Source organism: Phyllostomus hastatus, unplaced genomic scaffold (genome assembly GCF_019186645.2).
Source record: "Phyllostomus hastatus isolate PE091 unplaced genomic scaffold, TTU_PhHast_1.1 phas_scaffold_78, whole genome shotgun sequence".
Lineage (NCBI taxonomy): Eukaryota > Metazoa > Chordata > Mammalia > Chiroptera > Phyllostomidae > Phyllostomus > Phyllostomus hastatus.
Genome location: NW_025334041.1, coordinates 81670592 through 81742680, shown reverse-complemented (window position 1 = coordinate 81742680; position 72089 = coordinate 81670592). Strand labels below are relative to the sequence as shown.

Here is a 72089-nt window from a genome sequence, read left to right as displayed (position 1 = left end):
ATAAGATAAATTTTTCTTATTTAGAGAAGGAAGAATAAAATGCTTCAAAATCATAATCTTTCTTTTTATTTTTAAAAAAGCAACAGATTCTTTTTTTAATGGTCTTTAAAGTTTGCTTTTAATTTTTTTTTCCTGCAGATTCTTGAGTCCTGAATTCATTCCTCCAAGAGGGAGAACAAAGCCTCTGCTATTTCAACTAGAAAGAAAAGATATGTTAGAAAGGAGAGAAGTGCTCCACATTCCAGAGTTCTATGTTGGTCAGTAAGGGCCGAATGCTTTTATTCTTAGTGACTGGGGGGTTAGTTTTCTTGGCATAGAGAAGGTTGTTTTTCATATACCTGGGTTTTACCTATATGAGGTTCTTATTTCTAACATTATACCAAAATCTGTAGGAAGTCACACAGTTACCTAGAAATGCTATTGTTTGTTTCTGCATCTGAATTTGTAGGAAGCATTCTTCGTGTTACTACGGCTGACCCATATGCCAGTGGAAAAACCAGCCAGTTTCTGGGGATTTGCATCCAGAGATCAGGAACGGGACTTGGAGCTACTTTTATCCTTAGGAATACTATTGAAGGACAAGGTAGGTGGGGTTCACTTTATTATTTTGGTATCTGGAAAGTGTCATCTCAGGATTCTTTGTTTTCTGCACACTGGGATAAGACATCTGTAACTTGACAGTGCAAGGGGCCCCAGGGGATGACGCGGACCCTGTGGCCTAAGAAGGTGTGAAAATCGAGGTGGCTGATTAAATGCAGGTGGTGCTTTGCTTTCCCTGGAAGGCTCCTTTTACTGCAGGGACAACAGCTGTTAGAGGTGGGCTTTCCAAACTGGCAGCATCCCAGGAGGAGACAAATGACTACAGCAGTGTGGGGACATTCATTTTAGGTGCAAATAGCCCTTGAGAACATTTTGAACATAATGATATCTTTATGAGTTCTTTCTCCTAAAACGAATGGTCCCCAATTTGCTTTATGTTAACAGCAGTCACCACAGGATGGGTTTTATAAGGATCAGAGAAATTTTTTAAAAAAGCAAAATTATGTAAGCTATGCCTGATAAGGCAGAGGAACAAGTGGTAAAATTTTAGAAAGATTATGAATCTGAATGGCAGGAACAGTCAAGTGTCCACTCTTTATGTTGTGTGCTGTGTGATCCCCAGCAGCGGAGTGCTGTGTTCAGGAGGAACTGAACGTATGAGAGCAGTTGCTGCCTTTCTTACCCTGCAGTGACCTGAGAGAGACGCTGTGCTTCAGTCGGGTCGTGTACTGCAGAAACCTTGTCATAGAAAAACATCAGCACAGGTGTGAGTCAGACAGATCTGGGTTTGATTTTCTTTAAAATTGAGATAAAAGTTTCTACCTCCTGGGGTTGTTGTGGTCATTTGATCGTGGTGTTGTACATGAGGTGCTGGACACCATACTCAAAAGTATTAGCTCCTTGTCATTCTTTTTTTAAAAGATTTTATTTGTTTTAGACAGAGGGGAAGGGAGGGAGAAAGAAAGGTCGAACCAGTGGCTCTTTGGTTCATAGGCTGGCACTCAATCCACTGAACCACACCAGCTAGGGCATCTCCTTGTCATTCTTTACAGTATATTTTGACTGTAACCTGCACAGGCAGGTTACCTTCCCCATCAATACTCCCTTTTTCGGTGGTTCTTTTTTAGGCCAGTGGCTTTAAGTATCATCCTTATGATGACCATTTCCAAATATATATCCTGAGTATTAACCCTTTCCAAAATTCCAAATTCCATATTTGCATATGCAGCTACCAATTTGGCATCTCCATTTGGATATCTTATAAGCATAAAACAAGTTCAAAGGAGAACTCTTTATTTCCCCTCACAATGTGTTCTTTTCAAGTTTTTTTTCCTATTTCTATAAATGATACCACTCCTCACCCATTTAATAAAAAGGTTAGTAGCTTTTTTTTTTTATATAACATCAATGTGTGGTTGCCTCTCACATGCCTGTCACTGGGGACCTAGCCTACAACCCAGGCATGTGCCCTAGACCGGCAATCGAACTGCGACCCTTTGGTTTGCAGGCTGGCATTCAATCCACTGAGCCAAGGAGCTGTTTTTAATTCTCTTTCACACACTCAATCAGCAGGTTTTTATAGCTCAGTCTCAAAGTGTATACCAATTTTGTCCGTTTCTCCATCTCCGTTGCTACTGCTCTTGTCCTTGCTACTGCCTTCTCCTCCTTGCAGCTGTGTGGCATTGCTGGTTCACTTTCCTGACTCCCAGTTAGCATGCTCCAGACAAGTGGGCCTTTTCCAGGTTTTCCAAACAGGGCAAATTTGTTAAGACCCCAGGGCTTTAGCATTTCCCATTCTTGCCTGGAGCATTCATGGCCCTTCGCAGTATCGGTTTAAATGTTACCTTTTCAGAGAGGCTTTCTCTGACTATGCTAAAGCTGCCGCCTCTTCCCATCCACAGTGTCATCACCCTGTGTTGTTGGTGTGTCTGTCATCCAGTAGATCGACAGCCGTATGAGAGGAGATCTTACTGTTCGGGTTTTGCTGTAGGCACAGCTCCTAAATCAGTGCCTGAACCAGAGTAGTTGTGCAGGAAATACTGGACTAAATCCTAGTGTTAAACACTGGATGTTCACATAGATCATGTATTTTACTATTTCTGTTCCTCTTGGGGTTGTTCCAGGAAACCTTAGAATGTACTATTGCCATTAAGCATTTGAAGATACAGATGGAAGATGGTATATATTAAGTTGTTACTTGTGGCATCTTGGAAACATCAAAAACTGTTCTTAGGTTGCTTCCTACGGATAGCTCCAGAGTGTTTAAACAAACAAAAAACAAAAATGAGGCTGTCCTTACGAGGGCTTCTAAACCAGTTAGAATTTAAAAGTGTACTTACTCTTTTTTGCATCATTAATCCTCTTGCTCTTAGTGTAGAAGATAGAGCTCTGTTTAAATAATTGGGAAATAAACTACATGACAGTGGAAAATTTACTTAAATTTTCTCCACGTAATACTGTCAGAATTGAAGAGCTGTTGTCTCAATGTATTTATAGAAGACATCATTCTTTCGACTTTAAAGATTGAAATTTACGCCACATTTCCTACCTGCAGTTTCCTGCCCTGTGCTCGTTCCTTGATGAAATAGCTTTTACTGCATTGGGAAGCTTGTGCAGGGATCTGGACTTTGATTGTAAGAAAGTTTTCTTCTCTTCTTAGGTGTTGAGATTTGCTTTGAACTCTATAATCCTAGAATCCAGGAGATCCAGGTGGTCAAACTGGAGAAACGGCTGGATGACAGCTTGCTGTACTTACGAGACGCCCTTCCAGAATACAGCACTTTCGATATTAACATGAAGCCGGAAGTACGAGAATCTAGCCAAGAAGTTCCTGTCAATCAGGTATAAGTTGAACGCTTCAAACTGGAAATCGAAGTGTAAAATAAGAGTCATCTTAATGAAAACTTTTAGAAGAATTTTGCTTTTCACTACCAGCCTAATTTGTCCCCGCCCCCTTTTTTAATCTCTCCCTCAGCTGAAGGTGAAAATGAAGCCTAAGCCCTGGTCCAAACGCTGGGAGCGACCGAAGTTCAAGGTGAAAGGAATCAGGTTTGATCTCTGTTTGACTGAAGAGCAGATGAAAGAAGCTCAAAAGTGGAGTCAGCCGTGGCTTGAGTTTGACATGATGAGGGAATATGATACTTCAAAAATTGAAGCTGAAATATGGAATGAAATTCAAGCATCGAAAAAGTCTTGATCTGAAAATGTATTTAGCTCCTTGCAGACAATACACTGACTCTCAGAGGATTTTTTTTAGAGACCAATTTAATTTCATATATAAAGACATAGTCATTCAATCAACTAAGCATTCATTATTTTATGAGTACTGTTTTAAAAAACTAAAATTAGTACATCTCTTTATTACTTTAAAAGGTGAAGTACACATGCCAAGTGGTCTGGTGTTTGTTCTGTTACTGGAGGCGAAGCTAAAATAGAGTTAGGCTACCACAGAATCCTCTCACAGAAAGTCTGGGCAAGGAAGCAGGTACCCAGCCCTGACTGGCTGGATGCGCCCCCTCAGGCAAGCACAGCCCCGCCCACTTCTCCAGCCTGGTGTCAGAGCAACACAGGTGGACTGTGGTGTCTCCTTTGTGCGGATGTCACCAGAGTTCCCCATTTCCACTCACCTAGTGCCCAGCCCTTCCAGTGAAGCAAAGGCGGGAGCAAAAGTCAGTGGCTGGGCAGGACAAGTGTGCTGTCTCCTGGAGCACTGTGGCAGGACATGGTCACCTTGGGAGGCAGGGGAAGGCAGAGAACAGAGGGTGAGAGAGAAGGTATCTGACCCCAGCTCCCCTGGGTCTTCCAAGTGCCTCCCCTCCCCACTCCCAGTTCCCCCTGACCCGGTCCCCAGAAGCCAGGCCAGGAGACCACAGCTGTAGGGGCCCCAGCTTCACGGGCTTTGCCAGGTCTCCATGTCCACTACCCTAGGAGAGGACCTCACTCAGTCTCTAAAACCTAAGTCAGACCATGTTCTTCCCTGCTTAAAGTGCTTCCAGAGCTTTCCATCCCCTGTGGGGTGAAGTGTATAAACGCAGACTCGAGCCCCGGCTGGCACAGAGGGCAGCCCCTCAGCCCTGAACCTGGCACTGTGTGAGTGCGGTCGGGGGTGATGGGCACTTGAATCAGAATCATCAGTGAGTGCCAATGTTATGTTCCTCATGCTCCATTTTAAAAGGTGGGGAACGTGTCACGTACTTTAGAAGGATGTGAGGGAGGCGGTGGCAGATGTCAGAAGCTCAACGGGGAGGTGGCTCAGACCTGGGCTCCAGAGCCACACCTTGGAGCTGCAGTCCTGGTCCCCTGTGCTGTGTGGCCTTGGTCAGGTTACCGAACCTCCCTGTGCCTCAGTTCCCTTACATGCAAAGTGGGGGCTAAGATAGTCTTTTACTCACAGGACGTCAGGACTAATGAGTGTTTTGAAATGCTTAGGAGAATGTCTAGCACCTGGTAAGCCAGTGTTTGGTATTAATAAATAAAATTTATATACTTATTAAATTAATATATACATACAAAGACTTGACTTCTCAAGCTGTATTTGATTGCATCCCACCCTAAGCTTGTACCCGACCGGTGGTCCAGCCCCTTTGTCCTGTCTGTGCTGCTCGGGAAAGGAAGCCTGAGCACGGCTTCTGTGGGACACAGACACCTGCACGCTGGACCTGCCCCTCCCTCATTCACAGCCAGGCTCACACATCGGTCCACCCATCTCTCGTGTTACTTCAAACATCTATCTGGTCGTTAAACGAAGGTTGAGTTCTTAGGAATCAATAGGAAGAACTTGGAGCCCGTTCCTGAACGCCCCGCCCCTGCTGTTACCACAGTGACCCACAGGTGGCACCATTTCCTCTGACGGCACGAGGCACGGGGGCTCCCGTGGCTTGCTTAGGGCACTGTGTTCACTGTGTGTGCGAGTCTGGTCCCCGCAATGCTCCAGTTGCAGTGTCTTCCAGGGCTCCAGGCCCCTCCGTGGAAGGAGCTAGTAACCCCAGTGACCTCATCCCTGGCCCACACTCCCTGGGCCAGGGCTCCTGAGGTTTCAGTGCGTGTAGAAAGTTGTCAGTTTCTCTGAACAGGGACAGGTGATGGCTAATGAAAGACAGACAACGGGGGGCCTTGTCCCCAAGAAGCTGACATACACAGTCTGTCTTTGTTTTCAGGACCTAGGCCAAATGGAGAGGGCCCCTCTCTCACCGGCAGGTTAAATACACCAAACCCTGTCAAGGTCAGTCCTGAGAGTCTGTCAGATCTAGAAATGCCAGGGTGCCCTGTTATGAGGAGACTCCAAAAACGAGTCAGGCAGTAGTGGGGCTCCACGTGTCCCCCTCCACCACGGCTGTCCTTGTTAAGGTCTGGTGAAATGACCCTTATGGGCCGAATGTTTTTGTCTCCCGTCCCCAAATTAATATGTTGAAATCCTATGGGATGGTATTAGGGGGTGGGGCCTTTAGGATTGTTTAGGTCATAAGGGTGGGGTCCCCACGAATGACAATAGTGCCCTCAAGAAACGGGAGAGAGGGCGTCCCTCTCCCCCGTGTGTGGGAGCCCACACACAATTACTTCTCTGACCCAGGAAGAGGGCCTTTGCCGCCCGACCCTGCTGGCTCCTGGTCTCCTGCTTCCGGCCCCCAGAACTGAGGGAAACAAATGTTTGTTGTGGTGTCCTGTTATAGCAGCCCAAACTGAGACCATTTCCAGATTCAACAGGCACTTTTCTCCTTTTTTTGTTTTTTAAACTTTTTGCAGCATCCCTTCCGACCCCCATCCCTTGAAACTCCCTATGTCCTTGGGTTTCGTGGCCCCACCAGCTCCTGGTTTCCTCCTATGCCTGGCTGCTCCCACTCGGAAACCTCCATGAGTTCCTCTTTGTCCACCCTTCCTCTGGTGTCAGTCTTCTTGCTATGTCTATTCCTCATGCTGTTCCCTGCCCTCCACACAGACTCACCCTGGGTAATCTTCCTCCCTCCTCTCTCCCTGATTCTATCTAACTTAAACCAGTGCACCAGTCTCATGAACCAGCTGGCACATTCCCCTTCCCTTTCTTGTCACACAGACCCTTCAAAGGCAGGGTATTCAAACCCGAAGCAAACCCAAGCATCTGTCCACCACAGTTCCGATCCCCACCCAGGCCACCAAGTCAAGTCTGTCCCTGGCCTTATATCCAGAGTCACCTTACTCAGAAACTCAGAGTAACATCCTTGACTCCTGTATCAGTTTCCTAATAAGTAACATAAACTGAGTGGCTTAAAACAACAGATTTTTTTCCTCTCACAGTTCCAGAGGCAAGGTGTTGTCAGGGCCTCTCTCTCCAAAGGATCTAGGGGAGAGTCCCCAGCTTACATTCAGTCAGTATTTCCAAAAGAGGGAAAATAATCACTGTCCCCTGTCCCTGCCCTGTGACTGGGTGAAATGACCCCTCCTTCGCCATGACTCCGACATGTGGCTCTGATGACAGGCACTAACCCAGCCTAGAGTGGCTGAGGTCTGTCCCCGTCACTTGCCTCGAGGCACACAATGTCCACCTCCTCTTCTATCGGACAGCCCTTTAGTGGCTCCCCTCTCACCATCCCATCTAACAGGGAGATGGCAGCTGGGGCTCCAACCCTGCTCAGTAGCTACAAGCCAGTCTTGCCCACCTCAAACTCCAGTTTTTTCCCTTGTACGCCAAAGGCCTGACCTCAACACAGAGTGGGACTTGAGTTTGTGCTGCTCACACCTTAAAGTGCACATGAACCTCTGGGCACTCTGTCCAGATCCAATATGGTTGGGGCCTGGGGGTCTGAATTCCTAACAACCACACTGGTGGCAGGGGGTTGGGCCAGCTCCGATGCCCGCCCCCTTTAGTTCTCTGTCCTTGAGGGAGAACTCTGACCATGACATAGAGACCCCTCTGCTCTTGTCTACGGTGTTTCACCCTCCTCCCCGCCCCTTCCCCCCTCCTGTCCTTCCACAAGTCATTGTGGACAACTGTGGGCCGTTAGCCCCTGAGGGAGATGAGCGTCCCCAGCAGAGGACCCAGGTGTGCTGCCTGGGAGCAGGGAGGGGGTGGGGCTCGGGAGAGGGTGCCTAGAGCCTGTCCAGATGGATCAGCCTGCTGTGACCCCTTGAGTGCTTTGCACCCCATTTTTGGGCAGCACCCCTGCTGAACAACCCCCCTCCCTCAAAGCCAAGGAAACGTGTCCTCGGCGACATCAAGCAGAACTATGCAGTCTTGTTTCACTGCATCTAAAACACCGGCACCAGGCTGCTGATCTGCATGTTCCCCTTGGGGCACCTTGTAAACTGAGAAGAGTCCTGTTACTGATGGGTGCCTGGGTGCTGGGGAAATCAGGTGCTCATCAGAACTGTGTCTAAATTTAGCAGATGATTTTAGAGCTTTAAGCTAACATTTCAAGAATGACTTTTGTAATTTTGGCAAACAATGATGGCTTGCACTAAACAGTGTTGATTTTAAGGAGCAGGATTGATTGCGGCAGCCCAGGGTGGATCCAGCCCTTTAGGACTTGGACGGCAGAGCTGTGAGTGCACCGGCCTCGGGGAGGACGCGATGTGGGGTGGAGTGCACAGTGGGCTGGGGAGTCCTGGAGCAGAGTCGCATCTCCGTGGATGTGAGCTCAGCAGACGTTCTGACAGCTCCCCCCACCGCCCACCCCTCACTTCACCCTGGGCCCGGCACTCATCTTCCTCCTGTCCAGCCTGCCAGTCACGCACTGCCTAGACCAGCTGCCCGGAGCTCTGTGCGCAGACGTGGGCATGTGACTCTGCCCAGTGCTCTCAGATCTGAAAAACAGACCGGATTACTGCTGTGTCTGTGGGAAGGAGCCTGCATTTAAAGTGATGGGGATGTGTATGTTTAAAAAATCAGCAACACAGGCCAATGATTTTTCCAGGACACAGCTGACTTATGGTCCGTATTTTTGCATAGCTTCTGGAAACAGGGACAATGGCGATTGACAAGCAGTGGAGGAGAGCAGGGTGGTGCACCTCTGGGAAACGGAATCTGAGTCCTGCAGCTTCTCTGAGGGTTCCAGCTGCCGTGAGGTCCCACATCAACATTACCGTCCTGAAGATGGCTGTACATCATGACAGAGACTGCTGTGACCGCTCAGTCCATGCATGACGAGAGGAACATGAAAAGAGAGCCAGGGAGAGCTGCAGTCCTGCCCAGAATTTGTACTTTAACCCAGGACGCAGGGGGTGGGGATGAGGGAGTGGCTGCCTCTGATCCCACCCGGTAAGTGTGGCCAGAGCTCGCCCAGCATCACTGACATTGAGTGATACTCCGAGGGAGGGACCGGTCCACTTTACTGTGTAAGTGCGCTGACCCCTGGGCCTCACCCTGCCTTTGGAGCCCCTGCTCTCCGCACACAAGTTAGAGGACAGGGGTCTTGGAATTGATCTCTGCCTCCTGACAAGGAGAAGCAGTTTAAGAGGAGCCAGGACTTTGCCTGGGGTTAAGGTCCCCTCATCAATCCCGAGGTCATACTTTGGGCATTGCTGGGGCCAAAGTGTGTGCCCCCCAAATTTTTATCTTGAAACGCTAAACACCACAGCCTCAGAATGTGACAGTATTTAGAAATGGTTTCCTTAAGGAGATATTGGGTTGGCCAAAAAGTCCAGTTAGTTTTTTCATGAAGTAAAAGACACATCTTTCATTTTCACCAATAACTTGATTGACTTGGATATTTTGAGTACATTGGCTCTCTCCCATGTGGTAGAACGTTGATTGTTCTCAATCACTGTCTTGATTTGATCGCTAGCAACTTCACCTGGTCTACCTGATTGTGGAACATGGTCCAGTGAGAAATCTCCAGCATGAAACTTCGCAAACCACTTCTGACACATTCGATCTGCCACAGCACCTTCTCCATACACTGCACAAATCTTTTTCATGTGTGTTTCAGGTGTGTTTTTACCTTTCTTGAAATGATAAAGCATAATACTCCAAAAATGTCATGTATATTCTTCCATCTTCAATATTGACATGGCTACACAAAAATTCACCAATTTCAATTTTTTTAAAATGCATGCTGAAGCCCTGGCTGGCGTATCTCAGTGGATTGAGCGCGGGCTGCGAACCAAAGTGTCGCAGGTTCGATTCCCAGTCAGGGTACATGCCTGGGTTGCAGGCCATGACCCCCAGCAACCACACATTGATGTTTCTTTCTCTCTTTCTCCCTCCATTCCCTCTCTAAAAATAAATAAATAAATAAAAATATTTTAAAAAGCAAACATTTAAAATGCATACTGATATGACAGTTGTTACAAAACAAAACAGTTTCTAATGAAGTTAAAGACACCTAAGCACCACTACAGCCATTGTACAGAAAAAACAAACAAACAAACTTTTTGCCAACCCAATAATTAAGGTAAGATGAGGCCACTAGGGTGGGCCCTAATCCAACAGGACTGGCGTCCCCACAGGAAGAGGACACCGGGACGCTGACTCACAGAGGGACGACCACGTGAAGACACAGGGAGAAGGTGGTGGTCTGCATGGCAAGGCGGGGGGCCTCCGCAGGAACCAGCCCTGCCCACACCTCAGTCTCGAACTTCTGCCCCCAGGACTGGGAGAAACACGTGTCTGTGGTTTAAGCCCTGGCCCAGGCTTCAGTGCTCCCTCCGCTGTCTGGATTGTTGTCAAGGGCAGATTAAAAGTAATGGCTATGGGTTCTTGGAGGCCCTTCCAGAGGACAGTGGGGTCTGTGGCCTCTTTCCTGGCACCCAGGTGGGCCCGATCAGGGCCACTCTGACAGATAGAGGAAGAAGTGGTGCCAGTGCCCTCTGAGCTGGGTGCTCTGCTGGGGACAGGGGATGCTTGTGTGGACACACCCCTGGGACCCAGCCACGTGCCGGGGAGCCTGGGCCACAGGGGGAGGCCCCGTGTAGACTCTTGGTTGACAGGCCTACCAGGTTCAACTTGCACTCATCCCAGCTCAGGCACTGGACAGGAGTGAGGAGTCCTCCAGAAAATTCTAGCTCCCAGACATTCCAGTTGCACCCACCTGTCTGAGTCCCCTCATAAGAGTTCCCTGATTTCGGGGAGCAGAGGGCCAGCAGCGGCCAGCAGCCTTGCTGTGCCTGGTCCACACCCTTGACCTGCAGAACTGTCAGATAGGTGAGCGGGCGGTTGGTTTCCCCACTCGTCCGGGCAGCCTGTATGGCAGCCCTAGGAGCTGGAGCACCGACTGCCTTCATGGGCCTCAGCACCCACCCATTCAGCAGATTCTGTTGAGGAAATGACATTTGCCAGAGCTCGCACAGGTGCTGGGGGCACAGAGCTGAAGCAGAGCTGTCCCGGTCCCACGGGGGACTGAATGGGTGGCCTGTTCTCTGACAGCCCTTTGCTTCCAGGTCTTTTTCTCCTAATGAGGTCACACCCCCAGGCCCTAGGTTAGAACCTGCTCTTTGATCGTTGGTGTTCAGGCGCGTCTGCAAATGGAGGCCTGGGGGCCATCCCCTAAAACAAGGAGCTCAGGCCTGGGGTGAGGGTGCAGCATGGAACTGTGTTCCCAGACGGATGGCGTTGGGCCAGGACTCCCGCTGCCCACCATCAGCCTGTTTCTTGGTTATCAATGCCTCAGTTTGTGCATCCATGAAGTGGGATGACTCTGTCCTTATTCTCGTTTGGTGCCAGGTCTTGCGACAGCAGGCTTACGGGGTATTGGGTTGAGGGCCTGACACACACTTTCTGGACAGATCTAGCTTCTCCCATCCTTGGCTGGCACTTCGGGTGTCCCCTGCCCCCACATCACTCCCTAGATATGACCCAACTTGTTTAGATGTGTCTCAGGCCCCCCTTAGACTCAGGCTGGGGTCTTTTCCTGGGGAGACTCATACAGAGCAGTGGATGGCAATCTGTCTGAGGTGACCTGTAGCTTTGCACCCGGGTTGTGCTCTGAAAGGGCTGGAGATTTGGGGTCAGGGTGCACTGGGTCACTGCTGCCTCCTGCCTGAGCACTTTGGTAAGCCCTGGGGGAGGAGGGGGTGTGCTGAACCTGGCTTTCGGAGCTCATGTTTCCATGGCAACCAGAGAGAGGGGCCGGGTGTGGCAGTCTCCGAGGGAATGCTTGGGCACCACTGTCAGCGGGGAAACACCCCAGAGTGGCGCCCTGATTCCAGCCCAGGCTGCCACTGCCCGTGACAGCACTCCACTGAAGCTAGGTCCTCCAGTCCCCGAGGGTGGTGCAGTAGACCCCAAGTTGCAGAGAGGAACTGAGGCAGAGGCCAGAGGGACTTGCCCACAGGCACCTGCTACAGAATAGTTTGGGGCTGAAAGGGAGCTTCTGACCTGTGGTTGCCTGAACTTGGGGGGCAGGGGTCCCTGAACTGCTCCAAACCCGGGTTTATGTCCCTGTTGCCACCACGAGGGGCCTCACTGAACAGAGGGCCAGGCCCCAGTCCATCTGACACTGAGAAAGCAGAGCAGGCCCCACACGAGTTTAGGGGACCCTGGTGTTCCGAGGACGTCTGCCACACTGCATCCTTTGCCAGGAAAACGCTCCCATGGACTGTCAGAAAGCACTCGCAGCGAATCATTGCTAAAAGGAAGGGTGGACGAGGGAGGAAAGAAAGTGGAAAATCAAGGTTATGGAGCCTTCCCAGTGGCTGGTCCAGTTCCACTGGCTGACTGACCCTTCCTGACTGGTGGCCCCAGCGGGAGCCTGGCCGTACCCCCGGAGACTGCGGACACTCAGCAGCCCGCTCACTGGCAGAGGCTTACCAGCACAGCCCCGGGCCTCCTCGGCCTGCCCAGCGGGCTGCCCAAGAACAGATTCTTCTCCGGTGGGGCGTGGGGTCCCTTCTGCGCGCAGCCCACGGGGTGGCAGGAGGCCAGCAGCCCAGGGCAGGGAATCACGTGCCCTGAGCACCCAGGCGCACACCCCAGGCCTGTGTGGCGCTCTGTGCCTCCGTATTTTAAAGAAACTTTTAGTCCATTTACATCTTTGGGCGGCCTTTGCTTCATGAAACGCACCTCAGTTTGCAATGATCTGAGGCCCAGAGCCTGACCGATTTTCTAGATGCGGGGTGGATCTGACCGCTTGTCCAACGTCGTCGTTTGTTGGGAGGAGGACAAGAGGTGTCCAACAAAAAATGTGAATATAATTCACAGACTAATAATTTCAAAGAAACTGATTAAGTCCAGCCAGACCGTGGAGTAAATTAACCTAAATCTTAGCAAGGATACTAATTTCTGCCTGTGAAATTAGGTGATAAAAGATGAAAAAAAGCTTCAATAAAAATGGGTCAGAATGAAACTTGAGAGATGAAACAGGGTGCAGGAAGTTCTGTAAATGTTTCCCAAATAGAAGGCAGAGTTTGGGGTCCTTCCGAACCAACATAGCAAACAAATTTCAGCTAGAGTCAGCCTGGAAAAATGAGGCCCCAAATTCCATGGGTGAGGAAGTCTCATTAAAGCTCACTTTAAAATGTTAAGTCTATTCTTCTTAGCTGGGAAGAATATTTTGTAAACTCAGGAAAATTTAAAACACAATAAAACAAATTTAGCTTAGTTTTTAATTTGATTTAGGCAAACAAAGTAGATAGTGGTAATGCTTTTGTGTTACCTTTTAAAGGTTTTGTAATCTTTGGCATAACCTAAGAACCTGTTGTTTAAAGGGTTTGAAACAATGAGAAGGCCTTTTGATTTCTTTTTAAAAAATGTTTGTATTGTTATTCTACTACAGTTGTCTCAATTTTCCCCCCTTTGCCTTCCTCTACCCAGCCCACCCACCCCTGCTCCCACAGTCAATCTCCACACCGCTGTTCATGTCCATGGGTCATTCACACATGTCCTTTGCCTCAATAACCCCGAGTTTTCATGAGCAGGAGCAAAAGGGAAATTTACCTGAATCTGCTAAAGGCCAGAGGCTGAGAGCCTGAAGCCAATGTCAGAGAGCAAAGCCAGGAGCACAGAGGGACACCTGAGGACCTGGCCAGGTCAGTGCCTGTGTCCTGTAGGCGTCCAGTCCCATGTCCTGACTTACAGTCTGCAGTTGGGCCCCGTGTGGTCTGAGGGCCTGGGCAGGGGATCAGGGAAAGCTCCGACCCTCACCCCTGGGAACACCCAGCGGAGACCTCCCCACGGGGACCCCCTCTTCAGAGGCCCAGGTTCTGCTAGTTTTCATGGGCTGTGGTCCTGGCCAAAGAAAGGACCCTCTAGGCCCATAATGAATAAATCCAGGACTGCATGGTGAACCCTAAACCCAGGGTTCACCTGGGTTATGTTTAGTAGAACATAACTGGGTTATGTTCTACTAAAACCGAGCTTCTCTAGAATCCTGGAGCTGGGGATGCCCCCTCAATAGCTGGCCCTGTCCTGCTTCCTGTAGCTCCACAGGACCAGCCTTGCTCACTCTCCCATGTGCATCTGTGGCCTCAGCTGGCTAGACCTCCAGCACCAGCGCACCTGCTGGGAGCCTGAGCTTCCATGGGCCTCCTCCTCCAACCAAGAGGCAACTGCCCTCCATGCTCTGTTTGCCTGAATGCTGAAACCTCCCACCTTCAGCCCAGTGGCTGGTCCGGCCCCCAGGCCTTAGGCTGGCGATGGGAGGTCAGCAGACAGCACTAAGAGGTTCCAGGCTGCTTTGAGCCAGGACTGCATGTTCTGCCACTTACTGTCTGTAAACGTCTTGTCATTAAATCTGAGAAACTAGCCCTTTGCACCTGTTCCTCTGCCTGTCATGCTGAGTAAAACACATCAGACTGAAAAGGGCGAGGACCTGATCAATGACTTCACTCACAGGTTGCAGGGGGCGGGGGGAAGCAAACAGCAACAAATGAACAAACAAAGAAAGACTCATAGACAAAAACAAAAGAATGGCGATTATCACAGAGGAAGGAGGCTGTGGGGAAGGACAGAGTGTAAAAAGTGTGTCAAATACATGGTGAGAGGTGGAAACGAGACTTTTGGGGGTGAACACACAATAAAGTGTGTGGATGTTGTATTGCAAAGTATGTACCTGAAATTCACATAATGTTAGTAACCAGTGGAACCCCGATAAATTTAATTTAAAAATACACCATGATGTTTTCATCTTCTAAATCCGATTTACAAACTCTTACTAAAATCACATGACAAATTAGGAAGTTTCCTTGATTTTATTGTATTTTATTTAAATTGATTCACAGCAAGGACCAGCAAAGAACATGTTAGCAAACTAAAAGTAATTTTAAAATAAAGTATTCAGCATTTGTTCCTGAGAATATGTCAACTACGGTAATCATCTGATTAGAAATCAGATAAACAAAGAAGGGCATATTAAAATATTATAGATAAGTTATCTTCCTTAAAACCAAGGTTTTTAAAAGAATACATTTTATTTTGGGTACAAATAAAATTTTAACATTAAATGAGGTTGTGTTATTTAATATAATTTTCATTTTCCATTTTTAAAAAATGTAATAAAATTAATAATGCAACTGTGACAAAAAAATGGATTGGGTACTACCCTTTTCCTTTGCCTCCGGTGAAGATGTGGCACCACTGGGGAGGGGCAGGTCCCAATTTTTTATCTCACCTTTTTATATATTTCCCTTCATCTAAAAGCATACTATGATTTCTTCCCATACAGGCAAAAGAGATAATACAGGATGCTATGAATTCAATGTTTAAATTTTCATACATGGATCATTTAGCACATTAATTCTTGCTAAAATATTCCACGAGAAGGGGGTTGGTAGATGAGCAGGAGGGGTGAGGGGATCAATTTCCCGGTGATGAATACAACTGGCATTACTGTGTGGTGTGTACAAATGCTGAATCCTAACGCTCTCCGCCAGAAATCCGTGAAACCTCAGAGACCCATTTCACCATAACACCAATCAATCAGCCCTCACCTGTCATGAATCCCACCTGGGCATCTAGCCTCTTGGACTTGGTTCTCCCTCAGGACCTTCCTGGAAGCCTTTCCACACTCTACCCACCTTTTCCAAATCAGAGTCTGGGGCATACCTCTCCATCCTGGAGCAAGTTTGCTGCCAAAGCCCATCACCATCCGGGATGCCTCTTCTCCAGCGAAGTCTTGAGCCTGGAGGCACTGTCCTACCAGGCCTACAGCCCCCACCACAGTGAGCTCTCTCCCCAGTTCCTGCCTGCCGACCCCTCCCAGGCACCAGCCTGATGAAGTGGAAAGATTAGACGCTGGGCTTGGGGTGACACAGGGTTATACCTGCCGGTGAATTAGCAAACCTTTAGGTAAACCATCACCCTTGTGTTACTGAACTCGGGGGGCGGGGGTTGTCTCTTGGGGTGCTCTAGTCAAGATCAAGATGTGGTTGTCACATGGGAATTTTACTTATTTGCAGCAAGTAAAGGAGACAGGAGATTTCTATCCAAAGCTCTATCTCCTCACACAGAAGCTTAGCCATAACTTGTATGCAGTATTTGGTCAATTACATTTTGACTTCTTCTTTGCAGTGAGCTACATTTATTCCTTGAGCTACTGTCAAGCTCATCCTGTTTACAGCAGGTCTTCAAAATACTGTGCTATTGTTGTGGAAAATCCACCCACACTCAGGGAGATAACGAAGCACGAAGCACAAACTTTATTATGCTTGCGGGTTCAAGGGGGGGGGGTTAATTCCCAAATCCTGAGCCGGAAAAGCTGGGTTTGGAGTCCTTTTATATACCAGTTACAAAGGCAGAAAGGGAGGGGGAACCCAGCTGCTTAAACAAGCATTCAGAAGCAGGAGCAAGGTTAGTGGCCTTCAGATAACGTTACATAGCAACGTCTGCTAGCCCGCTCCTTACCTAAAAATAACTTTTACTCAGTTTTTTTCCTGACAAAACTTGCAAGTGTTACAGAGAGCAGTTTCTTTTCCTGCCACACTACATTTTAACATTTAGCAAGAATTTAGAATTGCCCAGACCTTGAGAACCTTGTCCTATCTAACATGGTCTTCATTGAACTCAAATTAAGTCCCCTCCTTCCCCAGGGTTTCATTTATTTTTGGACTGCAATAGTCCATTTCTTTACTGATGTCTACAAATTATTATTATCTTTACCTAAGGATATATATTTTTTCATTGCTTTTTTGAGAGAGAGAGAGAGAGATACATTGCTTGTAAGTTCCTCAACCAGGGTTGAACTTGCAACCTGGGTTTGTGTCCTCCTGACTGGGAATCAAACCTGTGACCTTTCAGTCTATGGGCTGATGCTCTAACCAACTGAGCCACACCAGTGAGGGGTCAAATTATGTTTGCAAACATTGTATTCCTTGTTTTGTGTGGCCACTGAAATCTGTTCCTGACTTGTATTTAGATAGATTTCCTTAAAAACCAGGAGCTGAAACAAACAAAACAGACATCTCTCTCCCAGCCTTTGCAGATTGTCTCTTCTCTAGGGCACTCCCTCAACACTTACCCAGGTTTGCATTAACCCTAAAAATTCGCCTGAGGTGGAAGCTTCAGATTTTCTTAGGCCTATTCTAAACTTGCTCCTTGCCATGGACATATGTGTGGCTTTCTAAATTTTCCTATACATGCTTTTGAATATCCGAATTTCCCAAAGTAACACTCCACCCTCAGCTTTTTCTCTCAGGTTATAGGTGGTCTGTCGTGCATCTCAACTGTTATCATTCTACCCAGGTATTGTGGACTGTTTGTTTGCCTTATACCATTTTTAATCAATGCCTGCTGATTTTCTGAGTTTCAAGTTAGGTAAAACAGAGATGAGTGCTTTGCTTCTGTCCTTTTCAGGTACCCCCAGAGAGGCTAGAATAGAATAGACATGAACAATAATTTGTGAATAAGGTTTGCTCTGCTCCTTCCAGTAAAAGGGACCAAGGTCCACACTGATGCTGTGGCTGCCACCTTCATGACTGCTGTGACATCAAGGAGGGCTGGGGAAGGACAGGTAAAAGTGCCACAAAGCCTTCTTACCATTTGCTTTTATTTTTATAAAGTTTCCATTTTCACCAAGATATAATTGATATATAGCATTGTGTAAATTGGGTGTACAATATGATTTGGCTTTCACATATTATGAAATGATTACTATAATAAATTTAGAAAATATCTATATATATATGAAAAAAGACATTTTTTCTAGTGTTGAGAACTCTTAGAATCTACTCTCATAACAACTTTACTCTCTATTGCCATGCTAACTATAGTCATCATGTTGTACGTTACATCCTACATGGTGGCACTCATGCACCTTATGACTGGAGGTTTTACCTTTTGGCCACGTGCATCCAATTCCCCCGCTCCCTGTGTATGGTGACCACAAATCAGCCCTCTTTTTCTTCAAGTTCTTGTTTGTTTCTGTGAGATCATACAGTATTTATGTTTCCCTATGTGACTTATTTCATTCAGCATAACACCCTCAAAGTCCATTCAAGTCCATTCAGGTTGTAAATCACCAGACTTAACTTTTTTTTTAATCACCAAATAATATTCTACAATGTGTGTGTGTGCCGCAACTTCTTTATCTGGACACTTAGGTTGCTTCCATGTCTTGGCTGTGGTACATGATGCTGCTGTGCCCCTTCGACATGTTGGTGCAGACAGTCCTTGGACTCAGTGTTTTTATTTCCTCAGATATACCCAGTAGTGGAAATGGTGGATCATATGGTTGTTCTAGTTTTAATTTTTTGAGATACCTCCATACTGTTTTCCATAGTGTTACCAAACAAAACCGAGGTTCAGCTGCCTGCCGTCATGAAAGCTGAACTTGTGAGGTAGGTGCTGATGCAAAAGGGAAAGTGGTTTATTCAGGTGCCGTACAACCTGGGAGAAGGTGGACTCCGTCTCAAAGACCGTCTCCCTCTTCCTGCTCAGTTCTGACAGGGATAGGGAGGGAAGGGCCTTTTATAGTCCAGTTATCCTTCTAGATTTGGCGTGCTCAGACCCTATGCATTCCTCTTTTAATCTTTCCATGCATGTTAGGGCCCTACCCACTCACAACGCTAGCTGTCTGGTGTGCTCATTGTAAGAACTCCCCCCTGCCACTGTCTTGGACAGTAGGTGGAGAGTCCGCTGGCACTCCCACAGACTGCTTTATGGTAACAATAGTGGCTATAGCAATTTACAGGCCCACCAACAGTGCAGAAGGGTTCCTTTTTCTCCTCACTCTTGCCAGCACTCATTATCTCATGTCTTCATGATAAGAGCCATCCTCACAGGGTGAGGTGATGCTGTGGTTTTGGTTTGCACTCCCCTGATGATCAGTGAATGTGAGCACTTTGTCATGTACTTGCTGTCCATTCCTGTATTTTCTTTGAAACACATGTATTTGTGCCTTTGCCCATTTTAAAACTGGATTGTTGTTTTGCTATTGACTTGCATGAGTTTTTTCTACATTTTTGTGGCCTAAAATATGATCTATTCAAGAGCATGGTCCTGTGGTCGAGAACATGTATTCTGTTGTTGTTGGATGCACTGTTTTGTGTGGTCCATCAGGCACGTGTGGTCTCTAGCATGCTCACATCCACTCATCGATTCTTGTCTGCATGATCCACCCACTGTTGAGAGGTGGGTATTAAATTCTCAACTTTTAATGCACTACTGTTTATTTCTCTTTTTAGCTGTTAGTTTTTGCTTTAAATATTTAGGTGTTTTGCCCTGGCTGGCGTAGCTCAGTGGATTGAGCACGGGCTGCGAACCAAAGTGTCGGAGGTTCGATTCCCAGTCAGGGTACATGCCTGGGTTGCAGGCCATGACCCCCAGCAACCGCACATTGATGTTTCTCTCTCTCTCTTTCTCCTTCCCTTCCCTCTCTAAAAAATAAATAAATAAATCAATAAATAAAATCTTAAAAAAAATATGTAGGTGTTCTGATGTTAGGTGCATGAATATTTATGATTATTATATCTTCTTGATGGATGGACCCCTTTATCATTATATAATGACCTTCTTTGTCTCTTTTATCACTTTTAAAGTCCATTTAGTCTAATATATAGTTACTCCTGCTTTTTTTGTTACCATTGGCTGAAGATATCTTTTCTGCCCATTACTCTCAGTGTATGCATGCATTTTTTTGGAATTTTTATAAAAATTTACTTGAGCCAGAGGATGTGCCTGGAAGCAAGTTCTCAACAGACTGAGAAAAATGCTTCCAGCGTGTGTGCATCCTTAGGGCCAATGTGAGTCTTTTGTAGACAGCATGCTGTTGGGTTCAGTTTTTTTTTTTTTTAAATCCATTCAGTCATTCTATGTCTTTAACTCTGTAATTTACTTATATGTAATTATTGATAGCTGAGGACTTACTGTGACCTTTTTGTTAATTGTGTTGTGGCTGTTTTGTAGATACAGTGTTCTTCACTTTCTATCCTGCTTTCTTTTCAGTTTGATGTCTTTTGGCCTCGGTGTACTACGACCTTCAATCATGTTCTTCTGTGTCATTACTATAGGTTTTCCCCTTGCACTGTAGTTGCCATGAGGCTGCATCAAATATATTAAAACCATAACATCTTATTTTTTTGTCTTAATAGTTTTCATCTTTTATTAAACTAATAAAATACAGTGTATTCTGAAACATCCCATTGGGGTCTAATTCAACACCTCATTATTAAATGGTAATATTTCTGCATCAAAATGAGTATGCACCCCCAAGAAAGACCAATGAAGACTGAAAAGATTCTCAAGTCAGTGTTTGCTGTCAGTTTGCAACCAAATGAATTGGTTGCAAATACAGTCATACCTTGGAACTCATCAGTCAGAAGTTGTCAAACCCTGTACTCATCACAATTTTAAAATTTTATTTTAAAATTATTGTTCAATTACAGTTGTCCCCATTTTTCCATTATTCTCTCCTGCCCTACCCACCCCCTCCTCTGACATTCAAGCCTCTCTCCCTTTGTCTTTGTCAGAGCGTCCTTTATATATGTTCCTTGACTTGCTTGACCCTTCCCCTTCTTACCCCTGTTACTCCCCTACTCCTCCCCTCTGGTCACTGTCAGTTTGTTCTTTATTTCAATGTCTCTGGTTGTATTTTGCTTATTTGTTTGTTTTGTTGATTAGGTTCCACATCTAGGTGAGATCATATGGTATGTGCCTTCTACTGCTTGGCTTATTTCACTTAGCATAATGCTCTCCAGATCCATCCATGCTTTCGCAAAGGGTCGGAGCTCTTTCTTTCTTTCTGCTGTGTAGTGTTCCATTGTGTGAATGTACCACAGTTTTTTGATCCATTCATTTACTGATAGGCATTTAGGCTGTTTCCAGCACTTGGCTATTATAAATAACACTGTTATGAACATTGGGGTGTATAGGTTCTTTTGAATTGGTATAACACCCTATTTTAAACTGATAACTTTGCTATCCTAAAAGAATTAGTGTTCTTTTCAACTTGAACTTCCTTTAGTCTGCTGGAGTATCCATTGGAGTGTTGATTGGCTGTGCAACTTTCCAAGTATTCCCAGTCTGGGTTTTTGATCAGGTGGGTGTGGGAGCTCCACTTAGCAGTGGTTGGACTACAGATTAGCTCCTCTGACCCAGGAAGGCCAGGAAGGTAACTCCAGGCATCCTCACAGGGCTCCTGGTCAGGCTTTCTGGTCAGAAGGGGCCAGGAGCTACACTCCGCAGTGGGTATGTGACAGGATAGTGGAAACTAGGGAAATCCTGGGCAAGTGGAATGGGGAAGCCGAGATAAGACAATTAAACAAGGCCAAACAGTTTGAGCAATTTATACCCAGCTGGTGAATTGAAAGAATTTATCTCCCCTAATCAAGGACACTTGAGAATCAATGGTTTAAACCTCTCTATCCTAACCAGAAAGTACATAGTTTAAGTCTCCTTGGGTTGGGGGATAGAGAACAGAGACTCTATTAATGTCATTTGTGCCAGCTAAACCCAGGGACAGATGAAGTCAGGGGAAAAAGAACAAAAACCCCATTAGAGCTGGACAGACCCAAGGGGGTCTGTCCAAAGAATAGCAGTCCAAAGAATAATTTCCCTAAGAATAATCCCCTAAGATTCTCCTCTGCAGGAAAAGGATAAAAAGGCTTCAGGACGAAGATTCATTGTGGGCTCGCTCTAGCGCATGCCCATGCCTGTTTCCTGGGCATGAACTTCTTACCTCTTCCTAGACTCCAAGGGTCCCCATGAGACTTGCAGCCCGGGCAGCAGCAGGCGGCAGCAGCTTCACCTGGACTTTTCTCTGACTTCCCAGTGAGCTAACAGCAGCCCTGCCTTAGTTCAGTCCTTTCCTTATAACGTTTGTATGGAGCCAAAGCAGAACTCTCTCTAGACTCTCTCCTGTTACTTCTTCTACCCTAAGTCCTCCCTTTATTTCACCATCCCCAGCCTTAATAAATGTACTCTCAAAATCACCTGGACTCGTGTCATGAAATCTTCCCTACACAAAGTCAAGAACCCATACCCTCCAGGCCAGTCTCTGTACAGTAGGTAACAGGTGGGGTTGTTAATTAGCTCCTCTCCCTGGCTGGAGTAAGGGAGCCAACTCCAAGCTCGGAAAAGCTATTTGTTTCTGGCTTTTACTCAAGCCAACCTGCACCCCAAATTCCCTGAACAGTGTCCCTGGTTTTGCTCATGGACAATCAGCTCTGCCTGCAGTACTCGGCTCCAGCACTTCTGTACTATTTATTCAGCTTCCAGGTGTTCCAACAAGGCGTTCCCTGTGATGTGAGACTGGATGGGGACTCTCAAGAGGTGACCAACAATGGTTGGGCAGCTGGAGGTGCACCCTGGGTTCTCTCCCCACTGGGGGAAATGCAGGCCCAGAAGAGACCTGCTGGTTTGCTGCTGCCCTGGCCTGAGGCGGGGGGTGGGGGGGGGGAATGCAGTCAGCTTGGAGCTGCTCCCCTTACTTTTCCAGTGCAGCCTGTCTTGGTCTCCGTGGTGCAAAGAGGGCTTCAGCTTCATCCTGGCCCCTAGGATTCTCCCTGTGGTGTTTCATCCACGAATAGTTCAGCTGTTCTCGTGGGAGGAGCAAAGTCTGGATTGATTCATGTCTCCATTTGGGTGACTTCCTACCATCTTAAGGTTGCCTTTTTCTTGATTGCTCGGTTGCTATAAACTTCTGTTTTCAAGCGTTCTGACAAAGCTGGCTGTGTCTGCTGCTGCTTGTTTTCCAGTGTTTCTATGGAAGGAAAAGTTCTTGCATCTGTCTGCTCCATCATTTTGCTCACGTGTGTGGTGTTTTTAAACTTGAATGTTGTGGTAGGACTATTATTAGCTGGAAGGAAATAATTCCCTGAATCTTTTGTGTCATTCAGAGTTCAAAAAGTCATGTTTTTCCTATTAGAAATAGAAAAAATGATATATTAGAATTTTCATTTTCCAGGGGAAGGTTAGTCTAAGCCCCACTAGAATGGCTCCTATGCTCTAGACACCATTCAAAGCATTTCACGTCTCTTCACATTCACAGAAACATTGCGAGGTAGATGCTTTTACTTCGTTTTACAAACCAGATAGCTTCAGAGAGGTAAGCACCTTGTCTAAAGTGGCACAGGGGGATAGGCAGTGAGGCTGGTATTAAAACTCACTAGTGTCTAAGTCAGAACTCTATTAAAGTCAATTTAAAAAAACGTCTCCAGGGGTGGAGGTGGAAGAAGGTATAAAGGGGAATAAATGGTAATGGAAAGAAAATACAATAAAAAATAAACTACTAAAAACAAATAAAAAGTATCTCCAGACTCTATCAAAATATGATGGGAAGGTGGGGGTGGACATTAGTGTTTTAAAAGCTCCCAGTGGGACTCTAATGCACAGCTAGTCTTGAGAACTGCTGCTCTTAACGCCCTGCCTCACACAGAAACATCGGAATGCAGGGGAAATTCAGGGCAGGTTATTTTGCTCTAAATTAGGCGGACAACCAAAATGCCCACTTACCCTCTTCAGTGAAGTCAACAGAGTGACTGTGTCCTAATTTTCTGAAAATCTTATTCCTGCAAACCAGGGTGGCCAGTTACCATAGCAGCAAGACATGTGTGAAATTTAGCTATCTTTAATATCCTTCTTTGATTTAAAAATCCTTCATGTGTTCCTGAAAATTGTAGCACAACAAGGAAAGTGGTTTTCCTACATATTCCTTTAGCCTTAACAAATCCAAATGTGTCTAGGAATGTGCTGCATTTTTCAATGGACTATCGGCGGTTCTAACTTTCCCACTTCACAGATCCTTTAGTTTTGCAGGAATTTTTAAAGGGTGCTCTGCCCACCTCCTAGGCCAAAAGAAAGAGTGCCATTTATTAATCATTTATGCCCAAATATTTTAAATAATAGACATAAAATTTAAAAACTGCATCCTTAAAACATAATTAGTAATGGCAATGTACGTATGTCAGCCACTATGCAGTTTATCAAGGCTGGTAATCAGATTGGGCACCACCATTCACTTCCTGTTCCACACAAAACTACTTTTTATCACAGCAACCCCTGGCACACCAGCTCCACCAGTGTATCATGTTTTCTAAAGTAATGTAACGCGATCATGCTGAAACTGAGCAACTTTGAGTTCTAAGTTCCAGTCGTTTCCGACAGTTGTCAAGTACTGCTGTCCCCCTTGAAAATCTGAAATGCTCCATGATGTCTCTGTGAGTTTACATCCTGCCCCACGGCATATTAGTTCAGAGCCGGGGAACTGTGGGTCTGAAGGCAGTTAGTTCTGCCACACAGCCATTCACGTGAAAATATTCAAATGAACAGTCAACCTCAATGCTCTCTTGACATTGAATAAAAAACCTATAAACTTTGTTAACAAACCTTAATTCAAATTTTTCTGGACTAACTAACTCCATGAGGCTTAAATGTTTAAGAGGATATTGACAACATAATATCATAAATTAGTTTATGATTATCTTATAGAATTTTCCTGGACATTTCTGGTTAGATATATAAACCTCTAACATTAAACACTAACAGGGCAGTGATTATGACTCTTGGTGGAAATGTGTTAAGTGTAGGTTTGTTTGTGCAGAAAATGGGTTAAGAGCACTAGTCTAATGGACTGTGTGTGCTAAGAACAAAAGTATCTCTGGACATCCCTATCGCTTTTTTCAGTAAACATTTATCGATGACCTTTGAATACAAGATTCATGAAGAGCAATTAGTATGGTCTTCAACGTTGCTCAGACAATTGGTAACACTGTCAGATAGTCCCCTAGTCCAGATACTTGTCTGACCTATATTTAAAAAAACTGATGTACAATTAAAGTACAATAAAATAACAGATCTTAAGTTTCCTAATCAGTGGGTTTTTAACAACTGAACATGCCCATGTACCCACCATGCCAATCAAGGTAGAGCATTTCCATCACTACGGCAAGTTTCCTTTCTTTTCATTCATCCATCATTTAAATTATATTTTTACATTTAGTATACATTGAATCATAGTATGTATTCTTTCCTAGCTTCTTTCTTTTAACAAGTTTATGAGATCTTATTGTTTTGCATTAATGCATTTCCAGTGAGAAGTTTTCCATTGTATGAATACAGTTTATCCATTTTGTTTAGTTTTGGGCCATTAAGGCTCCTAACAATACTCTTGTCCAAGATTTTTTGTGAACGTGTTTTTACTTTCTTGGGTAAAGATCTAGAAGTGCTGAGTTGTATAGTGAATGAATGTAAGTAATCAGAAACTGATGAACAGGTCTCCGAGTGTTGTTCCATTTACACCTCCATCAGCAATTCATGAGTGTTCCAATGGCTTCTTATTCTCACCATTTGGTGTCAGTCTTTTCAGTCATCCTAGTGGGTGTGAAACGGCATGGATCACTGTATAGTAGCTTTAATTCGGACTTCTTAGAGGTCCTAAGATGACTAATTTTGTATAAATTTTAAATTTTGATAAAGTCCAATTTCTTTTTTTTTCTTTTTTGGTTACTACCTTCTGTGTCCTACCCAAGAAATCTTTACCTACTCCAAGATCAAAGGCATTTGTTCTTCTACAAGCTAACTGTTCTAAGTTTTACAGTTAGACATATAATTCATCTCTATTTTTAGGGAGGCATGCTTACAGTTAAGGGAGCAGCCTCATTTTATTTTGTATATTCAGTTGTTCCACTAATATGGTTATAAAGATTCCTTTTCCCACTGAATTAACTTGGCACCTTGGTCAAAAATTGGTTGCAGTCCTGTGTGTAGGTCTATTTTTGAACTCTTGATTCTGTTCCATTGATACAGTAATCGATTCTTATGCTAACAGCATTGATTTCTATTGCTTTAGAGTAAGTCTTGAAATCAGATACAGCAAGTCTTCCAACTGACCTTCCTCCTTAAGATTAGTTTGGCTATTTTAAGGTCTTTGCATTCCCACACAAAATTTAATTTTAATGTTTTAATCAACCAGTCTGTTTCTTTAAAGCCTGACGGAACTCTGACGGGGACTGACTGCAGAACTACACACCAGTTTCGAGAGTCCATACACTAACCAAAGTCTGAGTTTTCCAGTTCATGGACACACTGTTTCTTCTTTTTATTTAGGTAAAAAAAAAAACTCAGCAAAGATTTCAATGTAGAGAACTTTCACATCTTTCTATAGATTTGTTCATAGGTATTTGATGTATTTTGATTCTACTGAAATGTTACTGTTTGAAACTTCAAGTTTCCAATCAGATCACCAGCCTGCCCTTGGGCTTGCTAAATGTACTTAATAGTTCTGCTTTTTTTTTTTTTTTTGTAGACTGCATAAAGTTTTCTGTGTAAGCAACATGTCCTTTGTGAATAATGACTCTTAACTCTTGTGTTCTAGTCATTATGCCTTTTTCTGATTGCTAGAACCTACAGAACAATTTGAACAGAAATGGCGAGTGCATTCTTGCTTTTATATTTCATCATTAAGTATGATGTTAAGTGTAGATGTTTTTGCAAATGCTCTTTATCAGAGAAGTTTATATCCCTAGCCTTTGGGTTGGAAGAGGATGTTGCATTTGTGTTTTTGGCATTCACTGAGATGATCATATAGTTTTCCTCTTTTATTCTGTTCATTGGTGAATTACACTTTCTAATGTTAAACAAACCTTAGCCTTCTAGAATATACCCTATTTAGTCATGATGTGTTAGTATTATTAATATCCTTTCTATACACTGCTGGTTTCAATTTGCTAATACTTTAAGGACTTTTATTTCTATGTTCATGAACGGTTGGTCTATTATTTTCTTTTCCTGTTATATCTTCTTAAAGTTTTATACCACCATATAATATTTCTCTGGAATCACCTACATAAATATCACTTTGTTATAAGCCTAAGAAATGCAAACAAAATTTATTTGAAGCATTTTTCATGGTCACTTTTTGGTTCCTAAAAGACAGCATGAGAGAAGTTTTTAAAAAGTTATTTGTCTGATTCTGTAAAAATTTCACATTCTTTATGTGAACAGAAAACTGAAAAAAAAAAAAATCCAGGAAAAGAATTGAGCTGTGTGAAGAATTACTAAGTTGAAGTTCTGTTCTTGCTAGTTATGTTCTTTCCACTCATTTCATCCATTTCACATTACCAGGAAAATAAGAAAAAAAAAACTGCATTGAGGATTAGATAAGCTTCACAAATGTTTTCTGAATATCCTCAATTATAATATATGGTAGATCAAAATCTTGAGGTTCAAACTCCAAGCACAATGGAACTTAGTTGAAAAATATCAAAGTTTAAGCCCTGGCTGGCGTAGCTCAGTGGATTGAGTGCGGGCTGTGAACCAAAGTGTCGCAGGTTTGATTCCCAGTCAGGGCACATGCCTGGGTTGCAGGCTATGACCCCCAGCAACCACACATTGATGTCTCTCTCTCTCCCTCTCTCTCTATATTCCTCCCTTCCCTCTCTAAAAATAAATAAATAAAATCTTAAAAAAAAGAAAAATATCAAAGTTTAAATCAATTTGTAGTTTTGAAAATAGATTCAATATTTTCCATACTATGAAAAGCAAAAGAAATCTCTCTGCCCATGAGAAAAGAAACTTAAAGGGTAAGAACACATCCAAGACAACTTTAATAAAAATGCAAAAGGAAGAGGGAAGTTTTTAAATGTGTATGTACTTTTACAGTAAAAAAAATCACAAATTTCATATACAATACAGTACTGGCATTTATGTAAACAACAAAGCTGTACCCCCCCAGCTCCACACCTGTGAACAGAGCAGAGGTCTGATGGAGTGACACTGAAACGAGAACAGCAAGGAACCTGGCAACAATACTTGAGTGGGAATGCCAAATGCTTCTCAGCAATGGCTTAAATTTTCTACATAAGATTCTATTCCTGTATAATTTGTGTAACTAAAATAAACTTTAAACAATTGTTCATCAAGTGAATCATGAGTCTTCACTGCAGTAGAAATAACACATCCACCCATTAAAATATATGCAGCTTCAAAGCTAGGGGTGATTGTGTCAGAGGCCACATGCTCAAACTGTACAATATAATCAATTTTTTTCTCATTATCTTTTGAGCAATACACAAAATATATATTTAGGGTTGCCATTGCTATTTTACAAATAGCTTTAAGAAATATTATTAGTAAACTCTCACTTTGAAAAATATTCTCAATCTTAATTGCCTTAAATTTTCCTTATATAAATATTTTGTTAGAAAATGAATCCATGTTCTGAATATTTAAAATACCTTAACTAAGCTTAAAACCAACAACAAAAACCATAAAAAGAAAAGAGTAGTAACTACCTAGCAAGTAATGACTTAGTATACCAAAAATGTACACAAAATTAAAATAAAAATGGCAAATGACACGGGACAGGCACAACACTGTTATCTTTAAATATATGAAGCTCTTACCAATCCCTAGGAAAAAGATAAATGGACATGCCAAAAAGAATTACAAATGGCCCCAAAACAACAAGCATTCACTTCCTAACAGCCCAAACACATAATTACAATAAGATTCTTTCACCTACTACATTTGCAGTGAGTTAACCCAATGCTAATACCATTGCTGGTGGGGACTCATTGGCCTCTCTGACACTTGTGTTGGTATAATACACTGGTACAGATTTCTGAAGGACTATTTGGTAATCATTAGCTATGACGGCCTTAAATATCTTGATCGGTTAATACTTAAGTAATTAATTCCAATGAATATTTCTACTTTAGCTTATTTGTAAATAGAGATCATTAAAATGAAGAGAACTAAAAGATGTTTTTGTGGATCAGGACGGAAGACTCACTAAAGCCAAAGCAGCTACAAGAAAGGTTTCTCCAACTCCTCTCCTGAACTGGAAAAGCAGCCAAAAGAATCAAGGGGAAATATGTGTGTTGAATTCTTAACTGCCCCTGTGAGCTTAATAATTCCTGCAAACACCACAGAATCAGAGGAACAGCCTTTCCTGATACCAGGAGGAAGGAGGAAATGGATGAAATATATATATATATGTATATTTTTCAAATTCTGGCCTCTATTACTAAGAATAAAGAGGCACCAGCACCCCACAAACAACCCCCCAGCAAAAGAGCCAATTGACCATACTAAAATCTATTTTATTACTCTTCTGTACAGTTCAGTCAAACTTTGCTAATTACTGATTTAAGATGGTCTAGGTGATACTGTTCTATGAAGGAGTCAGCTTGATTCAAAGCTCTTATTTTCACCAGTATAAGAATTATTTCTTTGACTTCATCCCTGAAAAACAAAAAAAGCATTTTCCCTTTAAAAAATGTATTCTGTAAGAGCACAGTGAATCATCAGCTGTTAATCTGAAACAAAAACTTTACCTTAAGTCAATATCTAAAATAGCATAATACAGTGTCTGGCAGAAGTAACGCCTGCTCGAGTGTGGTTGGTAGGAGAATAATATGGGTGTAATAATTTATAGTTTTAACTTGAACGTTTCACTGAAAATGTCATATGGTGTGCCTGAGTGCGATACTGTTACATTACAGAATTCCATGCTTATGATTTTTAGGTGTGTTATTAATAAAAAAGGAGCCATTATTTGTGCTGCACCCTGTATATTCAGATGCTACCTTTTCCAGTTAATTATAAAGTTCCAATTCAGACTACTTTTGTGGATGTATCCCGGCACATTTTAACGTGAATGACTGTGAAGTGCAGAAAAGCACAGAGAAATCTATTGTCAGAAATCTGAGCTGTGCTGTGCTGCTACCAACTTGTAAGGGCTATTGCAGTGGGAGCCTCAGTGGGAGCATTTACCCCACAGACATCATCTAAAGCACAGGTGGCAAACATAAGGCCCATGGGCCAAATCTGGCCCTCCACCTTGTTTTATCTGGCCCAGCACCTTGTTTCTACCCAACGGCAGTGCCGAGCTCCTTGCCCCTAGTTAAGGAGTAGTTACATTTATCCAGTCCTGAGGCTGATGTGGCCCCCAGTGAAAATGAATTCGATACCCTGGATAATGCTACAAATGTGAAGTCTGTGATTTCTGGAGAGGTGGTTCCCCTGAACACTACTGTCCTTAAGCCCCTAAACATCCGACGCTGTGAATGAGATACACGACACAGAGATCTGGTTACTGTGGGGTAAACCCCAGGGTGCAGACCTGTACTTAAAAAGTCTTCAGACTTTAAAAATGGCCAGGAAAATTAAAAACATATTAAAAACATGCTTAATAAGAGGCTTCTGACTTCTGGTTTTAATTCTAAATTGCCCTGTGCTATAGTTTTCTGGATGTGTTTATTTTGGAAGAGATTTACATTTAAAAATATAAGCTGTAACTGAAACACCAATAAAAGGTACAATAAGTATAAAAATATGAACTACATATATGTATGAGGTGTGAGTACAAAATAGTGATTCCAAAGGTTGCACATAAAAACATCTAATAATTTTACAGTAATAGTTTCAACAGATTCTTGAAAGTAGAATGAAAGTACAAATCTTTATAAAAATTGCTTCAGATATAATAGAATCCTTGAACTATGCTTATGGAGGTACAATGAAATATGCAGTACCTGAATTCACTTGTAGATAATTTATGTGCAGACTGCAGTAAAAACTGGATGAAGTTTTCTAGCTGGGGAATAGATGTTCTCATGGCAGAACTTTCAAACCATTTTTCTGGTAAATAGGCTGTTATCTGTTAATCAAAACACATGGTTGTTTTTCATAATGACAGTCACCATCTGAGGACTTTTGCTGACATGGCGCCATTTAAACTTTGCAGTGATCATGCAGGTTATGTGTTACTCTCCTGTTTTGTAGTATGGTTAAATAGATTTTGAGAATTTCCCTTTCTTTGTCAAGGTTATACACTTTTTAAAAATTATATTTTAACTCCAAGAGGTTAAAATATGCTACTTTTTATGAATATCTTCTAGTGGCACTTGTAATATTTTCTTTACTCTGTATTCCTGAGCCATTATATCTGTACAAACCATACTTTACAATTAAACACCAGAAATGCTTAAACACAAAACACTTTTAGTTATCACAACTATAAAATACATACATTTAATACTGTTTCACTAAGACATTGGTTGACCTAGCATATAATCTACATAAACAAATTAGTGTTAAGGAATCAAGTAGGTGATTCTAAGATATACAGAATAAAAAAATTATGGTTTTGATTTTCTTCGAATTTAATACATTGCTTTAAATGTCTGTGTAAAGCAATGTCTGTGCATAAAGTCAGTGTATATGCATTCAACTTTTCTTTGGAAAAAAAATAACACATCATTATCCTTAACACATACAGGCAAAAACAGAAAAATGTTAACAAAATAAATGAATAACTTCACAATAGAAAGAAGAATAAAAAGGAGAGAAAAGGGGAGAAAGGAAAAACCTGAGGTCATAGTATTGAAAGAAATTCTTAGACAATGAAATAGGTTATGCTTCAGTTGGGAAGATCAGATCAGTACTTATATAAAGTAAAAGCAGGGAGAAAATACACCACATATTTATTATTAAATAAAAGTTCTGGGATTCATTCTTTTTAAAATAAATCTGATTGGTCAGCCCTGAAAACAGAGATGAGAAAAAAGATTTATCCTACTATCCTACTCCTTAATCACTCTTTGCAATTTTTCACAAAAATTGCAGACACATTGCTTGCCTAAGGCAGTAAGTCCTACAAGTATTGTTATGCCAACTGCATTTGTATCAAGTTCTGAAACCAACCCTTATTGGCTTGCAATTTAATGTCATTTGCACCTGGCTCACAAGTCTCAATGATAAGTCTCGCAGAACCACACAGATTTTCCATAAATGATCCCAGGACATAAAGCCACACTGTCTTAGCTAGGCTAACTAGCCACAAGCTGTGGAGGGTGTGTCAGTGAGTCTTCTCCTCTACTTCTGCATGGTGTACTCTCATGGTCAAATGAGATTAAATGGAACCGGAAACACGCAGCATGGATGATGATTTAAAGTATTGGCAGATAATGTAGTTTAAAACTGTATGATATAAAAACCACAGCCAGAAAAATCCTGGTTGGCTAGGAACTGCGACCTAATGTGTTATATATATGTGTGTGTGTGTGTATATATATATATTTTTTCTTTTTAAAATTTATATTATAAAGTAACTATTTTCCCCTTTCTTATAAATTCTTTAACAACATGAATTTTATCTTATGGATATACAGTAATGTTTTTAAACATTTTGGTTGTTTTTAATTATCTTCTATTATAAATAATGTTACAGTAATATTCCTTATACTCAAAATCTGTATGGTCACCTCTGATTTTTAACTTAGAATAAATTCCTAGATGTAACATTGCTAAGTCAAAGGGTACAAACTTTAAAGGTTTTGTATCAATGATGTCAAAATGGTCTCCAGAGTTGCTTCTCTCCTTCCTCCAGTGCAGAGACTGTTTCCCAGAACCCCTGGCTCTTGCATTCCAGGTGAATGGCACCCCTGGAATGAGGTGGAGCTGCTGTTTCCCCTTGCTTATGACAATACTGGCAATTATATTGAAAACAACAGCAATAAAGTTTGCCAGCACAACAGGTAAACTAATATTCCTACTGTACTATTTGCATTCTCTTTTTCTTAAAAAATATTTTATTTATTTATTTTTTAGAGAGAGGAGAAGGGAGGGAGAAGGAGAGGGAAACATCAATGTGTGGTTGCCTCTCATGTGCCCCTCACTGGGGAGCTGACCTGCAACTCAGGCATGTGCCCTGATTGGGAATCATATCAGCGACTCTTTGGTTCACAGGGCAGCACTCAGTCCACTGAGCCACACCAGCCAGGGTTGCATCTCTCTGATTATTAGTACTATTAATCTTTCCCACATGTTTACAGGTTATTTTTGCATATTATTTTTTGGTGAATTGCCTGTTGAATATCTTTTGGCCATCTTTAATGAATTGTTTACTGATTTGTAAAAATCCTTTTTAATATATGGATATTAATTCTTGTTATATACAGGGGTGGACAAAAGTAGGTTTACAGTTATAAGTACACAAAACAGAGTTTATTTTTGTATTATTTATTTATTTGTGTATTAATCACTATTGTTAACCTATCTTGTCTACCAGTGTATTATAACTTTTATTTCTCAGTTTTTTAATTCACTTTCTTTTTAGCCTTTTATAGATTTCAAACACAAACAACAGGAGAAAGAGTAAGTACAATGAGCTCAGTGAACCTATCCTCTAATTTTAACAATGATTTAGCAATCTTGGTATCTTTTTGGTTAATGTTTTTCTGACCCACTGAAGTGTTTTATCTTCATCAAATCTAACACTTTTTTTCATCATTTCTTCTGCTTAACGTTCAGAAAGGACTCCCTTACCATCAGATACAGTCATTTATCTTTTTAGTACAATATTTTATTTCATTTTTAACACTTAATTCTTCATTTTACCTGAAATTTATGTGGGTATTTAGTGAGAGGTAAGGGTCTAATATTCTTTTTATAAATAATTAACCAATATACTAAATTTTAAACACTGAGGAGTTGCTTCTGGGTTTCTGTCTGTTCAACAGATTTGTTTGTTATTATGTGGATATCACAATTTTAATTATTTACTTACAAAATAGATTTTAATGACTGAATTTTAAAAAAATGATAAAGTTAGAATCATTTCCTACAGAACTCACCTGGATGCACTTTTTAACAACATCTGGCCCAGGCGCGGCATTATAAAGAGCTATGACAAGGTAACGATTTAATAGCTTCCCTAGTCCTAGCTCTTGCAAGGTATCATCTGGGAGGAGTCCATTCCAAAGAAGAACATTGCGGAAGAGCTAGAATAGGACAAAATAAAATAAAATGTCAAGTGACTATGTACCTTTTCTCCAAAGAAAAACTAGATGAGCCTCCAACAAACATAAGTTGGTCAAACTCTTTTAAACTTTCACTACAATTAGTACTGTTGGAACTTTCAATTTTAGAATCAACAGAAAATATCCTAAATAAGTACCTGATACATTCCAACCTCCACATATTTGTTCATCCTATTTTCAGTTTTTAGGACAACCACCCAAAATCCATCTCAAATAAGTCTGCTGGAGCCTTTCCAAATCAACAGTTGTCCTCAGCCCACGCTCTCCCGGGGCCTGGGGCACTGGGTGCGAGACCGCAGGACCCCAGGAGGACTGTCGTTAAAAACTCCGGTGCTGCGGTTACCACTGTGTATGCCCTTGAGAAATCTGTCAAGCCTGAGAACCTCATTGCTCTGATACATAAAATAAGATTAATAATAACCTGTAAGTTTGGAGATAACTTGGATAAAATACTCCAAAGAAATTTTAGTGAAATTTATATGAGTTGCCTTTCTTTTCTCTAAACCCAGATATTTCTGTGAATTTTAGTGTTTTCCACTTTTTTTCCAATACTGTATTTATTACTGTGAGTGCTCAACTACATGCAGTTGTACCAACATACTTTTCTCTACTTTGTCGTTGTGATGTTGCTCCCTCTTCCTGGAAAGCCTTTTTCTTGACTTAACTACATGACAAACATGAATTCACCCTATTAAAACTATTTTTGCTGAGGTTACCTATGACTTCCTAATAGGCAACTCCAATAAACATTTTTAGTCTTTCTCCGAAAGCTTTCCAATGGCATTTAACACCGTCTTACTTCTTGAAAGTCCCTCACCTAGTTCCTCTGATGCCAATCTCTTGCGATAATTCTAAGTTTCACAATTAATTCTAGGGCTTCTTTGAAGACTCTACTTTCTCTGCCCACCTCTTACATAAGTGTTTCCCAAGGTTCTGTCCTTGGCCTTCTTTGCATGGGTCACCCAATCTCCTCAGAGGCTGTCATTCATGACCATGACTCCAAACACTGCATGTGGTTGGCTCCCAAATCTCTAGCTAGATCTGCCCCCTGCAATTCAGACTCACATATCCAGTTGCCTCTTAGCCCTCTTTTAGGTATCCTCAGTTAACTATGTCTGAAACAGATCCTATCTTCCCTCTCAAACCTGTTTTTTCCTGTATCTCTTCCAGTGCCCTCAAAGGATGTCGTAAGTTACCAGGCTGCTAACGTCAGAAACCTGGCAAGTACTCTACATTCTTCACATTATTAATCAGTCATCAAGTCCTTTCAATGGTTCAGTCTAAGTATCTTTTGAACCTACCTTCTCCTTACCATTCCTGTTGCCACTGACTTAGCACTGACTTCATCCTTTATCTTTTAGACCAGGGGTTAGCCAACTGTGGTTTGTGGGGTAATCCAACTTATTGCCTGTTTTTGTAGAGCTGGTGAACAATTGTTTTTATATTTTTATTTTATTATGTTTCATTTTTTACATTTTTCTTTCTTTGGTGATGCGATACTGTCTCAAGCTGTATGTGACATATAGCTGATTTCTGTGGTACCACAGGACCTAGGTTTAAACCCTTTAAGTGACTATAATCCAAGAACAAGAAGACAGAAATTGCTATTACCACAGAACTGCTTAAAACCCATTTCATTTTAGGTATTCTTATACTCTTGATATGATCATAGGCTGATTTTTACATTCAGATGGAGTCATAATGTTCATGCAACTTTTTGCTCTTATTTCATGTATTTAAACTGGCACCAACTCTATCCACAGTTCAAGGAGGTGTCGTTCTCAATGAATGGGATGACACAACACTTGATGTTACTATTTGCCCACTGCTGCAAGGCATCATTCAAGATTTCCTGGGACAGGTGTGTGCAAATTCAAAGACCACAATTTTGAACTCTGTGGGTTCCTTCACTTCCTTACTGGTAACTCAAGAAGGCATCCTAGGTCGAAATCTCTCCTTTGACAGAGAGCTCTCTGCACTTGCGTGTACCTTGTCACTCTCAGTTGTGGTAGGAGATGGAAAAGTTTGCTTTGATTTCATTCAGCCCATGTTATGAAGAACTTGGAGTGAAGCAAAGCAGTAGGAAAGACTAACTCAACAGCATCTTTGGAAAACACTGAGTTTGTCCACAGGAAGCTAACTAGGATACTCTCTCCAGGATACCTCGGAAATCACTGATCCCTTTTACTGCTCTTCACATGTAGTGTTTATGGACACCCTGCCAGGACAGCCTCTGGGAGGAGGAGGCATCCAGAGGTCTCCTTGCCCAGGGTGGACCTGGAGAGCCCTGTGCAGGTGGGGCTCCAGGGGCACTGGTGTCAGGGTGGGCTGGAGCTGCACTGCCTTGCTGGGCCCAGGCCCCTTCTCCTGCCCAGCACCTCCTCCCTCAGCCTGGTTTTTATACTTTTAAATTCTTTTTTAAAAAAAGAAGAAAATTTTGTGACATGTGAAAATTATATGATATTTAAATTTCAGCATCTATAAGTAGAGGTTTTAATTGAAACAGCTACGCTCATTTGTACTGAATTGTCTATGACTGTGTTTGCACTACAGTGGCAGAGCTGAATAGTTCAACAGACTACAGGCTCAAAAAATGGTCTGGTCCTTTACAGAAGTTTGTTGATGATCTCTACTTTACAGTAAACTGGATTTGAAAGAAAAGTTTTTTTCATTTTTGCAGTTCTTGGCTTACCTTTAGACCTGACCAGAATTGCTTTTCTTGGAACTTTGAATGTGGTGATGTTTTGTTTTCCACAGCACTAATTTGAAATAAAAGAGAAAGGAGGCAATGCAAACAATTGTTAATCTTTCAGAAGGAGAGTTTAAAAATGTGTTTTTTTAAGCAACCAAACTAAGCCCTAATGGATTATGAATGGAGGTGCTCTGACAATATAAAAATGACAAATGCATGTACCTGTTGACCCAACAAATCTGTTTTTGAAAATGGCTTGTTTGCCATTGGATATACTTGCACATGCACAGAATGTCTATAAAATTACTCACAACACTGTCAGCAATGGTTTGCCACTTATGTGCCCATTAGTTACAGCACATCTATATGGTAGCATATCATGCAGCTTAAAAAAGAATGAGGAAACTACTTATATGATGACATGTATAATGACAAACTGGTTATAAGATATCAAAGATGTCAAAAAAGTACGGAACAAAAAAAATGTACAACTGTTTGCAATGTACTTCCTTTGCTATACAGAAAGGAAGGAAAATAAGATTGTAATATATATAAGTATTTAACTCTAATTGAATAAAGAAATTCTGGAAGGGTAAAAAAATTACTAACAGTGATTATTATTGCATGCATTTATGTACACAGCACAGGAAGGTCAAAACTGGGTGAATGAAAGTCAGGAGTGGGAGGAAGTAAGATTTTTCATTTTAAATATAAATAATATTTTAAGAAGATATACTCATACTTTTGAACCATGTGAATATATTACCTGTCTAAAACATTAGAAAACAAACCATAAGAAGGCTGAATTTTTACACAGATATCTTTTCTTGATTCACATTGACCAGAAAGCTTAGAAGTGTCTTTCTCCTCTCTCCATAAAGCAGTTCCATCCTGTGAGTACTTGCTGGGTAGCTTCAGTTCATGATCTATTACTATAACTGATGTCTTCTTAGCAAATGTATGAACATGCATAAAATACTACTTGTTTCATAATTTAAAACAAATAACAGTTCATAGATGCAGTTTCTGGCCCCTCAGTGATGTTCCCAGCCTATGCTTTTCTTTCTCTTGTGCCTGGCACTGTTCTGAGCATGCTTTGTTTTCATACTGTCCTTTGAGACAGGCATTAACTTAATGTCCATTTTACATTTGAGGACATAGAAAGGCCACCATCATTATCTAGTAATGGTGAATCTGGGCTCCAGAATCTGTGATTTTAATTACTCTGCCATGCTACCTGTCATGTTCTTAAGAATAACATTAAAAAAACCCCCCTATATCCAAGAGGTACATATATGGTACATAGAAGATGACTGAGAGATATCTGTTAAAACCTCAATTTGCATCTTAGTGTGTATAAATATGTTTTGAAAATATTTAATATAATTTCTTTTGTATTATATTCTTAAATCTCTATTACATGATTAGCTAATTCACACAATCTAGAAATTAATACCTCTTACCTCTTTGGATACAGAGGAATAAAAACATCATCTTCTATTGCTTTCTTCATTCTTGAAACAATGGATTTAAGTAAATCCTATTATTCAAAAATTTAAAAGAATCAGTGATAGTCATAGGTGGAAACATATTTACCAAAAGAGGTAATTTACTCTGTACACACACAGAATCAGGTGTTAAAGTATCAATTAGGAATGAGAGAACTTTATTGAACCACATTACTGCATATCACTGCAGTTAGTACATGCTCATGGTTGTATAGTGTTCTGTTGCATGACACTACTGATAGGACATTTAGATGGTTTCCAGTTTGAGGCTATTATGAATAATGCTGCTATCAAAGTTTTCATACATGTCTTTTAGGAAGTAGTGGTGTATCCCATTTATATTCCCACTGGCTGTGTATGAGAAAACTTGTTTATTTATACCTTTACTAAAATGTGGTATTTTGAAAAAATGTTTTCAATTCTGGTTAGTATTTAGTCATATTTTATTATGTTTTTAGTTTTTCTGTTGAGTAATGTGATGCTGAGCACTCTCTCATACTCTTATTTGCCATTTGGACATGCCCTTTTACAAGCTACTTAATTGAGCTGCTTGTCTACATATCTGTTTGTTTATTAGGTCTACCTTTTTCTTACTGATTTGTAGAAACCTTTTATATACTCTAGTTGTGAGTCCTTTGGTGGTTTGTTAATGTCCTTTGATGCAGTAAACTTATTTTGGCAGATTAATTTTTTATTTGTATATCAAAAACTGGAAACCAAAATATTCAACCATAGGGACTTTTAGGAACATTAAGTTATAAGCATCATTCATATTGCATGAAACATTATTTAGCTAGTTTATGAAGAATGCAGTAACATACAAATTTAAATATTTAATTAGATAATATTAAGTGGAAGAAGTAGGTTACAAATGTACATGTCTGTCATGATTACAACTCTGAAATAAATTTCTGGACAAAAATATCCTACAATGGTATGAGCCCTTCAACTAGGATGAAAAGACAAGGGGAGTTAAACAATTTTTCTTCATATATTAGCAACATTTCTATAGTAAGATAGTGTTCTTATTCTTTAAAAGGAATCCACATTTGAAAAACGAAGTGGCCTACTGCACGCTAAGGTGAAAGTTCTCTGAGTCAGTGACAGTGAGTATGGCACAAAGTAAACTGTCACATACCCTACACTAACTAGATTACTCAAAAATGAAGACGTTAACTAAATATTTTTCATAAAAAGAATCTCTAACTGAAGTACTATTTCTCATTCCATGTAAATGTTTGTAGCATATTCCTCAAGTGGCCACGCAGCAATATTCAATAAACATTAAAAACAAAAACTCAATGAATAGGCCATTTTTATCCATGAGACTTTTCTGTAAGTTTGATACTGATTTTAAATTGTTTAAAACAAAAGAAAACCTAAATTCACATATTTTAAAATTTAGCTTATTAACTCTTCTGAGTATTAAAATACATTATTTGATAGAAAATTTCTCCAAACAATAAAGTTTTTTTAACTAGATACATGCATCTTTGTATATATACTTTAAAACAGCTTTGAAAAGGCACTTACAAGCTCCAGCTAATTATTTCCTCTAAGATTACATGCTTCTTGAAGGCAGAATCATGATAGAACCCCTCTTCTCCTTCTTCTTACAGTTCCCCTACTTCATGATAACAATTCAGGCACAAAAATCTAATGGTATTCAGAATACGGATAGGACGTGCCTCCTTGCTCTTCAACCACTTTGGTAATTCTACTTTGGGTGCTCTCCAGCCTGTCAATGTCTTGTAGCTGAACATAAAATTCATTTACTTATTTAACTGCATGAGTATACAATAATTTTCATAAACAAGAATGATAAAACACAGTACTACAATAAAAGATTCAATAGACTCTCACCAAGGCCTCTAAAAAGTTCCTCTTTATGTCCAGCAAAACTCAATTCTAAATTATAATACAATGCAAATTTATTCTATTGAACTCTGAATCCTTAAAAAGATCTTTGCTCTTTGGCAGATAATAAATATTACTATAGTGAATGTTAGCCTAATTGTAAAATCATTGTCACAGCAAGGCCACAATGCCACTAGATTTTTGCCAAAAGAACAAAGGAAATGAGATTTTTTTTTCCTTTAGAAGGAATGAATCTATACTAACTCATTTATGGCTATTCATCTCTGCAGGGCCAACGCACATTCCCAGACCTGAGGGATGGCTGGCTGGGCCACAAGAACAAAAGTCAGGCCACTGAACAGAGAAATAAGCTAATAAGAGTACAAACAATTAACCTGGGTCTTATTATATGTATGTGCATCCTGTAATAATGATAACCATTCCTGTCAAGAGTATTCAGAGGTATCAAAGTGTCTTTTGTATTATTAGTATAAACAGAAAAAAAATGGTCAATTCTAGTTCCTATAAATCAGAACTAAGTACGTTTCCCCCAAATAGTTTTCTGGTAATTATGCCTTGTGTGTCTTCTGTAAAAAAGATTTATAATAAAATTATGTTGATATATAAATAAAGAAATTTATAACTCTGGAAATTATTACCTGTTTGCCTTTACTAACTTCATCCTCCCAAATGGAAAGTTCATCAAGAATCATTCTGCAGTGTGTTATTAAACTTGTGGTCTGTGAGGTCGACAAAGGATCCCATATAAATTCTACAAAGTCTGAAACAAAAATTTCAGTGGTACACAATTATTTACTCAATTGCTGTACTTGTTACATATAAACAACCAAAGTTTTTTAGCAAAGATTACTTCTTTCCTTTTGTGGTTTAAAATCCACACCAATCATTACCATTACATATTTGTCTACATCCTTAATTTCCTTATCCTTTCGGGCTTGTAGAACTTGTCTGGCTAAACCACCCCTTGTTAAATCCATCTTGTCACCGAGTCTGCACTTGCCATCGTGAAGCTAAAACATGGCTGGGAAAAAACTACACTTTAAATTCATCACCATGAAGCTCTAGTGAATGCTGAATGCTGCTCAGCAATCACACTGTTCCCCTGGCCCATTCCTTCTCCCTCTCCTCTAGAGGATTATCTCCTGTCTTCTTCCTCCTCATTTATGGAGTTAAGAAGAGTTAATCCATTAAACCCAAAAGTTAATGGATTTTACTCTTCTGGATGAATGTTTCTTCTCTTCTCCTGTGCTCTCACTCTCAGCAGATTACTTACTAATTTGATGTGAAAATAGAACCAGGCAGAAGAGAAGCTCCTTAAGCCCCTACTTCACCTACCTGCATGTGTGCCTGCACAGCCTAACTTGTCTCCCATTCCTGTGGATGAAGCATTCATGCTCCTCACTGAGGCCAGCAGATCCCAAACCCTTTGGCTTATTTGAAGATTCTGCTCTGGAATTCTGTGCTCTCGCTCTGGTATCATCATCACTTCTACTGGACCTTTCTCATCAGCCTACAAACAATTATTTCTCTTGTATTAAAAATAACTGGTCTCTTGACTCCACTTTCCCCTTCAGTACTGCACTCTTTCTTTCCTTCATTTTAAAACAAAATAAAAAAAAATGGCTAAGCTTCCTTCCTCTGATTTCTCTCCTCCCATTAACTCTTGAATTTACTTCAGTTACGCTGTCTCCCCAACCAGTCACAGATGACCTTTACATCACAAAATCTAATAAATAGCTGAGTCTAATCCCCATCTGATTTATCAGCAACAATTACAACAGTTGATCATTCCCTCTAGAAACATATTCTTGACCTGGTTCCCCACCTGCCTCTCTGCTCTCCTTTGCTGGCTGCCTGTCACCTCTTTGATGACAGCATACCTCAGAACTCTGGTCACCTTCTCTCTTTTATCCATATCTACACCCTTAGCATTTAAAGATATCTTGGTGGCTTTAAATGCCATATGTGTGCTCATAAATTCCAAATTTATTTCTCCTATCCAGACCTCTCCTTTAGACTCACATACTCAACTCCCTCATTGACATATCCACTTGCGTGAGAGGCATCTTAAACTCAAGACATGTCAAGCTGAGCTTCTGACACACCTCCTACTCTAAATTTGCTTCTCTCAGTCTTATGGCAAGAAAACCAGGAATCATTCCTGTTTCTTCCTCTCTTGCTCCACAACCACAACATTAACAAATTCTGTCAGTGTTACCTTTGAAATACATACAGAAGTCAACCACTGTTCAGCACCTCCACTTTTAACATCCTGTCCAAGACACTGTATTCTGTTGCCTGGATTACTGCAAAAGCTTCATAACTGGCTTGCCTACAGTTCATTCCCAACTTCGTAACCAGAGTGATTTTATTAAATGTTAAGGTAGACCATGTCACTTCTCTGTTCAAAACTCTTCAAATGGTTCTCTTTCACAAAAGTCCTTACAAATGAATGCCATTCTTGCTAACCTCTTGTTAATCTCCTCCTTGCTCACTCCACTATAGCTACACTGACCTAAGCACAGTTTGTCAAGTACATCAGGCTAGCTCCTGCCTTGAGGCCTTTGTACTTGGTGTTTCTGCTGCCCGGGGTGCTGTTCCCTCAGGATTCATATGGCTCACTTCCTTTTGAAATCTGCTCAGGCTCATTTGTGGCCTTCTCAGGAAGGCCTTCCCTGGCCAACCGATTTTAAATTGTGTTCATCTCTTTTTTTTTACTGTACCGGTCCATTTTACATGGATGTTTCTCAATAAATACTGTAAATATATTTCTCTTCCTTATATATTTCTTAACAATATTTTTTTCCTCTCTTTATCGAATTTATTGGGGTGATACTGGTTAACAAAACTACACAGGTTTTGTGTCTACAGTTCTACAACACACCATCTGTGTCCTGTACCATGCGTTCACCACCCTGTCAAGTCCTGCCATCATCATTTATCCCTCTCTACCCTTGTCTATCTTCCCCCCACCCCTCCCCCACCACCCAGCAATCACCACACTGTTTGTTGTCCATGCCAAGAGTTCTTTTTTCCTTTTCGCTCAATCCCCCCCACCCTCACCCCAGACATATGTCAGCTGCTCTCTATCTATGACTTTGTCTCTGTTTTGCTTGTTAGCTCTTTTTGATCATTAGATTGCACATATGAGTGCGATCTAATGGTATGTGTGTTTTTTTTGACTGGCTTATTTCACCTAGGATAATACCCTCCAGGGCCATCCATGTGGCTGCAAAGTATGAGATTTCCTTCTCGCTCTCTCTTCTTTTTTTACAGCTGAGTAGTATTCCATAGTATAAATGTACTATAGCTTTTCACTGCATCCAACTACTGATGGGACACTTGGTCTGCTTCTAAATCTTGGCTATTGTAAATAATGCTGCAGTGAACATAGAGGTGCACATATTCCTTCAAATTAGTGTTTCAGGGTTCTTTGGATAATTTATCTTTGATAATTTGTACCCCTTCCCCTTATTTAATTTTTCTCCTTAGCTCTTGTAACTAATGTGCTCTAGATTTTATTTATCTTGTTTATCATCTGTCTTCCTCACAGAATGTAAGCTCCACAAGGGCAAGAATTTATTATTTTGTTCACTGCTCTACATGCAGAAACAACAACAGTATCTGACACAGGCAGACCCTTATAAAATGCAAGTTAAATAACAGAAAAAATAAATAGGTTAAAAAAACCCCAAATAAGCCAAAACTAAAACGGCTATTTCTCAAACACCTAGAAGGTTAGGCTTCTAATAACCTTAAAAATATTCAGTCCACTAATACTGAGAGCCTACCACATGCCTAGCATTAAATACAGGAGACATAGCAAGAAATAACACTAGGTAGCTGGCTTGAACAGCTTTGTCCGATGGCAAATACAAATACTTATATAAGCAACTGCAATTGCCATCGTAAGTATGAGTCCAGAGTGCTACAGGAACCCAGAGAGGAATGCCTAAACCAGTTCCTAGAGGTGATGTCCATACTGAATCCCGAAAGACGAAGAGGGGTTAGCCAGATGACAGAGGTGGGGTTTGGGGGTAACCAGATGGAGCATACAAATGTGCTCTAGATTTGTGCTCTGGAATATAAATGCCTAAGCAAGTACAGAGGAAGGGCAGGAGAGGTGGGAATGAGAAGGAGTAAAGGGATGGGGCTGGAGAATTAGTAAACAGATGTGATTCTGAAAGGCCTAGAAAGCTATGTTCAAGAGTGTTTCAAGTGAGGTAAAATAGAGTCAGACTCACATTTTACACGGATCACTATGATTATAGCATAGAAATTGGTTCAGAAAAAGAAAAAAAGATAACAGAATCGGCCGTTGCTTACATAAAGAGGTAAGAAAGAAGAAACACTGCATTACTTGAAGGTCAGATTTGAACACATGGGTAGATGGAGGTGCTATTTTCTAGATAAGGAATACAGAGAGGCAGGTCTGAGCAAAGACGACAGGTATGGTTTTGCAAGTGAGATTTGAGTGCCTGCACCACATAAAAGTGGATGTGTTCATAGGTACTTTGATAAGAGAGATCTGGTGCTCTAAGAAGAGACCTGGACTTGACTTTTCCAGTTCTTTTGGATTTAAAATTACGTAGAGCAGCAATATCCAAAAGAACTTTTTGTGATGACAGAAAAAACATCTTATATCTGCAATATCTAAGAGCTTCATCTGGGTTTTGCACATTTAATATATGGCCGGTGTGACTCAGACACTGAATTTTAATCTTTCTTAGTAGAAACTTACATATTAACACTCACGTATAGTTAGTAGTTACCCTGCTGAACACAGATGCAGATGGCACTAAAGGAGAGTGTGAAATTATCCAGGGAGCCCAAGACGAGTGTAAAGAGGGTCCAGATAGGACATGAGAATAAATATAAAATGTTAATTTCTCATAATGCTACTTATTTGAGGGACTATTTAATTGTAAATGAAGTAGTTCGAGTTTTCCACAGAGTACCCAAATGAGTCACACAGCTACACTATCACTAATACAGCTGGTTAAAAGTAGCAACTTCCTAATACACCTCATGATCACACAGCAAGTTACACTGAGAAAAAACTTGGTCAAGGTGGCTGAGAAGCAATACAAAACTGACTGCTTCATCTTTTAGGAGTTATGCAAACTGTGCTGTCAGAATCCATTCTCAGTGACAGAGATCCTCTCCAAGTACAGATTCAGGTAAAACACCTCTTTAGACTGAAGCATAAGCATCAGTGCAAGTGCTTCTGATTGCCAGGGGCGGAAGTGAGGAAACCGCAGTAGTATCTTCTTTAAAGAGAGAAGAAATAAGGAGAAGAAATGTAAGGGGACAAGTTAAGGAAAAGAAAAAATACAGTAGTAAGGACAGAAGTGTGCCACTAATAAATGATCTAGAGGTTATAAAAGTAACACTAATGTCACAAATGCTAAAGGCAAAAGGTTATCAATGCTTTGATAGCAAATCCAATGCACAAACAAGCATTTTTTAACCAGCTTAAATTATGACATCTGTTGATTTTTACTGCATATTACATTTTCTTGTATTCAAAAACTTCTGTGACTGTAACAGAAAGTAGTGATCTTACACTTTGCTCTGGAAGAATTTAATTATATCAAGATTACAAACACACACCTGTAAGTCGAGGAATAATTGTTTTGTTGATGATGGTAGATAAGATTTTCTTATCAGAACTATCTTCCTTCTTTGAATCTTCCATACTCTTATCCATAAATTCTTCTATAGATGTGAACCATGACATCTGTTTTAAACCTACAGAATCAAACTTATAAATACAATTACCAAAGTTATAAATAAATTCTTAAACATTAGTTTATTTTTAAATGGCTAGCTTTTCCAGTAACCACCAGAGTTTTCTGAGGATCAAAGGAGAAGAATTTTGTACTTTAACTCCATATATACAGCACCGAACCCCAAAGCTACATAGGGTGACATGACTAAGACAGGACATCTGTGCAATATGGATGCCTTTCGTATGTCCTTTTGTATGACAATTACTCTAAAAGTGCCCACTGTATGTTCAGAGCTGACCACACTGCAAGCACCGTTAGGAGCAAAATACATATTTATAAGAATAACACTTATTATTTACTTATAAAAATTTATTCACCTCACGTAAAATTCACTTCTGGCTCTCTCAACTCTCACAGGCTCAAATGTGTATTCTGCATGGGATTTAGCTTACTAGGCAAGTAGCAAATGGCCGATTATTACTTGTTGAATGAATAAATGAACAGATCTCTGCTAGGCATTACAGAGTACTCCATTCACCTTGAGTGGTTAACAGCTAGGCTGCTGTCCCACTAGGTACCTACCACTTTCTTAGAGATAAACTTGGTTCCTCTACTATGCAGACTATATGGCCTTGAACCTAACACAGAGCCAACAGGCATGCATGACTAGGGCAGATAAAGATAGAACATGGCTCTATCCTTCACTTTGTTAAATCTTTACCTTCAGCTCTCCTCTCTTCCTAGAATTTCATGATCTCATTGTTGTTTGCTTATAGGCATACCTAGATGGACATCCTGTTATCATTTCATTATCTGTAAAGTGTAACTTCTTTCAAAACCCTTTCCCTCTCTGAAAAGTCCCTACTGCTATTAATGGAACTAGCATTATTTTAATAACCCACAATCCAAACTTTGTGATCACATTTGGATGTGGGGTTTTTAGTATTTTATGAATTCTTGTTTCATTATGCCCTCTGTAATCAACTCTTTTTCTCTTTCCATTGTCCCTATCACCCTAAGGAATTCATCACTCAGGACTTGGGCTACAGCAAATCCTTCCAGTATATATCTTCACCTTTTATTTTCCCTCTAAGTTAGTCTTCTGCTAGGATTTCTTAAAACCTTACTTTCATCACATTATTCTTCCCATTATTAACCAAAAACAAGTTCTTATCTGTTAATTTAGGATCTGAACATCTGTGCAGTATCTAGCTCCTGAACTCTATTTTTCCCTGTGCACCTTTATGAAATACCTTTTTTTCTCTTTCCCCTCCTGTTTAAATCCTATGTACCTTTAAAATCCCCATTAACATTCCTCCTCCTTAATGCAGTAGCTTTACTAACCATCTATTTCTAATAAGTTATCTGCAACTTCAGAACTCCTGGTACCTTTGTCGATTTCCCAAGACTGGAGAATTCTTAAGGCTTAATATTACCTTTACTTTTTCAGTGATCTTAAACTTACTTATCAAAGAACAAACTTAAAAAACATAGTGTTTCTTTTAATAGAGTTTAGTGCCCCTCAGCCTCAAAAATAAAGTGCAAACCAAGATGGCTGTAGACTACTACACCAAAGCACCAATTATCAACTCCAATTCTAAAGGCCAGGTACCAGGTATTTTATAGCTAACCTGATAACAAGAGAATTTAATAACTGATGTGATCAGGTTTATTTTCTTAAATACCTTAAGAGGATTCCAGTCAATCAACTGAACTCGTATCAGCGGATTTAAAAGCTTTGGTATGCATAAACCAATAAAAGCTTCATAATAAGAATCAGGAAACTTTTCTCGCCATTGTTGAAATTTTAACAAAATATTCTGGATATTACAAAAATCATCATGCACATCTTCAAAAATCTTCTTATGATCTTTTAAAATGTCACCTGTGAACAAAATGAGTCTTTGTTATAATGCATTTTAAGTGTGCTTCCTATAAACAGACATATAAACCATGTAATCAATTGAGTTAAAAACTTTCCTAATTTATATTAACATATAAATTAATTTTTATTAAAAACCCCTTTAGTAATAATAATATCAACACTAATAAAATATAACATTTACTGAGCCCCCGCTATATGCCAAAACATTACAAATGTATTATCTCATTCATCATAACTATCTTCCTTAAAAGGTAGGTGTCACTAGCCTACTTATTCAGACAGTAAACAAGCAAACAAACATCAGGTTTAGGGAGGTTGAGGAATCTGTACAAGACCACACAGAACAGAGTCCCTCTTCAAACTCTGTAAAGCCCACAACTCTTTAAACCATATGTATTTTACCCTCTCATAATGCCACAATGGCTTTTCTATATTCAATTATTTTAAGTTACAAGTCATAACATAGAAAGTATGTAGTGGAAAAATAAAACCAAAAATGTCCACGGTTCCTTTATAACAAGAGATGAGAAGGGCTGAAGGAAAAAACAAACTAAAAGATGCAGTAATATAATGCTCTCCATTTAATCCATTTTTTTAAGAAGTAGGAGAAGCCTTAAAGGTAAAAAAAAATGTGTCTTTTCCTGAAATTTCCCAACTATTTTCTGTAACTTATATATTTAAGGACAATCACTGCAAAGCAATTCCCACCATTTCAATGCTTCACATAAAGATACGTTAGCAACTTGGTGGCTGACCTTGGCTTTTTTGGAAGTCAGTCATGTCTGCTGAAGACAGTTCATCATCACTGGATGTCCCTTCCTGATGATCACAGTTCCCAGAAAGCGCCCTTGCTTGTCTTCTTTGTGTCCTGTATTTTGCAATAAACCAAAAATCAATTAAAACCAAATAGCTCCTGCTGAAAGTGAATGCTTTGAAACAGAAAAAGTCATAATTTATATAAAATTCCCAGAAATACAACATTATTATTAGCACATTTTATGTTAATATTTTTGACATTTTAGCTTCATTAATGTGAATTTGTCGTTCTCCCTCTTTATTCTTATAAGACAATCCCGCCTAGGACATTACTACTGGCTACCCAATTCTGAAGAATGGGTAACAGCACAATCAGGGCTGGCTTCTCCTTAGCAGCAGTTCCCAGCCAGATAAAGGCCATTTTACCTATTCCTTTGGACTAAACCAAATACATGTGTGTTTTTAAACCTTGCAGTTGAAGGTTTAAATTATATTAAGATTGTTAAACTATATTTTGGTTTTACATCATTCTCACAAATTAAATTGTTAGGTTACAGTTAGGTTAAGTGTTTACTACACTTAAGTAGTGAAAAATACTTGCTCAATGATGCTTTAAGTCTTCCCTTTATATAGGTACCTTCGAGATTCGATTTCTTCTAAAATCCGTTGAGTTTTTTCATCTATAGCTAAGCTTCCATTTGTTGATGTTTCAGCTTTGCCTAGTTTTCAAAAGAAATAAAGTATAACACTTTGAAAATAAAAGTTGTATCTCAGGTGTGTATACATATGCCTATATATGCATATATATAAACACACACATGTAATATACTTAAATTCTGTATTTCATCATGCAATGAAATTGCCATGTTGACTCCCTATCACAATATTAACAGACATCTAGTGTGCAAGCCTAAGAAAATGTACCTTGGCTGGACAATATAGTTCAGCACTTGAGAACAGTAGCAAAATTCTACTATTAGGTTTCTTTCCCTTATATTCTTTTTTAGCAGTTTCACCAGTTTTTTGTCCCTGTAGCTAAATGCATACATTTGCATTATGAATGTTATTTCCTATTTTAGTATATACCATAAATTATGACCGACTAAACGCCACATGTTTGAAAGTCATTTTGCTTTTGCTATCACCACCTACTTGACAATGGTCTTAGCACCTTCCCTATCCCCTCACACACCTTAACCAGAGGAAGACATCTCAGAAAAAAAACACAAAACAAAAACCAGTGTGAGAACTAAAAGGCTGAATCCTAATCTTATATGAGATCTTACATATGATTCTACATTGAAATCAACCAGAATTTCTTTAACCTCTATAACAAATCTGTTATAGAGGGCTATGGAAACTTTATAAAGTTAGATTTCTGATGCAGTATATGAATTTGTCTACTCATATAAAAATTGTCATTAAATGCACAGTTGTAATTTTTATTTTTTAGTCTCATGCCTAACTGAAGACATTTTAAAGCCCTAGCTCTAAATGTTTTGGGGTTTTTAGAAGGAAGTGGGTTAAAGGTTGATGGGAAAATATGCAAAAAACAATTTTTTAAATACAGGAATAAAATATTTTTATTCTCCAGCTGATAATTTAGCTTAATGAATAATCATATTGAAGATGAAAAACACTAACGTGATAACTGCTGTAAATACGTTGATTCATGTTTTAATTCATCTTGCCTGCGTTTCATAAAGGTCATGGCTTGTTTTAAAAGGAGTGCATGCATGGATGATTCTATTTCTTGGATGTTGATAATCTGAAATACATATATAAGTAGCATTTTGTAGGTCATCAGTAAAAACTAATAAAATGTAATATTTACATATCAGCACGTATAAATGCTCTATTCTCATATAAAGAAACATTTTCATACTATCATATCTCAACTTAAAAAAACACTGTAAGGAACAGACTTAGCTGCAAATACTTACAATATTAATAATAAGCAGAAAATCAACTTACTAGAACAGCTATACATATCATAATAATGAAACCAAATGGGCTGAAGTTAGGAACATGGATAAGAAGAAGGATTCTTCTTTGAGACAGAAGAGGAGGAAGAAATGATGGGTGCAACCATTCTTTATAGGCTGAGGGAGCAGACTGTGTGTGTGGGGTGGTGCTTGAGGAAACTGGTAAAATAACAGAAAGTGGAGCATGGAAGAGACCTGACAGGTAAGAAAGTTGTGAAGCAGAAATGCATGATTTTGATACTGGCATTCTTATACAAGTATTTCTGGGGTAATTTTCCCCACTTCAATGATGTTCCATACCTGCATCAATGTGCAGGCCTGCAAGACTTTTAACAGTGTACTTCTTCAAGGGTGAATGATGAAAATTACATTGTAATAAATACTTTAAAGTAGTGACATTAAAAGGTAGTCAACTTAAAACAATAGTAAATTAAAAAGTAATGCAGAAAGTAGAGTATATTTCTAAAATGGTTAAAAAAAGGAACTCAAGACCGTAATGAATGGACTTAGAATGTGTAAACACCCCCCCGCCCCCCAAGAAACCACAAAGGGAAAAAATAATTAAAAAATATGATTAACACAAAAATTTCAAAACTTGTGGATGTCAAAAAGCCATCACAAACAAAACCAGAAGACAAAATAAATTGGAAAGTTTATCTATGCCAAGTAGGATAAAGCATTAAAAACTAAAACAATAAAAAACTTCATAATGTAGAGGCAGAAAAACAAGAAAAAAGGAAAAAAATTGCCGTTATGAACCAAAAAGATAAGTGGGCAAAGAAGAAAAACAATTCAAAAGAAAAACTACATGTATTAACAAAACAAAGGGTTTGCCTGAGATTGAAATAAATATATAAAAATAATAAGCTTTTTTTAAGTATAGTAAACTAAAAATAAAATATACAATCTTTCTGGAGGATAGTTTAGCAATGTTTCATACGCTTTAAAAATACCTAGACTCTTTGACTTAATAATTCACTTTCTAGGAATTTCTCTCAAGCAGGAGACTTTATAATACCCTGTAATATCAATCAGTAAGGGAATACTTAATATTTCAGTATATAAAAATGGGTAGGAAAAACACTAGAGGGAAATATTCAGTTATGGGAGTTAGGCTTTTCGTACATCACATGGAAAAGAAATTTCTCTATAAAAAGTAAATAATACAAATCTTTATAGCCATGTACCTTTTCATTAAGGCAGTCAATTAAATTTTCCACATAAATTTTCATGTCTTTATAGAATTTAATATTTAGAGCTTGCTCTGATGAATTCTCTAGGTTCTGGATGGCACTCTTTGAGCTCTTGACATCTTCTATGTATTTCTCATATTCCCTCAGGTGTGAGCGGTGTGTATCCTGTAGCAACGTTAATCTATATAAATAAAAGATAAACATGGATTTGTTTTTCAAACTCTCTTTTCTACTGCAGTAAGTAGCACTCTGATGAAAGTTTTTTCAAAGCTACCTTACAGAGAGCACCAAGGAAACCGACAACCACATAAACCTGGGTTTAAGAGACTTTGCAAAGGAGAGCAACATAAAGAAAGTGGCTCAAAGGGAAAAGCAGGGAAGGACACTGAGAGGTTCCAGGTGCTCAAGCTAATCATAGGGTAGTTTCAGTCCTTTCCTACCTTTCCCTTAGTATGAAATTCTGAATTGTATGCAATACTAGATGTAATAGCTGTAATTCTAACTCTTCTCGTTTCCTCATCCCCGAATCCCTTACAACTACCATTCCATTCCCTGCTTCTAGAGTCTGACTGCTTTAGATACCTCATATAAGTAGAATAATGTGGCATTTATCTCCTCATGACTGGCTTATTTCACTTAGTCCTCAAGGCTCATCCCTATTGGATTCCCTTCCTTTTTTAGGGAGATAATACTCCATTGTGTATAAATACCACATTTTCTTTATCCATTCAATTGTTGATGAATATTTTGGTTGCTTCCACTTTTATGTTATCACAGTTAAGGCCTGTAGTTACATTTTTCTCTCTATTACAAGCAGTGCTGGCTTATGGGAGAGGCTAATGCAGTCGAAGGAATGGTTTTTCCTACCCATTACAATGTGGCTATTCTTGACTTTGAGATTGCCTGGGATACTGTGACTTTCTAATGGGTTTCTGGAGTTCTCCTAAAGGCTTTTAAACATATATTGTTTTTAAGTTGGTATCTTTGTGAGGGAATGAGGTCTAGGGTTTTATACTCTGGCATTTTGCTGTCATCACTCCCAACATATTATTTTTAAAAATTAACAACTATTTAACATTGCAGATAAATGCTTATAAAAACATTAAGTACAAAAATTGCAGAATTTTATATTTATGGATTTTAACCATGTAATATACACCTATTTTAAAGACCACAAAGATATATAAGAAAGAAAATCAGTTTTGTTAGTGATGCTTTTTCTAAAAATCTGTTTAATATATTAATAGTTTTAAAGATTATATAGTTAGTGCTAATTTTTTCACTGTTAAATATCTAGGATAAATGTAAATTTTAATATGAATATTACTTACCTAGTATTTAATTGCTTCTTTATAACTTCTAAATTTACTGGTGGGAATGAAATGGAAGTATCAAACTTCTTCACTGTTTGAAAATCACTACTGTGGGAAGAAAGATCTATGTCTCTTCCCTAAAAATAATATAAAAATTAGTGTTGCTTTCAACATTCATTAATCTCACAATTATTAATAGCATAAAAGTAGATTATATACTTGAAGATTTCATCAGCTCCAAATTCCATGACATTGACATTTTTGCTAATTACAATAAAATATTTTCAAAACTCTTAGTTTTAAAATTTAGAACTTTAATGTGCAAGAGGCAAATTACAAAATCTTATTTTTCCCAACGTTTGGTTCTGAGTGTATTTTAAAGCTGGTTTTGTGCCTGTGGACAACAAAGGGAGCCACACAGTAAACCTGACATGCTCAGGGGAAGCCTGCATGGCGGCCTCACAAACACAGAGGCCAAAGTAACCACACAGGGAGGTCTGAAGTTAAAACTTCCTAACTAAGAGCAGTTCATGGCGGGTAGCATGTCCTATGGTGGTGTTTTTCCCTAACAAAGATAAATCTTCACCTAAACTGAGCATGTCATCTTTTTGCATCTAAGATAACATATCTTTGGAATATCAGAGTAATTTCCTTTTTTTCTGGACCTCTCAAAACACAACCATCTTGCCAGAGCAGAGACCACAAATTCCCTCATTGGTCAGAGAATCAATGTCTCTTGCTTTAAGCCATCCCAGTTCTGGCAATTTGTTAGAGCTGTCACAGCAAACTAATCCACATGATGTAAGAGAATTGTTACCTCTGTCATTTTAACTGCCTTCCTCATTTGCTGCTGTTCCCAAATATCCTGATTTTCATCTTCCTGACTTTCTTCACTTGTTCCTTCACTTCTGGTTGCTAGAAAAAAACAACAACAAAAAACAGTAATGTATAAATATTCAATACCTTTCCCTTTTTAATACAGTAGCTAACATTTTTGAGAGACTTACAATGTGCTGGCTTAGCAGTTTTTTGCCAGTGTTAACTTATTCTTCACAATAATTCTGGGAATAGGTCCCTATAATCACCCTCATTTTATAAATGAGGAAACTCAGACTTTAAAAGGTTAAATAACTTGCTTGAGGATGTACTGCAGCTGGGAATCAAACCCATCAATCTAACTCCAGAAACTGCATTTGTCACTAAACTGTCCCACTCAAAACACTACAGACTCATTGAAAAGATTGGAAAAAAAGAAATATTTGGCTTCCCTTATCAGAGTTTCTGAATTCTACTTGAGAATCTAAATATTTAAAAATAATTTTGGGGTTATAAGGAACCAAATCTCATTCTGCAATAATACTATTTCAAGTGACAAAAATATTACTAAAAAATAGTTTAAAAATGAGAAATGTGAAAACAGTTTTTTGAGAGCTAAAGATTATGGGTTGAGGAAATCTTTTATTATAGCAGGGAAGATTTCAATACCTGACACCTAAAATCCCTGTAGATGCTTCCATGTTAAAAAAAAAATCTTTATAAAGGTGACAGTAAGTTTTCAATATTAAAAATAAGACAGCGTGAAATTTTTTTTTACCCAGCCAAAAACATGGAGTGGAAACTGGATAACAGTAAAAACATTACACATACCCTTTGATAACACTTTGATACAGACATGTCTTTTAGAGGCATAACGTCCTTGACCACATCGGTATTAAATAAAAATCAACTTTAATACCCTTTAGAATATGAGACACTACATGATGTTTTTATGGAAGTTTTACTATAATATTATATTCTAGCAAACAAGCCTTAAAGCTCATATATTGTAAGTAAATTAAATATGTACTTGTTTCTTCAGCCATTCTTTGTTTGAGTGTTTGGGGCTTTGGAGTAAACGGTATTCTCTTTTCATGGTCGTCAGGCTCACTCTCGGGATCTTCCTCACTGTTTCCCTTCATATCAGAGATGGTGGAAGGGTGTTTGACATCCAAAGAAATATAGTCCTTTTGGGCCCTGGCCAATTCACGTTTTCTGCGGGCTGCCTGAATGAAAGTTGCATCAGGGATATTCACTGAAAGAAATGGAAAGGAGGATATTGAAAACCAAGCACCAACAGAAATAAATATTCTTCATATTTACATTAAAAAATCATACCAGTTTTGTAATTTTTTATTTACTATTATGAATGTAAATGGCTCAATATCTTCATCAGTAATAGAAGAAAATTATTTGAGAAAAATTTTATTTAATTCTTAAAATTTATCTTTAAATGAATTGAATGAAGTATCAGATGAATGAGAGAATTAAAAGATAACAGGTTTTAACAGAGCCTTGTTTTATTTTTTCTTTATTTTATAGTGTATAAAACTTATTAATATGGACTCATCCAATTCAAAACAAGTGTCTTCGTGCATGATCTAAACTGAAATGAATCTTTATGCTGTGGGAAGAAATGGTTTCTTAAGTAAAATGCTAAGGTTAAACAAAATGGCAAGAGAAATTCTCACTATTCCAAGCATTTCAAAATATTAATTAGGGTATCTTCCCCCCATGGTCCAAATTCCTTCAAAAATAAATAGAAAAAATATCATATTGCTAGAGAGGCAGAAATGTTTCAATGTTTCAATGTTTTAAAAAGATTTTACTTATTCATTTTAGAGAGAGGAAGGGGGATAGGGAGAGCAAGAGAGAGACATTGATTTGTTGTTCCACTTATTTACGCAATCATCGGTTGATTTTTGTACATATCCCACTGAGGATTGAACCTGCAACTTTGGCATAGCAGGACAATGCTCTAACCAACTGAGCTACCTGGCCAGGGCTAGAAATGTTCCAATTTTTGAAACAGAAAAAAAGATTTCAGAAATCACAGACCAATATATATTATAATTAGTACTAAGGAAATCAAAAAGTACTTGAATTAATTATGAAACAATAGGCGGCAATCGCTAGAAACCAATATATGTTCATTAAAAACAAGGAATATCTTCCTGGCTGGGTGGCTCAGTTGGTTGCAGTGTCATCCCTTGCACCAAAAGGATGTGGGTTCAATCCCTCCCTGGTCCGGGCACAAAGGGGAGGCAACTGATCAATGTTTTTCTCTCACAGGATGTGTCTCTCTATACCCCTTCCTCTGGTTCTAGAATCAATGAACATATCCTCAGGTGAGGATTAAAAACAAAACAAACAAACAAAAAAACAAAACAAGGAATATCAAATCAAGTCATTTATTTTTTATAGATTAGTACTTATTCAGGACCATGATATAGGTCAGGTGTCTCTTCATCCTCCTGAAGTATTTAACGGTTGCAGCTGCATGCTTTCCTTGTGGGTAATGTTAAAATACATGGGGAGAATCGCATAGTGCACTGGATTCTTAACTGCTGAATAACTACTTGAAAAAAAATGTTGATTGTAATGGAATGCCAGAGGGTTCTACATTTTGTCTTATTTTAATGACTTTATTGTGATGTGACTACAGACAACATGACATCTTTAAAGCTGAGAAACAGCTGATATAACCTAAAGCAGAATTAAAATTCAAAACCATCACAACAGGTTACACTGGCACTTCTTGATGGTGGCTACACATTAATCACCTGGGGAGCTTGATAATCTGCTGGTATCCAGGCTCCCAGTCCAGAGATCCAGATTCAGTTGATCTGAGCCCATAGGGGATTTTAATGTGTAACCAGATTAAGATGATACACTTAGGTTTAAATACCTAAGTGTATGAAAACAGAAACAGAAATACTTGAGTTGGAAGTGAGTCACCTGCAAATGACTCGGTAATATTTAGTTAATAAACCACAATGAAAGGACTTACTGGTGAGATACGTTAAATCAGTGCTACATAAAGCAAATCCTCTTAAGCAACAATAAAGTAAAAACTTGTTGGGAACCGCCCTGCCTGGTTTCAGAAGCTGTAACCCCCACCAAGGCTAAGGTTGAGGGAGTGACCTTGGACCGTAAGTCACTAAGGAGACAAGAGCTTATCTCCCTGGCAGGAGTGCTGCTTCTGCTCCTTTTACTTCATCCATAACTGGCCCTCAATGCTTGGTTGGTTAGCCAATGACGGGTAAGATTCCCCAAAGGGGGGAGTGATCTAAGACAGGCACAATCACGTGGGAGGCCCCCAAGGAAGGACTTTAGGGGCTACAGCAAAATGGGGTGATGGACTCTTGCCCCTAAGTTTTGACAAAGCCTGAGTCCTCATTCTGTCTTCCAGAAGTCTCCTAATCTCTTGGCTGCCTTACTTCCCCTGCCTTTCTTAAACCTAAAACAATACCTTAAGCCTGAAACAATGTAGGAGGGTGGTGCAGCCCTGTGCTGGAAAGGGCAGGTTCCCCAGGTGATCAGGCCTAAGAAAGAATATGTAAAATCCTGTGAAACCTGCTTTGTTTAGAATGCTCTCAATTAAATTAGAACGGTCCAAGTAAGAAGCAAGTTTGTTCCTCAAAGTTTTACAGCTCTTTAGCTATCTGACCATGACTCAAAGAACCTCAGAATTCTTTGTTATCTATTGTTTGATCCTTACTGCCTGACAATGATTAATGAGCTTTACCTGAATTCTTGTGCAAACGAATCCAATAAAAGGCCATTGAGGAAAAGGCTCCTGGCCCTTCTCCTTTGAGAGATCCACCACCTTTCCTCCCCAAGCAGATCATGTCTTGGTAGACTTATTCTCATCTGTGGTGGCTGGGGGTGCCCTGTGGGTGGAGCCTCCCCAAAAAAACTCAAGAGAAAGAGTTCTCTATCCTGTCCTGTCCATAGCCAACATGTAGCTCAAGGGTTCCCACACAGCAGATGTTGGGCAAACATGTGACTAATTACTAAAGTAAGCACACTGCTTTATAGTAATAAAAAATGTTTTTATAGATTTTTAACTCAGAAATAAATTTTACATCCTATCTAAGGAGTAGAGGTTAAATACCATACCCCATTGGTAAGAAGTAGTCTCTGTAACACTGAACATCTCAAGACAAATATTCCAATACTGGATCATTCTAATAGTTCTATCATCTGAAAAAATAAATGTGCTCCTTCCACATACCAGTCCTTAAACTTATATTCCCTCTACATCTTTTCTTCTCCAGAAAGAAAAAAGTGTTCCTCACAGGACAAGTTTTCAACTTTCAATCAGTGCTTCTCAAAGGGGCATTTGTGGAGGGATGATCCTTTACTGTGCTCAGCTGTCCTGCACCCTGCCAGACATTCACTGTCGCTTGCTCCTGGGCATTCCATGCCAGCAACACCTCAGTCATTGTAATTAAAACCTATCCCACACTTTCTAAACACTGCCTTCTTTCCTTGGGTGCTCAGTGCTGCAACACTCTACAATTACTGTCTTACTCTGTCTAATCCACCATCTTCTATAGCAGCACTGTTCAATATAGTAACCATTTGCCCTATGTGACTATTTAAATTTAATCAAATTAAAATCCAGTTCCTTAGTTGGTCTAGCCACAGTTCAAGACCTCTATGGCCACATGTGGTTAGCAGCTAATGTACTGGATAGTGAAGATACAGAATTTTTACACCATCACAGAAAGTTCCACAGGACAGCACTGTAGCTAGAGTCTAGCCAGGGCTTCACTTGTCTACTAGGCTTCATCACTAAGTATCTGTCCCTTGTAAACCTGTATGAGGAAAAAAATTACAAGATCTACTAGTTCTTCCTATTTAATAAGTTAATAAAGCACTTTTAAAGTATGTTAACAATTATATTCCAAATTCATTTGTTTCCCTTATAAAGCTATGTATTTTACTTATTTCCTTAGAAGTGGTTTTAGGTTTCATGAGACTGAAAAAGAGCACAGAACAACTTATGAACCCTTGAGCTACAGTAAGAGGCATTTCGAGCTTTGTCTCTGGCAAAGAGACTTGAGGCATCAAGTCTCTGTCGATGTCTCAACTCTGCTGTGTAAAAGCAGCCTCAGAAAATACGTAATTGAATGAGTGTGACTACAAAAACTTTATTTACAAAAGCAGGTGGTGGACTATATTTGGCCCACAGGCAGTAATTTGCCAACCCCGGAACTGGACTGATTTTTCTAAAACACAAAAACGGCCATGTCATCTAGTTATATAAAATTTTCAGTGGTTCCCCAAGCCCTATATTGCCTGACTCCAATTTGTCTCTTTGCTTGCTTACTTTTCATTCCTGTTCTTAAACACCAACTAAATATTTTCAGTCCAACAACTATTTTTAGTTCCCTACACATGCTATGTTATCTTTCCTTGAGTTTTATAAAAGCTACATCCTGTACCTCAGACTTTCTCACTGACAAATTCTTACTGTCCTTGAGTTATGGGCATGAATTACCCAATATAGCACAGTGGTTAAGAACATAGGCTTTGGGGCAAAGTGACTGAGTTTGAATCTTGGTTGGGCCCCTCATAAGCTGTCTGACCCTAGGTATGTTATGTAATGGAAATGAACAGTCAGTATAGAAACTTCGACCATCATTAATACTAACTACTTGCCCCACACTTTAATAGAGTTTATGTTATTAAGATCACTGGTATAGAAAAACAGTGATATTAGAAATAAAATTCTTAAAAAGCTTACAAAATTACCAACCTATTGATGAAAATTCTTCTTCTAGAGTGCTAGAGCTGTTGGAAGATGAACTCTGGTCATCGTTACTTCCTGAGGTAGGCTGTGGTCCATCCTCTTCATCTGTTGAAAGATCAACTGTTCTGGATTCTAACAGAATATTTTTGAATATAACAAGAGAGAATCAAGATATTGGAATTAATAATTACAGTTCTGAGCAACACACGGCATATATACACTACGGTGTTCTAATTTTACTCCACATATGTAAAGTAGATACACAGACCTTTCTCCAACTTCCATTATTTCTAAAACCAATGGATGGTCTAAAAAATGTACCAAGATTCACCCTATTTGTACTACCAGTTTATCTAGTAAAATACTTCTTTAAATGATGGAATGAGAAGAGGGAAGGGAACATTAGAGAAAAAAAAACAAAATATGAAAAAGAAAATATTGTAGTGAATACACAGAAAAAGAAAAAATATTTAATGCACATTTAGTATGTGTTAGTATGTGCCGGAATCTGCTTTATCAGGATTATTCACATTTCTATAAAGTATCAATAAATGCTATCACTGAGGAGAACTTGTGTTTTCATCAGGATTGAAGAGGCTAAATAACATGTCTGATGCTACAATGTTAAAGAGTGGGGAAGCAGGGCTCGCAACAGAAAGTTCACCTAACTCTGGAATGTAGGCTCTTTTTATATTATGTCATATTTCAACGGCTGGTGGCAAGAATTACTGTAATGAGCACTGTAGTCTCAAATCAATTATGGATCTATTTCCATTATGTGATTTTGGGAAGGACACTTAGTCTGTCAATTAACCTATTAAACAAAGGTAGCATTAAGAGATAACACCCAAAAAGGTGTTGTGAGAATTAAATGAGCAAAATATAAAGGAATTCCTGATAATTGCCAAGAAAGGATATGTTAATTCACAATTATTTTGTCATTTTTATTAATAATCTTACCATTTAAGATTACATAAATAGTACTCTTTGTCTTAAAAACTTTCCTTAATTAGACCTAGATATAATTAAAAAAAAAGTTTGCAGTAAGATCAAACTTAAAAGACAAAGGAATATAGTTGCAGCTTATATCTTTCTAGTCATTGCTACTTATGACAACTCCTCTTCATGTTCAGGGCTGATGAACAGCAGAACAGTGGTTCTCATAGGATAGTCCATCAATAGACAGGGGTCCTTGGGACCCTCTCAGAGGGTCTGTCAAGTCAGAATTACTTTCATCACAATATTAACATTTTACTAGTCTTTTTTGCTCTGATGATATTTATATAATGAAGCAAAAGCGGTGGTGATTAAAACTGTTGGCCTCTTAGTACAATTCCAGACAGCGACACCAATCTAAAGGAGCAGCCATTGTGTACTTCACTGCCATGCACTGGCAGGGGAAAACAAAAAGTTTCACTTGTAGTCCTTAATAAAGCAATAAAAATGATTAATTTCATTAAATCTTGACCCTTAAAAATCTTTTTAATAATCTGGGGAACAAAATGGGAACATACACAAAGCAGTTCTCGGATGTACTGCAATAATGCAATGGCTGCCTCAAGGAAAAGCACCTGGGTGATGAGCTGTGCGTGGCAGCAGCCACCGGCTTCCAGAAGGAACACCCATTTACTCCAACAACTGACAAACTCTAGTTACACAGACACGGATAGCTGAATATCTATATCAAACATTTTCACAAAAGTGAGCAAAGTTGTGCCTAACACTTCAGAAATTAAGAGATTTCATGTGAAAACTAGAATTTTAGAAAACTGACTGATTATATCAGAAGTAACATTAATGGATTTTTTTTTGATATGGAGTCATAAAAAATACCAATATTTGCAAGATCTGCAAACTCAGTGAACCAATACTTTCCAAATAGTCAAACATGTTACCAATCATGCATGGGTAAAAAGATCCATTCAAAAAGCAAGATACACCAGTGTATTTTAATGTAATGAGGTACAAAAAAATTGATAGTTTTACCTTTTATGTTGCAAACTAACCTTTACAAAAAATTTTACCTGAGCTGTTATAACATTAAATCAAAACACTCTCAATGATTTTAAAAAGGCTATTAAGTACTCCTGTCAATCACCTATTTGTGATTTTCTTTACATACTGCAAATGAAATTATGTATCACAACAGACTGAATGCAGAAGCAGCTTTGAGAATTGAGCTGCTTTCCGTTAAGTCACACACTAAAAAGATCTGCAAACTGAAAACAATGCCACTCTTAGTATTTTTTGGAAAATAGTTATTTTTCACAAAAATGTTACTTATCCTTATGTTGTAATGGATTAATTTACAAAATGAATTAAAATTTACCCTAATTTTTAATATGGTAAATATTAACTGAAATAATCCACAAAAGATTGTTGGGACCCTCAATTATTTTTAAGAGTATAAAGGGATTAGTAAGACCAAAATGTTTAAGGACCACTTTTTTTTTTTTTTAATTTAAAGAAGGCCAGAGAAAAGGCAACTCTTGGTCTCATTTCTCCCTACTCAAGTTTAACCAGGATAGTTAGAAGCTAGGAAAATTCCTTGGAAAGTGGAGAAAAACGGAGACAAATAGTTAAACAAGACCAAGCATTAACAGTCTGCTAATAAATGGTGAGATCTTATCTTCCTTGACCAAGGACACTTAGGAGCAGATGGTTTATACCTGTCCTCCACAACCACAGAGTGAGTAACTAAAATCACTCTGGTCAGGGAGACAGATAACAGAGACCCAGTTAGTGCCAGTAATGCCAGCCAAACCCCAGACCAAATGAAGTAGGGGGAATAAATTAGCCAGACAAATCCAAGTAAAGCAGTGAAACTGACTAGACAGTGATCCCAAACTCCCCTATCAGCTCATTTTGATCCATCAGCCTATCAAAAGACACACCTGGAAAGCTTTTGAATATTCTATTGAGACTCTCCCCTGAAACCTGCCCTAAAGCTCCTACCTTGAGAAAACAGATAAAAATTCTTAAGACAATGGACCCAATGGTGCTTTCTCCAGCATGCTTGCACACCTCCCCCTACCTCTTCTTCAAGAGTATACTTTTGTTCTCTTTATCCCAAGCTCTAAGGGTCCCCATGAGACTCGCAACCAGGGGAGAAGTGGGCAGAGACAGCTTGTCCCAAGCCAGTCCCCTGAACCTGTCTCTAAGGCCTCTCCTTTTGCCTCTGTAACTTGTTCCCTGAGTGCACACAGCCCAGCGTGGCTCACTTCTGTCACTGTGACTTCCTTATGTAAGGTCCATGCTCACTACTGTTGCTGTGGCCTTGCCTCTTCTATCTGAAGTCTTTCCTTTGCTTCCCTGTCCCCAGCTTTAATAAAGGTGCTCTCAGAATCACCTGGACTCCTGCTATGAAACCTTTCCTACAAGAAGTCAAGAACCCACACATTCCAGACTGGGCAGGCATTGGCCCCCCTCCCTTTCCAGTGACAAGATGACTACATGGAGTATAAAAATAAAAAGTTACAGAAATTTAGAAAAGACAGTAAGAAATCACCAAAATACTTGGACTAAAAATAGTGGAGAAAATTTTGTTTTACCTTAAGACTAACCAAAAACTGTATTCTTATCAAGTCCCAATTCACACTAGAATACATTCTATGCAAACAAATTTATGCTGCTTGAATCCAGTATTTAACAAGGTAAAGGTATTTTGAAACTACTACTACTACTATTTAATGCCTTTATTGCACCTTTATTGATAGCGTCGTCAATGCTACTTAGTGACATATACTTTTATCTCAATCTCCCCAAATAACTGGAGAAAAAGAAAACAGGTGAAAGAAAATGTCTCGAGCCGGTCGCCTGCATTCTTCTAATCTAATATTCTGGTTGAGTATTTTCTAGAAAAATAATTGAGGACGTTTCCAAAAGGCACATATAACTTTCGTCTACCTAAGGGTGTTAGAAAAAAACATCAAGCACTGCACCAAAGCTGTAACTGGTGATGGTTCATCTGTCAAGATGAGCCCCCAAGCCCTACAGGATTCCTTCTACTCCCACAAGCAGCCTCCTGAAGATTTGGGAAGCAGACAAGTGCTCGCAGGCACTTGTCTAGCTTACTATCTCCGCTATTGACCATTGCTGGTGGTCAGCAGCGGGGTGCAGAAATCTTGAGAGTATCCCGCGGGCCTCTTCGCGCTCTGCCCTTACCGCGTCACCTGGGCGCCCACCTTGCTGTTCCAAGTCACCTGGAGCGCCCAAGCCGCCGTCCGCGTGGGGAGCCTCTTGGGCGGCGCGCCGGGAACTCGCCCAGACCCGGCCCCGGCCCCGGCCCCGGCCCCGAGAGCCGGGGCCCCGAAGGGGCCGTCCCGCTGCCTCTGCGCGACCGCCTGCAGAAGTAGGTCCTTCGTCCTCAGGGCCCGGGCCTGCCTGCTCCTCCAGCACCCTAGGTCCAGCAGGTGGCTCCTCGGTACCATCGCTGTCACTAGAGTCGGCTCGGCGCTGCCGGAAAGTCCTTTTCGGCTTGTGAGCCATGGTGTAGACCTGGGCGCCGTGCACACGATCTCTTCCGGAGCAGCCAACCCGGGTCAATGACGTCCATTCGGAGCGCGCTCCCGACCCCGCCGGGCAGCCGCTTGCGCGCGCCCGTCCCGCGCCCCGTTGACTACTGCTTTGTAGTACGCATGCGTACCTTGTCTTCTAAGAGTAGGTTGACCTCCGGTCTGGGGATACAAAATGTTCCCTCTGGAAGGGCAGCTTGTGCAGATGGTGCAGGGAGATTCACCCAGGCTTCTCGTGCTTAGAGCCACGGAGAGCAGCACTCACAGGCTCTCCTTCTGCAAACACTGTCTTGGAATCGCTGTGCCCGTGTCCTGGACTGGAACCGAATCTGCTGTTCTCTGCTTATTGGAGGAAGTCAAATTCTCTCTAACCAAGAATTCAAACAAACAAAAACAAACAAACAAACAAACAAAAAGGAGTGTGTGTTGTATGTGTATTGCTTCTGAAAGCTAAATAGTAAAATCTACACATAAACAATAGGGGCACAAATAAGTAAAAATCAAATGGTTGCATCCAGGCTTCACAGCTTCAGCAGAACTTGGTTAAATGCTTTGGTCCACACAAAAAAAGTGTATCTAAGAAAAGGGGGTGTTTAGAAAGATGCGCAAAGAAAGACGGCTGAGGCTGACTTGGACTGTATTCATTAAGCATATGAGAGACAGCGGGGAGAGACTTCACAGTACAATAACTCAGAGTCCTTGGTCCCTTTGGTAAAACCCACTGTTACTTGGGTGCCTCTGACCACACCCATATGGGGCAAATAAACATTCAGTTCATTTAATTGCTCTTCCCAGGATTGGCCCCGTACTTCACTTTTCCTTTCCTTCTTTAAAGTTCAAGAAGTCTTTTCAAGAGGTTCATAGAAAAGATCATTTTAAGGGATAAATTTCCAGATGCTTTGCTCGCAAATGGAGAAATTTATTTAAGAAAAATGTGAGTATGATGGTGTTCCAGAAGGCTGTTTTTTCCTTTCAAATGTCACCAATTTAAAATCCATGTCCAACTGAAATGTGACTTCAGTGTTTTCAGCTAGGTTCAGAGCTATCAGCTGATGTGGAATAGCCGTTTGCCTCTTCATTTTAAACTGCGCTGCCTCCACTGACCAGACCTTTCTCTTACACATCTTGATGTGCCAGTACTTAGTATACACTGAATGAACATGAATTCAATGAACCAGGTGTGTGGATGAGGCTGTTCTGAAACCTGAAAACAAACTAATCTATTTAACTTGTTGGATGCAAATATGTTAACAGACAGGTGATGTACTACTGAGACAGAAAGAAAAACTCTGTTGTTTAAAACATAAACCAAATATTTGTTCTAAGGAAGAGAAATAAGTGGTTTTCTTTGGGTATGGGCTGGACAGGTGAGCATGAAACAGACAGAACTTGTTTAACAAAGGGTGGGGTGGGAACCCTGGGTTTCCTCCTCTGACCCCAGGGAAAGCAGAGTAAATGCTTAGAGTTGTTATACTTCGGGAAAAAAAATAGCGTGTTTAGTAAAATTTGAATTTGGATAAATATGAAATATCTTTTTAGGGTGAATATGTCCTATATAATATCTGGGACATACAGGTCCAGCACAAATAATGCCCCCTTTTTATTATAAAATGGTAAGCATGTAATTCTGTGACATAACAATATCACACTCATGCATACCATATGATGTTTTAGGTGACATGTTCAAATTAAAACTATAAATTATTACACCCGTCTTATTACCCTACCAACCACACTCAAGCAGGCCTTTCTCCTGCTGGACCCTGTACTTGCATAGGGCACACTGGAACCCTCTGGAACTGTCATGTAAGATAAAGAGAAATGTGAAAATTTTCAAAGGATAGAGTAAGGTGTTATAGCTTGGGGGTGGGGGTGATCTGGAACCCGAGTAGTAAAGACCGCCAGTGAAAAGTTCCCAGTTGTAGAGGGTAAAGGGACAAGGGACTTTTAAGATATGATGCTGTCCCTCCCGCCCCCCAGGCGTTAGGTAAAACTTTATTCCCTACAGTCTTGAGTTAACACTGCTGCTGGGAGGGAGGGATTTGGCAGCGGAGGTCCGGCTGGTGGCAGCACCTTTTTCTTGGCTCTTCAGTGTCTGAGTGAGCTGAGAGTGCCTGAGGGGATGTACTGGATGACTGGGAAGAAGCAGGCTGCTGCACACACTGCCTTAGGACTGGCTATGAGATAGCCCTCCTCTCAGACATGCCCAAGAAGGTGTGACTTCAAAGGGTAAATGCCTCCTGGGGTTATACATGGAACGAGGAAAAGAGCAGCCAGAGAGAAAGAATTGTATTTCCCCAAGCAGCCTTTCTCGGCACCCCAAATCATCACTACTTATATTATTTGTACTTTCTCATGAATACACTAGGAATTTTTTTCTCACATGAGAGCAAGGATAATGCAACATCTCTTATTAGACCCATACCATACTCACTTATAATACTTATTATATCAATTCCTATTAGGAAGCCTCACATTGATCACCTTTCACATACTTATATAATTGAAGAAAACTGGCATATAAAAAATCCAACTTCTGAAATTAGATGCCATATTTACTCAAACAGATCCCTTTTCCCTGAAGTGTAGTGGTGTTTTTTATTCAGTCTCTCTTGCCATTGATCAGTGGGTTCTGAGCTCCCTCTAGTGAGAAATGTGGTTCTTGCAGAAGGGCTGTATCAAATAATATGGAAATTGCCTCCTTTCTTATTAAAGAGCTATTTTTTTTCATTCTCTCTTGTTATAAGTGATGGATATATTTTCATTTTTAAAGCAGCCTATGTCAAACTTTCTCAGAGGACAACATTTTAGGAAATCATGTTTATAAGTAATGGATCACTTCTTCCTTTGGGAATTAAAAAAATAGATTGTGGAAATACATCCCTAAGAATATAGACCAAACGTGCTTTCAATTTTTTCAGTATCTTAGTTTTTGAGCACTTACTATGGTAGGGGACTGGTGCTGGTGTTACCGGACAGGCACTGGCTGGGAGTGGGTCTGCCTCAGGTCAGCCTGTAAGTGTGTGGGTTCTGGACTTTATATAGGAAAGATTTCACAGCACAAGTCCAGGTGATTTTGAGAATACATTTATTAAGTCTGGGGAGAGTGAAACAAAGAGGAAACTTATGGTTGAGGAAGTAACAGTAGAGAGACAAAGTGGGGTGGCTTTGGCTCTCTAGAAAAGTTATAGGAAAGGAGTGAGCCACGGAGGCTATTAGCTCACCTGGAAGTCAGAGAAAAGTGATCATGGAGACAGGCTCAGGGGGTAAGCCTGGGTCAAGCTGCCACTGCCCACTGCTGCCCTGGCTGCAAGTCTCCTTGAGACTCTCAGAGTTTAGGAGGGAATAAAAAGTTCATAGCCGGGAAAGGGAATGGGCGTACTCTAGAGTAAGCCCCTGCCGAGTCTTTGTCTTGAGGGCTTTTTAATCTTTTTTGTTTTCTTTTCTGTGGGTGAAATCTTACTGGAAGGTTTCAGCAGAATATTTATCAGCTTTCCAGGTGCATTTTTTATATGTTAATGTGTCAAAATGAGGGCATAAGGGGGTTTTGGGAATATTCTTTTGTCTGCTCTACTGCTTTACTTTTATCTCGGGTCTGTCTGGCTTTTAATGGGGTTTTGTTATTTGTTTCCCTGACTTCATCTGTCCCTGAGTTTAGCTGGCACAAATGACATTAATAGGGTCTCTGTTCTCTATCTCCCAGACCAAAGAGATTTAAACTATGTACTTTCTGGTTAGGGAGGAGAAGTATAAACCATTCACTCTCAAGCATCCTTGGTTAGGGGAGATAAGTTCTTGTGATTCCAGCTGGCTATAAGTTACTTAAATTGTTTGGCCTTATTTTATTTCCTGGTCTCAGTTTTCCCATTCCACTTGCCCAGGAATCTTCCTAGCTTCTTGCTCTCCTGCTTCACCGGGACCAGAGTGTCACAACACACAGGTGGTCCTGATCCGAATGGTCTCCAGCTATTAACTAAACCAGCCCTTCAGGTTGGCTTGTTGAACATCTTCTTTAGTTGTGTTAAGAACACTTGTCATGGGATCTACTCTCTTAACAAAATTTTAAGTGTGCAGTACAGTACTGTTAATTTTAAGCACAATGTTGTACAGCATATCTCTAGAAACTTTTTTTTTGTTTTACTGAAACCTTACACCTGTTGTATAACTAAAACTTTCTACCTTCCCTTTGTTATTTTTTTTTTTTTGATAGTGGTCATCCCAGCAGGCATGAAGTGACATTGATAGGGGTTTAAGACTTGGGAAAATTTAACTTAAGGTAAATAGTCATAAATCTAGCAAGTAATGTGTATGTTAAGTTTTTGTCTCAGCAACTACAGATAAGGCCCATCCTGGTGCCTGAGTTTTAAGCAGTTGACCTCTTGGGGCACTGACTGGGGATTACCTCGTCTGGAGAGGTCTGTACCAGGAAGAAGCAAGCGACTACCCTTCCCCCTTGGAGGCAACTGTTGAATTTCAAAGGCTTTCGCTGACACCTTGTTTGCCCTCCCCCAACCCCCTTATAAAAGATCTGGCTGGGAAAGAAAGAGCAAGATGGTTTGTTAGAGTATGAACCCGCCATCTTCTCGGATTGCTGGCCATCCGAATAAAGTGCCTATAAAAGATTCAATCACTGTCATTGCTTATTGGATTTGGTAGTGACAGGCAGCCCGAACGCTGGTGTCTTTTCCAGTTACAATATCTCATTATGGTTTTCATTCGCATTCCCCTAATGATTAGTGGCATTAAGCATCTTTCATATACACATTGTTTTCTTTTTTTGAGGATAAAAAATATTTATTTATGTAAACATTTTTTTATTGTTGTTCAAATAGTTTTCTGCCTTTTCCCCCCAACCCTCCCCATCACCTCAACTCTTCCCACATGTTGGTTTTTTTGGAGAAAGTCTATTTAAATCCTTTGCCCATTTTAAAATTGGGTTATTTATTTATTTATTTTTACTGAGTTGATTTAATAGCTTCAGTATTTTGCATATTAATTTCTTATCAGATACAGGGTTTGTAAATGTATCTCTCCCTTTCCATGTCTCTCTTGCCTTTTCACTCTGTTGAGTGTTTCCTTTGCTGTACAGAAGATTTTTAGTTGAATGTAGTCCCACTTGTCTATTTTGTATGGTTTTTCCTGTACTTTCAGTGTCATACCCAAGAAATCATTGCCAAAGACCAATGTCATGAAGATTTCCCCCTATGTTTTCTTTTAGGAGTTTTACATTTAAGTTCTTCTTTATTAAAGTGGTTTTGGCTATGTAGGGTTCTCTGAGATTTCATGTGAATTTTAGGGTTGTCTTTCCTATTTCTGTAAAAAAGTGTCTTTGGGATTTTAATAGGGATGGCAATGAATTCCTATATCATTTTGGGTAGCACAGACATGGTAACAATATTGTCTTCCAATGCATGCACAGTGGGTGTCTTTCTATTTAATTGTGTCTTCAATTTCTTTCATTAATATTTTGTATTTTTTAGTATATAAGTTTCACTTCCTTACTTAAGTTTATTTCTAAGTATTTGTTTTTCCTTTTTGATGCTGTTGTAAATGGAATTGTTATTGAAATTTTTTTTCAGATTGTTCATTGTTAGTGTATAGAAATGCAATGGATGTTTATGTGTTGACTTTGTATTCTGAAATTTTGTTGAATTCATTTATTCTTTCCAACAGTTTGTGTGTGTGTAGCCTTTAGAGCACAGGTGGCAAACACAAGGCCCTTGGGCTGAATCCGGCCCTTTTCTTTGTTTTATCTGCCCAGTGACTTGTTTTTACTCTGTGGCAGTGCCAAGCTCTCAATTAACTGTTAAGGAGTAGTCACATTTATACAGTCCTAAAATTACATTTGGCCCTATGAAGGCAAACATGAGGCTGATGTGGTCCCCGGTGAAAATGAGTTTGACATCTCTGGTTTAGAGTTTCCTACATATAAGATTATATCATGTGCAAATGACAACTTTACTTCTTTTTTTCTGATTTGGATGTTCTTTCTTTTAAAAAGAGATTTTATTTATTTATTTTCAGAGAGAGGGAAAGGGAAGGAGAAAGAGAGGGAGAGAAACATCAATGTGTTTGCCTCTTGTGTGCCCCCTACTGGGGGCCTGGCTTGCAACCCAGGCATGTTTCCTGACTGGAAATCAAGCCGGCAACCTTTTCTTTCTCAGGCTAGCACTCCGTCCACTGAGCCACACCAGCCAGGGCTGGATGCTCTTTTTAAAGTGGTTTCCTGAGTGCTGAAAGGTAAAGCTTTCAGTACTATGTTGAATAAGATTGGTGAAAGTGGGCATCTTTGTCTTGTGTCTGTTCTTAGAGTAAAAGCTTTCAATCTTTCACTGTTGAGCATGTTGTTAGTTCATGCATGACTATGTTGAGGTATGTTCCTTCTATATACACTTCAATTTGTTGAGGATTTTCATCATGAAAGGATGTAGCATTTTGTCGAATGCTTTTTCTACATTTATAGAGGGGACCATATAATTTATATTTTTTTATTCTATTAATGTGGTATATCACATATCGATTTGCATATATTGTACCATTCTTGTATCTCAGGGATAAATTCCACTTGTTTGTGGTATATGATCTTTTTAATGTGTTGTTGAACTCAGTTTGCTAATATTTTGTTGAAAATTATTGCTTTTATATTTACTAGATATATTGGTATATAGTTTTCTTGTAGTGTCCTTATCTGGCTTTGGTTGTAGGGTAGTGCTGGCTTTTAAAAATAAGTTTAGCAGTGTTCCTAACTCTTCAATTTTTGGGAAGAGTTTGAGGATTGGTGTTAATTCTTTAAGTGTTTGGTAGAATTTACCAAACTAGTTGGCCCTGGGCTTTTCTGTGGAGGGAAGCTTTTGATTATCGATTCGATCACTTGACTCATTATTGGTCAGTTCAGATTTCTGTTTCTTCATGATTTGGTCTTTTTTAAAAAATTATATTTTGTTTATGGTATTACAGTGGTCCCAGTTTTTCTCCTTTGTTCCCCTCTACCCACTACGCCCATTCCTTCAGGAAATCCCCACAGTGTTGTCCATGTCCATGGGTCATGCATGTGTGTTCTTCGGCCACTCTATTCCCTCTGCTGTACTTTACACCCCCATGACTACTCTTAACCACCAATCTGTACTTCTTAAACCCTCAACTTCTTTCCCATTTGGCAACCATAAAAATGTATTTTGTATCTAGGATTCTGTGCCTATTCTGCTTGTTTGCTTAGTTTGTTTTTAAGAATCAATTGTTAATATATATATATATTTATTGCCATTTTATGGTTCATATTTTTGATCTTGTTCTTAAAGAAGACCCTTTAACATTTCATATAATACTGGTTTGGTGGTGATGAACTCCTTTAGCTTTTTCTTGTCTAGGAAGCTCTTTGTCATTTGATTCTAATTGATAGCATTGCTGTGCAGGGTAATCTTGGTTGTAGGTCCTTGCTTTTCATCACTGAAAATTTCTTGACAATCCCTTCTAGCCTGCAAAGTTTTGTTTGAGAAATCAGCTGACAGTCTTATGGAGGCTCCATTGTAAGTAATTAACTGCTTTTGTCTTGCTGATTTTAAGATTCTCTGTTTTCAGCATTTAGCATTTCAACTATCATGTGTCTCAGTGTGGGCCTCTTTGAGTTCATCTTGTGTGGAACTCTCTGTGCCTCCTGAACTTGTATATCTATTTCCTTCACCAAGTTAAGGAAGTTTTCTTTCACTATTTTTTCTCAAAAGGTTTTGCAATTGCTTGCTCTCTCTCCTCCTTGTGAATGTTGGTATGCCTGAAGTTGTCCCAGAGTTTCCTTACACTATCCTCATTTTTTTGGAAACTTTTTTCTTCTTGGTGTACTGATTGGTTGTTTTTGCTTCCTTGTATTCCAAATTACTGATTGATTATCACCTTCATCTACTCCCCTGTTGATTCCCTATAAATTGTTCTTTATTTCAATTAGTGTATCCTTTGTTTCTGACAAGATTTTTTTTATGCTGTTGAGGTCCTCACTAAGTTCCTTGAGTATCCGTAGAATCAATTTTCAAGCTCTGCATCTAGTTGCATGCTTGTCTCTATTTTATTTAGTTCTTTTTATGAGTTTTTTTCCTGCTTTTTCATTTAAGTCATGTGTCTTGGTCTTCTCATTTTGGCAGCCTCCTTGTGATTATTCCTATGTATTAGGTAGAGCTGTTATATCTCCCAGGCTTGATAGAGTGCCCTAATATAGTAGGTGCCCTGTAGAGTCTAGTGGCACAACCTCCCTTATTCCTCAAATTGGGTATTGAGATGCACCCATCATGTGGGCTGTATACACCCTCCTGTTGTAGTTGAGCCTTGATTGCTCTAGGCATGTTCAAGGTCAGCTACCACATGTGTTATGCTGTGTTCTGTCATATAACATAGATTTCAAAGTGATCTGCAGATGGCTGCTATTC

At 39.9% G+C, this 72089-nt stretch overlaps 2 protein-coding genes across 4 annotated transcripts in view; one reads left to right on the top strand and one right to left on the bottom strand.

The window, feature by feature from the left end:
• The window catches only part of MRPL19 (mitochondrial ribosomal protein L19), a 6401-nt gene extending 2561 nt beyond the window's left edge, over positions 1–3840 (top strand). Inside the window, exons 3-6 of the mRNA XM_045828897.1 lie at positions 139–257; positions 449–583; positions 3200–3381; positions 3515–3840. Coding sequence (XP_045684853.1) covers positions 139–257; positions 449–583; positions 3200–3381; positions 3515–3736 — 658 coding nt within the window. The 3' untranslated portion in view covers positions 3737–3840. The remainder of the gene's footprint in view (positions 1–138; positions 258–448; positions 584–3199; positions 3382–3514) is intronic.
• Positions 3841–27392: 23552 nt separating this feature from the next.
• GCFC2 (GC-rich sequence DNA-binding factor 2) lies at positions 27393–63691 on the bottom strand. Of its 3 annotated transcripts, none has more exons than XM_045828886.1 (17): positions 63346–63691; positions 59168–59293; positions 54431–54655; positions 53402–53499; positions 52603–52721; positions 51266–51452; positions 49738–49861; positions 48731–48812; positions 48093–48205; positions 47138–47337; positions 45334–45484; positions 40359–40480; positions 37798–37874; positions 36335–36401; positions 33457–33603; positions 30355–30479; positions 27393–29062 (listed from the first exon to the last, which is right to left on the bottom strand). In XM_045828886.1, exons 1-17 carry the CDS (start codon positions 63647–63649, stop codon positions 28945–28947), a joined length of 2385 nt encoding a protein of 794 aa, XP_045684842.1. In that variant the 5' UTR covers positions 63650–63691; the 3' UTR covers positions 27393–28944. The 3 variants fall into 3 exon arrangements, with proteins under 3 accessions (XP_045684842.1, XP_045684843.1, XP_045684844.1); XM_045828887.1 differs by having other exon boundaries at positions 63326–63459; XM_045828888.1 differs by lacking the exons at positions 27393–29062; positions 30355–30479; positions 33457–33603; ... (1 more) ...; positions 37798–37874; positions 40359–40480 and having other exon boundaries at positions 45362–45471.
• Positions 63692–72089: the final 8398 nt, after the last annotated feature.

Coding starts and splice junctions, on each gene's coding strand:
- GCFC2 (XM_045828886.1), bottom strand. CDS start 63,649: ATGGCTCACAAGCCGAAAAGGACTTTCCGGCAGCGCCGAGCCGACTCT. Junction 54,656..59,167: donor AGAAGAATTTTCATCAATAG/GTTGGTAATTTT, acceptor CATTTCTTTCAG/TGAATATCCCTGATGCAACT. Junction 49,862..51,265: donor TTGACTGCCTTAATGAAAAG/GTACATGGCTAT, acceptor TATGTATTTCAG/ATTATCAACATCCAAGAAAT.